This window comes from Haematobia irritans, chromosome 3, assembly GCF_050003625.1.
Source record: "Haematobia irritans isolate KBUSLIRL chromosome 3, ASM5000362v1, whole genome shotgun sequence".
NCBI classification, from domain to species: domain Eukaryota; kingdom Metazoa; phylum Arthropoda; class Insecta; order Diptera; family Muscidae; genus Haematobia; species Haematobia irritans.
In genome coordinates, this window is record NC_134399.1 from 64,901,704 (window position 1) to 64,973,792 (window position 72,089).

General features: G+C 35.0%; 1 protein-coding gene, 1 long non-coding RNA gene and 6 other non-coding genes across 9 annotated transcripts; 2 read left to right on the forward strand and 6 right to left on the reverse strand.

Annotated features, from left to right (window-relative positions):
- Nucleotides 1-2,858: 2,858 nt before the first annotated feature.
- On the reverse strand, nt 2,859-2,940 carry TRNAS-UGA (transfer RNA serine (anticodon UGA)). Its single transcript has one exon. It is a non-coding gene; the product is annotated as a tRNA-Ser (tRNA).
- Nucleotides 2,941-3,094: 154 nt separating this feature from the next.
- TRNAG-UCC (transfer RNA glycine (anticodon UCC)) lies at nt 3,095-3,166 on the reverse strand. The gene has a single exon. It is a non-coding gene; the product is annotated as a tRNA-Gly (tRNA).
- Nucleotides 3,167-9,395: 6,229 nt separating this feature from the next.
- On the reverse strand, nt 9,396-9,467 carry TRNAG-UCC (transfer RNA glycine (anticodon UCC)). The gene has a single exon. It is a non-coding gene; the product is annotated as a tRNA-Gly (tRNA).
- A 637-nt stretch (nt 9,468-10,104) lies between these two features.
- On the reverse strand, nt 10,105-10,176 carry TRNAG-UCC (transfer RNA glycine (anticodon UCC)). The gene has a single exon. It is a non-coding gene; the product is annotated as a tRNA-Gly (tRNA).
- A 232-nt stretch (nt 10,177-10,408) lies between these two features.
- On the reverse strand, nt 10,409-10,480 carry TRNAG-UCC (transfer RNA glycine (anticodon UCC)). Its single transcript has one exon. It is a non-coding gene; the product is annotated as a tRNA-Gly (tRNA).
- Nucleotides 10,481-18,646: 8,166 nt separating this feature from the next.
- On the forward strand, nt 18,647-18,728 carry TRNAS-UGA (transfer RNA serine (anticodon UGA)). Its single transcript has one exon. It is a non-coding gene; the product is annotated as a tRNA-Ser (tRNA).
- A 17,602-nt stretch (nt 18,729-36,330) lies between these two features.
- On the reverse strand, nt 36,331-58,371 carry LOC142230212 (uncharacterized). Of its 2 annotated transcripts, XR_012720604.1 has the most exons (3): nt 57,805-58,371; nt 45,157-45,306; nt 44,897-45,068 (listed from the first exon to the last, which is right to left on the reverse strand). XR_012720604.1 is itself a non-coding variant. In XM_075300855.1 (2 exons), exons 1-2 carry the CDS (start codon nt 58,260-58,262, stop codon nt 36,622-36,624), a joined length of 540 nt encoding a protein of 179 aa, XP_075156970.1. In that variant the 5' UTR covers nt 58,263-58,371; the 3' UTR covers nt 36,331-36,621. The 2 variants fall into 2 exon arrangements, 1 of the variants encoding a protein (XP_075156970.1); XM_075300855.1 differs by lacking the exons at nt 44,897-45,068; nt 45,157-45,306 and adding an exon at nt 36,331-36,703.
- Nucleotides 58,372-67,793: 9,422 nt separating this feature from the next.
- Nucleotides 67,794-68,580, forward strand: LOC142232114 (uncharacterized). The gene is made up of 3 exons (XR_012721032.1): nt 67,794-67,926; nt 68,001-68,167; nt 68,264-68,580. It is a non-coding gene; the product is annotated as an uncharacterized LOC142232114 (long non-coding RNA).
- The last annotated feature ends 3,509 nt before the right edge of the window (nt 68,581-72,089 follow it).

The window sequence follows — 72,089 nt, forward strand, 5'->3', positions numbered from 1 at the left end:
TTTGGAAAAAATTTTCTACAGAAATAAAATTTTGACAAAATTTTCTATAGAAATAAAAATTTGACAGAATTTTCTACAGAAATAAAATTTTTACAAAATTTTCTATAGAAAAAAAATTTATACAAAATTTTCTATAGAAATAACAATGGCAATGTTTTCCATAAAAATAAAATTTTGGTAGATTATTTTTGGCTCGAGTGGCAACCATGATTAGAACCGATATGGACCAATTTTTGTGTGTCAAATCTGGGGATCGGTTTATATGGGGGCTATATATAATTATAGACCGATTTCGACCAATTTTTGCATGGGTGTTTGAGGCCATATACTAACACAACGTATTAAATTTCAACTGAATCAGATTAATTTTGGTCTTCCAAGAGGCTCCGGAGGTCAAATCTGGGGATCGGTTTATATGGGGGCTATATATATTTATGGACCGATTTTGACCAATATTTGCATGGGTGTTTGACGCCATATACTAACACCACGTATCAAATTTCAACTGAATCAGATTAATTTTGGTCTTCCAAGAGGCTCCGCAGGTCAAATCTGGAGAATCGGTTCATATGGAGGCTATATATAATTATGGGCCGATATGGACCAATTCTAGCATGGTTTTTAGAGACCATATACTAACACCACGTACCAAATTTCAACCGGATCTGATAAATTTTGCTCCTGCAAGAGGCGCCGGAGGTCAAATCTGGGGATCGGTTTATATAGGGGCTATATATAATTATGGACCGATGTGGACCATTTTTTGCATGGTCATTAGAGACCATATACTAACACCACGTACCAAATTTCAACCGGATCGGATGAAATTTGCTTCTCTTAGAGGCTCCTCAAGCCAAATCGGGGGATCGTTTTATATGGGGGCTATATATAATTATGGACCGATGTGAACCAATTTTTGCATAGTTGTTAGAGGCCATATACTTACTCCATGTACCACATTTCAGCCGGATCGGATGAAATTTGCTTCTCTTAGAGCAATCCCAACCCAAATTTGGGGGTCCGTTTATATGGGGGCTATACGTAAAAGTGGACCGATATGGACCAATTTGTGCATGGTTGTTAGAGACCATATACTTACACCATGTACCAAATTTCAGCCGGATCGAATGAAATTTGCTTCTCTTAGAGCAATCGCAAACCAAATTTTGAGGTCCGTTTATATGGGGGCTATACGTAAAAGTGGACCGATATGGAACATTTTCAATACCATCCGACCTACATCAATAACAACTACTTGTGCCAGCGTGATTTCAACAGACGGACGGACGGACGGACATGCTCAGATCGACTCAGAATTTCACCACGACCCAGAATATATATACTTTATGGGGGTCTTAGAGCAATATTTCGATGTGTTAGAAACGGAATGACAAAGTTAATATACCCCCATCCTATGGTGGAGGATATAATAAAATTGAAATTTTCACTTGATTTATAAAGTTTTGCAAAAATACCGTTACTTATTCCAAATTAGCAAAATTTTATTTTTTGAATGGAAAACTAACAACAATTATAACAAAAATCGTTGTTATAAGTTTTTACCAAAAGTAAAAATATTTTATTCAGTAATATACCCTAAAAAATTGTGTGAGAACGAATAAAAAATTTGAGAAATATATAAGTTTTTTGTCGTCCTTTGTAAAATATCCATTTTGAGTAGAAAAATCCCAAATATTAAAAAAATTTCAATATTTTAATTTGCTTAAATTTATTATTTTTATTTTAGTTTAAAAGCCACCACCAATATTTACGCAAAATATTTAAATTGGCTAAAATCGGACCATTCGTTCTTTTACACCATACACGTAATTTTACCCCATTTTCGACCAACAAAAGTTTAAAATTCAAGCTCAATGCCATGGACTACTAAAAACAGAAGTTAGAATAAAAATCGGAGCACATTTTTTGGCCGGTTTCAGTGCACTGTGGAGAGGTCCCATTACCGACCAAACACTAAAAAATCAGGTACCTCATATTAACTGTATAACCTCCGCTCACATCCACTGTGAATTTCAAGTAAATCAGAGAAGCTTGGTTTTTTCACTTTACGAAAATTGGAGCAAAGGTGATCAACTCCCCGATCAAATATCGAAAAATAAAAAAAGCGGAACTTTGTCTAGGCGCCACCCCCAACATTCCGTGAAAATGTCAATCAAACCCGAGAATTTTGCTCCGATTTACAAAAAGTCGGACAAGAGGTTCTCGCGGTCTAAATTTGCTGCAGAATCTCCCCATATGTCCTCCAAAATTTTCAAGTAAATCGGAGAAGTTTAGTTTTTTCACTGTAGGCCAAAGAGAGGACCAAATATCGTAAAATTAAAAGTTGTAGCTTTGTCTAGATGCCATCCTCAACCTTCCGTGAAAATTGAAAGCAAATCGGAGAACTTTGATCTAATTTACAAAACGTCGGGTAAGTGGATCTCCCCTACCAGATATATGAAAAATAGTTACACTATTTTCACCACATAATAACCCCTCTATGTTTCTCAGAAAATTTCAATTAAATCGGCTCAGCCGTTTCCGAGCTTACCCAGAACATATGCCATCTCTAAATATATTTTCCAAAAGTCCATCGAACTTTAAGGTGAGTACTATGTTCGTATTTTTCACCAAAACACAAAATTAAAAGTACAAAAATCTGTATGAAGACGATTATATTTTTGTAAAGTCTTGTGAAATAATGAGGGGAAAACATCTAAGGAATTGATTGTGAACCATTTTGTATTTATAATTTAATTAATTTAAAAAAGTAAACGTGAAAACAAGCTGTTTTTCAGCTTGAAAACTGAACATAGTACTCAGCTTTAAGCTGTGAAATATTCAGTTCAAAAAATTCTCGCTGCGGACAGGATTCGAACCTGTGCGGGTAGAACCCAATGGATTTCAAGTCCATCTCCTTAACCACTCGGACACCGCAGCTGTTGATTAATGGGTGACAAAAATCAAACAAAAATATATATGTATAAAACTATAATCTAAAATTTAAAACAATAATAAAAATCTATAGCATATAGCAGTAAACATTAATCGTTTATGTTACTTATTTAAAAAAAACCAAGTCTTCAAAAAAGTGTGCGTCGGCCGGGAATCGAACCCGGATCAACTGCTTGGAAGGCAACTATGCTGACCATTACACCACCGACGCCTCTGGCACTCACTCGTTTCATTCGTTGTGATTTCTACATCGTTAATTAGACTTAGACAAGAAAATAAAAAAGTATCAATCTATATATATAAAATTCAAATTATGTTTGTTTATTTGTTTGTTTGTTTGTTTGTTTATTTGTATGTTCCGGGTTGGCGCGAAAACGGCTGAACCGATTTACTTGAAACTTTCAGAGATCGTGGGGGGCACTCATGTGCTGAAAATAGGGTACCTCATTTTTTGACATATGGTCGCGGAGAGGAACCTCCCCTTTGTCCGACTTTTTGAAAATTAAACCAAACTTGACCGATTTGCACGAAGTTTTCAGGGATGGTAGGGGGTGATCCCTAGACAAAGATTCGCAATTTTTTTTTTCGAAATTTGATCGGGAGGGGGTACCTCCCCTTAAGCGACTTTTTGTTTGTTTGTATGGTCCGAGTTGGCTACGAAACGGCTGAACCGATTTACTTGAAACTTTCAGAGATCGTAGGGGGCGTTCATGTGGTGAAAATAAGGTACCTCATTTTTTGACACCTGGTCGCGGAGGGGGACCTCCCCTTTGTCGGACTTTTTGAAATTTGGACCAAAGTTGACCGATTTGCTTGAAATTTTCATTGAATGTTGGGGTTGGCAGCTAGACAAAGATCCGCTACTTTATATTTCGATATTTGGTGGCGGAGGGGGACCTCCCCTTTGTTCGACATTTTTTAAAGTACAGTGGAAAAACTAAAATTCTCTAAATTATCTGAGATTTACAGAGAACATGCGGTGAGGTTATTTAATTAATATCGGATACCTGATGATTTCATATGTCGACGGGGAGAGGGACCTCCCCCTTGCCCTACTTTTTGAAACTTGGAACAAAATTATGCGATTTGCTTGAAATTTTCATTGAATGTTGGGGTTGGCATCTAGACAAAAATCCTCTACATTACTTTTCGATATTTGCTCGGAAGGGGGGGGGGGGGTGGGTCGGGTTCAACCCCTTTGCCCGACTTTTTTTTAAAGTACAGTGAAAACAAAACTAAATTCCCCGACTGAAATTTTACGGAAAAAATGGGCGAGGTTATGAAATTTATATCAGGTTTCTGATTTTTTAATAAAAACAAAGGGACATAGGGAGACATCGGCTTCTCTTAAGTACATACAGAGAAACAATTAAACTTTACCGAGTTACTTGAAATTTACAGAGGAGTGGGGAGAGGTTACGATATTAATAGTTGATACCTGACTTTGGGATATTTGGACGGAAGAGAGGCCGCCCCTTTAGGCTTATAATTCCGATATCAGGTCGGTGTGGAGTGAAGGTGGGGAGAGGGTTCCCTTTTGTCCGTTTTTTTTTTCTTAAATTGAAAGTAGAGGGTTGTCCATAAATGGGAACTCGGTACATAATTTTATGATTTTTGCACAGGCTTCTGCCAGACTTCTTTTTAGTAACGAACTTAAATTTACATGAAATTGGCAGCCAACATAGAGGGTTAATGTGGTAAACTTTTTTACTACTTTTGCTTTTTCCGATTTATTGGATGGGAAACAGTAATTCTTTGTATGTTATTATAATATAGTGCTTAATTTTGAGGAGAAGGATACCTTTCAAACAAACCACACTTAAAATTCTCAAGAAATATAGAAGATTGTCCAACTACTTGAATACAGAACATTATTTAAAAAATTTGGAGGAAAGGGTACACCCTCTCCCAGACATTTATTAAGACGAACCGTTTTACATATGAATATCCTCCGTATTTTCGAATTTGTTTTCAGCACGAAGGATATGGTTGACTAAGTTAACGCAAATTGTTCCTACAAATATGCTTCGGAATGCGCAGCGAAGCGGGCCGGGTTACGCTAGTCTTATATAGAATTTAATGATATATGAAGTATTTAAACAATTCTCATAATAGTGAATATTAAATATTATCGTCAAAAAACAAAACAAAGTTTAAGAGAATTTTGCAATCCTAATGAACTCAAGTTAGTTTTTTGTGGATTTCCTAAAATTTAACGCTTGAAACCGTTCTCCTATTAAAAAAGGTTGGCAATGACATCCAGTAAATCTGAAAATGTTCCCACTGTCGTCGATGGGAATCGAACTCTCAACTTTATGTTTCATAGTTCGCCCGCACACACCCTGCTCTATCGATCCAAACATTTTTGAAACGTAAATATTCAACAAATATGGATCCCCATGAAATTTTGAAAATAATTTTTAGGCTAACCCCCTGTTCCAATTCGCAAAACGAAAAGTTTTAAATTGTCAATAACTTTTGAACCATTCCAAGTTTTGTTCCAATTAAATTTCTTATCCATGTTTAAAAATTTCATATTAGTATATATAATTTTGGTTCAGAAAATATAGGTTGTGGTTCATTTTGCGTTTTGCAAATTCGTAAACGAGAACAAGGGGGATAATTTGTGAATAATTTAAAGAGAATCTATCCAAAAATTGTACTTAGATGAGCAAAGGCAAGATCGTTTTTGGAGAAAGCAGAATATTATTATAGATTTTGGTACATTTTATTATGACTTGACAAAATTACTATTTTCTCTACACTGAAAAAAAAAATATTGTCGTGAGGTCAAAGATTTCATGTCTTTAAAATACGAAAGCTAATTTTGCTTAGCATTCAAGACGCATTTCTCTAATATAAAGTTTTTTTCCTTGTCCAAAAGTCGATAAACTTTTGAATGAAGTCGTATTGTCCTTATAATTAGGTGCTTTAACTTAAAAATGGGTATCATAACATGAAAGACAAAATTTTTGAGCTAAGGTCAACTTGACTTTAATAATTAAGAAAAATTCTTTAAATTTAATGAAATTGTCTTTAAATTTGTTGTCTTTTTGCATCTTGACTACAAAGCAAAAAATCGTTCAAATACAGGACATGTTTTTCAATACTTTATTTAAAAGACGTTTTTTACTTGAAACATAGCATAATTTATACTGGAAGTCGAGTCTAAATTTGGAAAATAAAGTTGTCGTTAACTCGGGTTTAAAGGACTTTGATAGCATATGAAGAAAAACAGCTGAAAAAACGAAAAATTAAAATGTGCTTCCTAGAAGCAAGTACACAAAAATCAAATTTAAAAGCGAATTGTGTCTTAAAAGTATCCTTACTTGTATTCTCCGCTTCTTTGGCTCGGAATCAATACAAAAATTTTTAAAGTAAAGACAAAATCTTTGGAACCGGACATGCTTTTTTTTCAGTGTAGATACTGAAAACATGTACACATTTAAAATCCGCCGTTTTTTGTATGGTTCTAATGAAGACATCCTACCAATTTTATTTTTTTTTTACCATCTTGATTTTCCTGGAATTCGCATGATGTCCTTTAGCAACATAAATAGAAACACGGTTCTCATCAGATATCTGGATCATATTTCTACTCACTACCAATCGTATCATCGATTCATAACCTTTTCGAATTCAGAGATATGTCGACTAAAAATTGAAACCGATAAATATTCTGGGTTGCCACAGTTGGTAGAATTCTACCAAAAATGATAGATATTTCACTGTTTGGTAGAATTCTTGCAGTTTTGGCAGATTTTCCAAAATATTCATCTCCAACTAAAAGGTATTTCAATTTTCTATAGAAATAAAATTTACCAAAAAATATTCTATAGAACTAAAATTTGATGAAATTTTCTGTAGAAGTAAAAATTTTAACAAAATTTTCTATAAATTCAATATTATTAAAAAATTTTAATTTAGATGTTAGATCATACTATCATAAGCCATTGTGAGTAAGATCTACTTTTATCCTTATAACATTTAAAATTGCTTCATTAATCCTTATAACATTTAAAATTCGACGCATTTACAATTCAAGGGATTTTAATACATACAAAAAATTGTCACTAGTAGGAGAGATCAAAATATAAATAAATAAAATAAAAAAACATTTCTTTTGAAGAAAAACTTCAAAATAAGATACGAATATTAAAATCAAAACAAAAAAACAAGTATATACGGCCGTAAGTTCGGCCAGGCCGAAGCTTATGTACCCTCCACCATGGATTGCGTAGAAACTTCTACTGTAGACTGTCACAATCGTATTACTTGGGTTGCGGTAAAACTTGCCGATGGCAAGGTATCTTAAAACTTCCTAACACCGTAATATATACCACATAATCCATACGTGGTATATATTAAACTAAAAAAGGCCGATTAAATACGTATATAATTAAGTTTAAAGTTTCTATAGAAATAAAATTTTGACAAAATAAAGTTTTGATAACATTTTTTATAGAAGTAAAATTTGGAAAAAATTTTCTATAGAAATAAAATTTGGAAAAAATTTTCTATAGAAATAAAATTTGGAAAAAATTTTCTATAGAAATAAAATTTGGAAAAAAATTTCTATAGAAATAAAATTTTGACAAAATTTTTTATAGAAATAAAATTTTGACAAAATTTTCTATAAAAATAAAATTTTGACAAATTTTCCTATAGAAATAACGTTTTGACAATGTTTTCTATAAAAATAAAATTTTGGTAGATTATTTTTGGCTGGAGTGGCAACCATGATTATTAACCGATATGGACCAATTTTTGTGTGATTGGGGATCGGCTATATATAACTATAGACCGATATGGACCAATTATGACATGGTTATAAGCGGCCTTATACTAACACCACGTTGCAAATTTCAACCGGATCGGATGAATTTTGCTCCTCCAAGAGGCTCCGGAGATCAACTCTGGGGAACAGTTTATATGGGGGCTATATATAATTATGGACCGATATGGACCAATTCTTGCGTGTTTATTAGAGACCACATTCTAACACCATGTTCCAAATTTCAACCGGATCGGATGAATTTAGTTCCTCCAAGAGGCTCCGGAGGCCAAATCTTATTTCGAAATAATTTCGATGTGTTACAAACGGAATGACAAAGTTAATATACCCCCCATCCTATGGTGGAGGGTATAAAAAATAATAATAATTAATATATACTAAATTGTTGACAGAAAATCCTTACTAAATACACTCTTCTTATGAAGCTGAAACCCACACCAGCGAAACGTCGAGAAAAAATAAAATGAAAACAGATTTACCAAAAATTAAAAATAACTGACAAAAAAGTCTATTAAGAAACGTTAAAATTTAAACAAAAAAAAAATGGTCATAGAAAAATTCCAACACTAAAAACGTGCCAACACTAAAGATTTTTTTAATTTGGTAGATTCTTGGTAAAATGTTCCTAAAATTTTGGTCTTAAGAATGTTACCTTGACTTTAATAAGTTTTCCACAAAACAGTTTAGAGTTTCTCAAAATTTTTAAATTTTACCACAAATGCGCCTATAATGAACTTCGTATGACTCTAAAGACATTTTTGTAAAATTGAACTCCAATTGTTTAATTTATTCGCATAGTTTCATTTATTAATCTAAGTTAATTTATAAATATCAATCGATAAGTTCAAAGAACTTGACTTTATCGTATAATGTAGTCGTTTAATTTCATTCCATCTCATATAATAATTTTATTTTTAATTAATTTATGTGATTTCTACATACACTGAAAAAACAGTGAACCCACCAGGAAGAAATGTTTCGGTTAATTTTAGAAAACTTTGAATATTTGTAGAAAATTTTAACTAAACAGTATTACAAACGTTGGCATCACGCCGATTTCATCAAAATAAGTAAATATTTTTCGACAAATTCAAGAAAATTTATTAGACATAACTAAGTTTTTTCACTTGTTAAAGAAAATTTTGTAGTTTGAAGGAAAAACTTGGAGTTCAAAATTGCAAGAATGTCTTTAGTGATATACGAAGTTCATGATGGACGCATTTTTGGTAAAATTTACAAATTTAAAGAAATTCTGAACTATTTTGTAGAAGGTACGAATTTAGTTAATCATTATGCTTCATTTGAGTTTAGTTTTTTCCTCGGTTTTAGTTAATTTAACTAACGTAAACAAAAAATTATTAGAGTAAAGGAAACTTTCTCCAAACATAATAATTCCATGAACTAAAATAAAGTTAAATTGGCTTTAGTGAAATAGAGAGTTCACTTTTTTTTGAGTGTAGTTTAACTTGTTTTAATCATATTTGATTGTTTTTGTTTTTAATCATTTTGTTATAGATCAATAATTGTTATTCTATTATACAATTTATTTATTTAATTTATACAATTTATTTATTTAATTTAATTGTTTATTAACTAATTTTTAATTTAATTAAAAACACAGCAATATTTTGTTTCATAAAAAGTGTGCGTCGGCCGGGAATCGAACCCGGATCAACTGCTTGGAAGGCAACTATGCTGACCATTACACCACCGACGCCCCTTGTTTAGTCTTGGTTCTCAAGTCTCCTTCATCTAGAATGCTCAGGTTTTAGAGTAGTTAAGCTTAAAGATCGGAAACCGATTAGTTTATAGCAAGTATGGTTATTGCAAAATTTATTGTCGTAGACCAAAATCGTAATTTAAGTTATGTAGCATTTTCTAAAATTATTTTGTTTTTATCAACGAAACTTCATTTGTTATTAAATTTGGAACAGAATCTGCAAGTTCAAATACAGGCTAGATCCGACATGATAAAAACGACTAAATATCAGCTAATTTTTTTAAATAAAATTCATACAAAATTCCATTTGCGTTATAATTTCTTAGTCACAACAAAATATGTAGGCCTAGTTAAGTACTTATCCGACCAACTATATATGTTTTATGGTATTTCTCGTTAGCTTGTTATAATCAAAATTAGTTGAAAATCGGATTTTTATTACTCTAAAGTAATGGTGGTAAATGAATAGGGTGGTTTATTTCTCAACTATTATTGCCGCAGCTTTTTCTGGGATAATAATGTTCCAAGAAGACAGGGATAGTGAATAAAGTTCGAACACCACATCCTCCCTCCGAAATATCATCTCTGGATTAATTTGAATATTATTTTTAAAATTTTCCTTATTAAAAACATGTGCGTCGGCCGGGAATCGAACCCGGATCAACTGCTTGGAAGGCAACTATGCTGACCATTACACCACCGACGCCTCTGTTTAAGCATTTGATTAATTTCCTTCAAATACTAATATCGAAGTCATACATTTTAAATGCGCAAAAAAAGAAAATAATTTTCATACTCAATTCATGTAGCACATACACCTACTAAGCCCAATCCTTAACTAAAGTGAGAGCAAAATTCATTTGAAACGATGTCAATCAGTATTTATTCTTAAAACAATTAATGTAAAAGATCTAAACATTCCATCGCATAAAAAAGTGTGCGTCGGCCGGGAATCGAACCCGGATCAACTGCTTGGAAGGCAACTATGCTGACCATTACACCACCGACGCCTCTGCTTCAGCTATATAAAAACTTCAATACAAACACAAAGCAATACGAAAGCTAAAAATAAAACCCACTTTTTTCAAGTTAACAACAAAAACTGTACATTCATATATGCTAAATATAACACTCGAAACAAAAAAACAACAAATATAATAATAAGTATACTACCCTAGTTTTAGAGTTTGGCCTAGTTCTCATTCTTCCCATTTATGGGCTTCGTTTGCTGATAAACCACATAATCTGAGACGACAATCACTTAGCAACACAATGAGATCTTTAGACGCAATTCTTAAAATAGCTGTGATGTGCTTAAAGGGGGAATGCTTCCGCACACAAGATATTTATATACACTCAAAGAAAATGCCTGCACTATATATATTATTGTTTCTTTATGTTGTATCTATATTAGAGCCAAAGACAATAGAAAAGGAAGATGTGAAATGGCCTTGTTGTTATCAAAGACAATAAACTTGAGGAAGATAGGAAATTGGCTTGCGTCATACCAAATGTTGCATTTACCATGTTAGTTACATACATGTTTGTAATTTTTTATTTGTTTTTCGTTTTTATTTTTTAAATGAAAAACGTAATTTTCTTAATGAAACAATGTTACATTTTAGGCAACAACAAAAAATTACATTTTCCCCTTTATGGAAATTTATTTCGTGCTCTTAATTTATTATACCCTCCACCATAGGATGGGGCTATATTAACTTTGTCATTCCGTTTGTAACACATCGAAATATTGCTCTAAGACCCCATAAAGTATATATATTCTGGGTGGTGGTGAAATTCTGAGTCGATCTGAGCATGTCCGTCCGTCTGTTGAAATCACGCTAACTTCCGAACGCAACAAGCTATCGACTTGAAACTTGGCACAAGTAGTTGTTATTGATGTAGGTCGGACGGTATTGCAAATACGATTGCGATATGGCCCGGTCCACTTTTACGTATAGCCCCCATATAAACGGACCCCCAAATTTGGCTTGCGATTGCTCTAAGAGAAGCAAATTTCATCCGATCTGGTTGAAATTTGGTACATGGTGTTACTATATGGGCTCTAACAACCATGCAAAAATTGGTCCATATCGGTCCACTTTTACGTATAGCCCCCATATAAACGCACCCCCAAATTTGGCTTGCGATTGCTCTAAAAGAAGCAAATTTTATCCGATCAGGCTGAAATTTGGTACATGGTGTTGGTATATGATCTCTAACAACCATGCAAAAATTGGTTCACATCGGTCCATAATTATATATAGCCCCCATATAAACCGATCCCCCGATTTGGCTTGCGGAGCCACTAAGAGAAGCAAATTTCATCCGTTCCGGCTGAAATTTGGTACATGGTGTTGGTATATGTTCTCTAACGACCATGCAAAAATTGGTCCATATCGGTCCACTTTTACGTATAGCCCCCATATAAACGGACCCCCAAATTTGGCTTGCGATTGCTCTAAGAGAAGCAAATTTCATACGATCCGGCTGAAATTTGGTACATAGTGTAAGTATATGGTCTCTAACAACCATGCAAAAATTGTTCCACATCGGTTCATAATTATATATAGCCCCCATATAAACCGATCCCCCGATTTGGCTTGCGGAGCCTCTAAGAGAAGCAAATTCCATACGTTCTGGCTGAAATTTGGTACATGGTGTTGGTATATGTTCTCTAATGACCATGCAAAAATTGGTCCACATCGATCCATAATTATATATAGCCCCCATATAAGCCGATCCCCAGATTTGACCTCCGTAGCATAGTAGAGGAGCAAAATTCATCCGATCCGGTTGACATTTGGTACGTGGTGTTAGTATATGGTATATAACAACCATGCAAGAATTGGTCCATATCGGTCCATAATTATATAGAGCCCCCATATAAACCGTTCCCCAGATTTGATCTCCGGAGCCTCTTGGAGGAGCAAAATTCATCCGATCCGGTTGAAATTTTCAACGTGTTAGTATAAAGCCGCTAATAATCATGCCAAAATTGGTCCATATCGGTCTATAGTTATATATAGCCGATCCCCAATCACACAAAAATTGGTCCATATCGGTTCATAATCATGGTTGCCACTCGAGCCAAAAATAATCTACCAAAATTTTTATAGAAAACATTGTCAAAATGTTATTTCTATAGAAAATTTTGTCCAAATTTTTGTTCTATAGACAATTTTTTCCAAATTTTATTTCTATAGAAAATTTTGTCAAAATTTTATATCTATAGAAAATGTTGTCAAAATTTAATTTTGTCAAAATTTTATTTCTAAAGAAACTTTAAACTTAATTATATACGTATTTAATCGGCCTTTTTTAGTTTAATATATACCACGTATGGACTATGTGGTATATATTACGGTGTTAGGAAGTTTTAAGATACCTTGCCATCGGCTTCAGTATAAGTTTCTACGCAATCCATGGTGGAGGGTACATAAGCTTCGGCCTGGCCGAACTTACGGCCTTATATACTTGTTTAGTTTAATATATACCACGTATGGACTATGTGGTATATATTACGGTGTTAGGAAGTTTTAAGATACCTTGCCATCGGCTTCAGTAGAAGTTTCTACGCAATCCATGGTGGAGGGTACTTAAGCTGCGGCCTGGCCGAACTTACGGCCGTATATACTTGTTTTTATTTGCATTTTAATGCTATGTCAATACTTGTCGTATACGCGTTTGGTTCGAGTATTAAACTAATGTGGTAAATGGTTTGATGTGCTCAGTAGCCAATCTCCCATCTTCCTCTTCTATAATCTTTGAACATACCCTCCATAGGGGTATACTAACTGTGTTATTCCGTTTGTAACACATTGAAATATTGGACTCAGGACCAATAAGTTGAAACTCTGAGTCGATCTAGCGATGTCTGTCCATCCACCTGCGGAAATCGCGAACGAAACAAGCTATCCACTCAACATCAAAATATGCTCCTATCGTTCTTGTTACTAGGGCTGAATCCCGAAAAATTCGGGCCCAATTTGGCTTATTGTATTGTCGTAATAGATTGAAATTGGTGTATTCATTCAATATAAACAACCCTTACGGTATGGTCACACTGGGCAAATAGTTGACAGAAATCAAAATAGAATTCGTCGCTACATCCAAACCACCAAACATTTTTAGCTCATATTGGATAATTAACATCATGGTAGAATTATTTTCCAAAACCGATATCCAGATAATTTGATAATGGTTCTGGAAAAATGTTTGACACTCATTTTGGTCAAATGTTTGCCTAGTGTGACCATAGCCTTAGACCAATGTCGACTGTGAGATATGTTTTTCATCTGCAATAAGATAAAATCACGTATTTCAGATGAAACTTTGGATGCCATGATATTTTTAAGTTGTTACTTTAAACGACGAAGTATAAAAATAAATCCTTAAAATCGTTTGTTGAGTACGAAAGCAATATAAAATAGCTTTTAATTTATTTTTGTGTTCATATTTTTTTTGTTAAGTAGCAATTTTAAATTGCTTTTTAATTTACACTTTTGATCTTTCGATACTTTTTTTGAAAGTTTTTTGTTACTGTTTTGAATTGAAAACCAAATTTTATTAATGCTCTACAATTTTTAATTGTTATTACTCAAAATATTAAAAGAATTCCGAAAATTTCGGCACCCAAAAAAAAAAAACCCGCGATCGCGGAATCTAATATTTTTAAATCGCGAATCCCGGCATTTATACAAACCGATCCCGAATGACAGCTCTAGTTGTTACATTCACATTTTAATGAATTTTTCGAACTTAAACACAAATAAATTGGGAACTAATTTTTTAACCAAAAATTTATCGTGGCTTTCCCTTCAAAAATCCATACAATTATGACTAAATTCGAGGCTACTGTGCAGTCCATTCATTCATCTATTGCTATTGATTGAGTAATGTATGATCTATCGCAGAATTGGATTAGTTTCAAATTATTGTGCACTGAAAAATTGTTTTTACACTAATGATGTTGGTATAATGATGTTCTAACGATTCTCGAAGAAAACAATCGAAAACGATATCGAGAATGGTACGAAAAAAAATCGAAAAACGTTCATATGTCGTGCTCTTGCTGCCAGCAAACTCTTCGTTTTCGAAGGCTTGCTAGTGATTCGTTAAAGAGGGTTTCGCTATATCTATAATTGATCGTTAACGAATCTATTTCGGATTCGTTTTCGAGTTCGATAGCATTTCGATTTCGAAGGTTTTCTGTACTGTTGTATTCCCATTATAAGTTGTGTAATAAAAGAAAAATTTCAAGTTTGTTTTTATTTTATAACAACACAATAATACAAAATAATATAGATATTAGTCTTGCGAACAAAATAATTAAAATATTAACATTTAGGAATATACATTTAAAATTATTTAAGGCACTGCATTGACTTCTTTGCGCGGAATTTCTTATTAAGCCGGTCGTGGCTATGTCATTGAAAAGGACTACGAGTATAAAGGGTGATACGGTCAAAATTTGGTCAATATAAACTTGACGTATTTCTTTCAATTTTGCATTTAAAAAACCTGAACACCCCTCATTTTGAAGGTGTGTGTGTAGAATGTTGCTCCTATTTTGATTTTGGAATTCACTCTTCAGTTGTCAAAATGCCGTCCAAGCAAGAAGAGCAGCGTATCAAAATTTTGCTCGCGCATCGCGAAAATCCGAGCTACTCGCTCGCAAAGCTGGCAAAATCGCTAAAAGTTGCCAAATCAACCGTTACAAATGTAATTAAAGTGTTTGGGGAACGTTTGTCGACAGCCAGCAAGTCTTGATCGGGGGGAAATCAAAACCCGGAAGCCGCTGAGACGACAAAGAGAGTTGCCGGTAGTTACAAGCGAAACCCTAAACTCTCTCTCCGAGATGCCGCAAATAAGCTGGGTGTCTACAACCGTGCATTGAGCCAAAAAACGAGCCGGACTATCGACTTAAAAGAAGGTAGTGACTCCAAATCGCGATGATAAACAAAATACGACGGCCAAAGCGCGATCCCGGAGGCTGTACACAACGATGCTGACGAAGTTTGACTGCGTGGTAATGGACGACGAAACCTACGTCAAAGCCGACTACAAGCAGCTTCCGGGACAGGAGTTTTATACGGCAAAAGGAAGGGGAAAGGTAGCAGATATTTTCAAGCACATGAAACTGTCACAGTTCGCAAAGAAATATCTGGTTTGGCAAGCCATCTGTACCTGTGGCTTGAAAAGCATCGTTTAAATTTACGTAAAAGAGTGTTTGAATAAACGTCTGCTGCCTTTCCTGAAGAAACACGGTTGTTCCGTACTGTTTTGGCCGGATTTGGCATCTTGCCATTACGGTAAAAAGGCCATGCAGTGGTACGCCGCCAACAACGTGCAGGTGGTTCCCAAGGACAAGAACCCTCCCAACACGCCAGAGCTCCGCCCAATTGAGAAATACTGGGCTATTGTCAAGCGGAACCTAAAGAAGACCAAAAAACTGCTTAGGACAAGCAGCAGTTCAAGGCAAACTGGCTTTCTGCGGCGAAGAAGGTGGACAAGGTGGCTGTACAAAATCTGATGGCAGGTGTCAAGCGTGAGGCCCGGCAATTCGGATTTGGAAAAGCGAAAGCCTAACTGAATATGTTTCCTGAATTTTATACTAATTGAACTTGAAAAAGAAATTTAATTTGATTTTTTAAATAAACGATTTCACCGATTTACACACGTTTTCCCTTGACCAAATTTTGACCGTATCACCTTTAGTTCCAACCATCATGAAATTTGATATTGATATGTTAAGGTTTTGATAGAATTAAAATGGTTGGTAGAAGCATCAAACAATAACTCATTCCAGTTTTAGGTCGTTTTCACACGTTATATCGGGAGCATAGTGTCTGATTTGAACATTTTTGAATTACAGCATTATTTCAAGAAGTACCACAATAAAATCATAATAATCTGTATGGCAAGCAGGCATGTTAACCATTTAAGCCTGGCGGATATCTGTCATAAGCAAACTGAAAAATTTACCTTTTGGCTTAAAAAGTACTTTTTTGACGCTGATTCAGTACAATTTCAATAATGCTATTTATCATCCCTGAATATGAACACGATGTCATGTTTTTATTTTGTCTCTCACGCTCACTTAAACTATTTAGTGCATTGTGATACCACATTAACTAAAAGTGCCTATTACATATGTGCACTTCTAGTTTTAACCGCTGAATCTACTAAATTATTTTCCTTTGGTGAACCAACCAGATTGTTCCAAAAACATTAGCATCTGACGTCTTGAAAACACTAACACATCTAGTGTACGGTTTAAGTTCAGATGGGACCATATTTCCTTAGTGTTATTGCAGCCCATAAATCCTCCCATCGGATATTCGCCATCATAACAACCTTCTCACGCAGTATGAGCTTGCATGTAGCCAGAGGCATACCAACAGATTCTAGTTATCTTGGTTATCTAGAACATTTTAACAAGGGCCTATTTCGATTTACGTAATGAAAATCTGTTTATTTTCGCGGTTGAAAAGCACACATTTCGACCAAGTCTTTCAGATGTTGTTAACAGCTAGCTATGATCCATCGTATACAGCAAAGGCCAGGAACAGTTCCAAGTCAATTAACAGTGCAGTTAATAGTGTGGTCACCATAGATGGCGCTCTTTGTTTCTGTAAAATTGTAATTTTTCATTTGTCTTTAATTTTCTTTCTTTTCTTATTATTTCCATTTCAATAAAGAAATATAGAAATTTCTAATAGAATACACAAATAATTCTGCACACCCAGCTCTATAAAGGGTGATTTGTTAAGAGCTTGATAACTTTTTTTAAAAAAAAAACGCATAAAATTTGCAAAATCTCATCGGTTCTTTATTTGAAACGTTAGATTGGTCCATGACATTTACTTTTTGAAGATAATTTCATTTAAATGTTGACCGCGGCTGCGTCTTAGGTGGTCCATTCGGAAAGTCCAATTTTGGGCAACTTTTTCGAGCATTTCGGCCGGAATAGCCCGAATTTCTTCGGAAATGTTGTCTTCCAAAGCTGGAATAGTTGCTGGCTTATTTCTGTAGACTTTAGACTTGACGTATCCCCACAAAAAATAGTCTAAAGGCGTCAAATCGCATGATCTTGGTGGCCAACTTACCGGTCCATTTCTTGAGATGAATTGTTCTCCGAAGTTTTCCCTCAAAATGGCCATAGAATCGCGAGCTGTGTGGCATGTAGCGCCATCTTGTTGAAACCACATGTCAACCAAGTTCAGTTCTTCCATTTTTGGCAACAAAAAGTTTGTTAGCATCGAACGATAGCGATCGCCATTCACCGTAACGTTGCGTCCAACAGCATCTTTGAAAAAATACGGTCCAATGATTCCACCAGCGTACAAACCACACCAAACAGTGCATTTTTCGGGATGCATGGGCAGTTCTTGAACGGCTTCTGGTTGCTCTTCACTCCAAATGCGGCAATTTTGCTTATTTACGTAGCCATTCAACCAGAAATGAGCCTCATCGCTGAACAAAATTTGTCGATAAAAAAGCGGATTTTCTGCCAACTTTTCTAGGGCCCATTCACTGAAAATTCGACGTTGTGGCAGATCGTAAGTCTATTCATGATGAAATGTCAAAGCATACTGAGCATCTTTCTCTTTGACACCATGTCTGAAATCCCACGTGATCTGTCAAATACTAATGCATGAAAATCCTAACCTCAAAAGAATCACCCTTTATAAATGCAAATGCACTGATTTGAACGACAATTCTCGTTCTTCAAAGAGAAATTGAATGAATCGTAATCTCAGTTGGGATTATGTGTGTGTGCGCGCTGTAGGCAAACAACCGTATACTGTTAATTTTACATTAGGCGTCTATATCTTTTTGGCCTACGGTATATAGTCATATGCTGAGGTACATTTTTAAAATCTGTGTTAATTAACATTTCTTTATAAATAACATAAATACAAAAAAAAAAATAAATAAAAGCAAGCAATATGCCCCTCCAATACAATAAAGCTTCCTTCAAAAGTGCGTAGTAGAATACTTGAGAATAATCGAAAAAAGCTTTTATTAATTCAATAACTCAGCAGCGCATTTGTCGTCGGTTTGCTTGCGCGCAGCAAGCAATCGTATATCGATGATGTACATACATCACCAAACACACACGCACGCAGCCAATGAGGCAAAACAGTAATTTAGACAACGGAGACACAACAGCTGCGGTGTCCGAGTGGTTAAGGAGATGGACTTGAAATCCATTGGGTTCTACCCGCACAGGTTCGAATCCTGTCCGCAGCGAGTAATTTTTTTAATTTACAATTCTTTAAATTTCATATATGTTTAACTATTTAAGATATTCGGAACCTAATTTGTCATCCGATCTTCTTGAATCTCGATTTGTGAATGGGCAGCACCAGGCAAAAATTGTTCGAACAGAGGGCATGTTCCGTCCATGCTAAGATTTAGTCCGCTTATAAATCTACCTCAAAAATTTGACTGTGGGACTGAATTTTTATGTGATGCGATTGGAAAGCCAACAAGAATCTACACAAGTGCCGTTAACTGATACTTACATAAGGAGAAGTATTGTGATGCTGGAAGACGTTTCCATAATAATAGTTAATAATGAATTAAATTTTTAGTTGCAGTAGTGCATTTTCAATATTATATAATAAGACAATAACCTAGCGTAATTGAAGTAAACAAGTTGCCGTTATAAATCAATGATTTCTCGGTCAGTCGGTCTGCAGCAGTCATGAAGATTACGCTAACGAGGTAAGTGAGCACCATAGTAAATATATTTTGAAATTGTAGAATATTGGAAAGGGAAATGAAAGGTAATGTAAATATTTAAGCTATGGGTGTGCGACCAATCTAGTCACGTGTTCCTCGTTTTTCCTCATCCTCACAACTACAGGTGTGCGATCATTCTAACCACGTGTACTTCCTTTCCTCATCCACAGCTAAAGGTGTGCGATCAATCTAGCCACGTGTTCTTTCTTTCCTCATCCACAGCTAACGGTGTACGATCTCCCCAGTCTCGCGTTCCTACTTTTCCTCCCGTTCTTTCCTATTCAACCGCTAGAGGAGTGCGATCACTCTAGCTGCATGCTCCCTTTTCCTCATCCTCTTCTAGCTATTCCTCAGCTAGAGGTGTGCGATCACTCTAGTCACATGATCCTTCATCTCCTCCTATTTGTATTTTTATACCCTCCACCATAGGATGGAGGGTATATTAACTTTGTCATTCAGTTTGTAACACGTCGAAATATTGCTTTAAGACCCCATAAAGTATATATATTCTGGGTCGTGGTGAAATTCTGAGTCGATCTAAGCATGTCCGTTCGTCCGTCTGTTGAAATCACGCTAACTTCCGAACAAAACAAGCTATCGACTTGAAACTTGGCACAAGTGGTTGTTATTGATGTAGGTCGGATTGTATTGCAAATGGGCCATATCGGAGCCCCCATATAAACCGACGCTCAGATTTGGCTTGCAGAGCCTCTTGGAGGAGCAAAATTCATCCGATCCGATTGAAATTTGGTACATGGTGTTAGTATATGGTCTCTAACAACCGTGCAAAAATTGGTCCACATCGGTCCATAATTATATATAGCCCCCATATAAACCGATCCCCTGAATGGGCTTGCGGAACCTCTAAGAGAAGCAAATTTCATCCGATCCGGCTGAAATTTGGTGCATGGTGTTAGTATATGATCTCTAATAACCATGCAAAAATTGGTCCACATCGGTCTATAATTATTTAGAGCCCCCATATCAACCAATCCCCAGATTTGGCTTGCGGAGCCTCTAAGAGAACCAAATTTCTTCCGATCCGGTTGAAATTTGGTACGTGGTGTTAGTATATGGACTCCAACAAACATGCCAGAATTGGTCGATATCGATTCATAATTATATATAACCCCCATATAAACAGATCCCCAGATTTGACCTCCGGCGCCTCTTGAAGGAGCAAAATTCATCCGATCCGGGTGAAAATTGGTACATTTCGCTAGTATATAGCCGATAACAACCATGCCAAAATTAGCCCGTATCGATCTATATTATATATAGCCTCCACATAAACCGATCCCCAATCACAGAAAAATCACGATTGCCACTCGAGCCAAAAATAATGTACCAACATTTTATTGCCATAGAAAATTTTGTCAAAATTTTATATTACTATAGAAATTTTTTCAAAATTTTATTTCTATAGAAAATTTTGCCAACATTTTATTTGTTTAGGAAATTTTGTCAAAGTATAATTTCTATACAAAATGTTGTCAAAAATTTATTTCTATAGAAAATTTTGTAAAAATGTTATTTCTATAGAAAATTTATGAAGCATGTCATAGTTGGAGAGGAATATTCTGCAAAATCTTCCAAAACATCAAGAATTCTACTAATCTTCTAAACAGTAAAAAAATCTGCCATTTTTGGTCGACTCGTGTTCATAACTGTATAAAGTCCCCATCAAAAGCCCCCCTATTTCAATTCTGGCTCTATAATTACTGCATAAAATTTCATATCGGTTCGTAGTTATTTCTTCCCTATATATACCGGTCAAGAATTGAATATATACGTATTTAATCGACATTTCCTTTGTCTACTATATATCCCGAATGGACTAACTTACAATTTAGAAGATGATAAGAAGTTTAAGATGGCTTGCCATCGGCCGCAACCCAAGTAATTTAATTGTGGATGACCATTTTTAGTATAAGTTTCTACGCAATCCATGGTGGAGCGTACATAAGATTCGGCCTGGCCGAATTTATACTTGTGCCGTATATATTTGTTTATTATTATTATTATTAAGTTAAAGGTGTGCGACCACTCTGGCCGCGTATTTCCCCACTTCCCCGTTGTTGTCCCATTCCTCAGCTAACCACGTCCAAAGATCTACACGTTGACCAAAACCCCACTTTCCCACACCATCGCGTCATCCCGCCTCATACCACCGAATATCCCCAGAGTAGGTTAGGTTAGGTGGCAGCCCGATGTATCAGGCTCACATTGGTGAACTTCTCGCTTATCACTGAGTGCTGCCCGATTCCATGTTGAGCTCAATGACAAGGAACCTCCTTTTTATAGCCGATTCCGAACGGCGTTCCACATTGCAGTGAAACCACTTAGAGAAGCTTTGTAACCCACAAAAATGTCACCAGCATTACTGAGGTAGGATATCCCCAGAGTAGACCGTCTTCATCTATTAAAGCTTACCATTGTAACATAAAACTTCTAACGACAATAAAAACCTGTTATCTTAAAACTGTAATAACCTTATCTCAGTCTCTGGAATATACTTCTGTGACGTACCCGAGAGTATTACCCCAGCCAAAGTCGGGAAAACCTGTCGTTACAGTATTTATCAGTTAATCTTGTTTCGTTTTCAATCAATGAGACTCTCAAGCTTAATGTTACATACAGAGACTTTCAGCCCTCAAGTTTTCGATATGAACCAGTTAACTAACACTTACATTGGACTTACTACAAATCGAACATAGAATAACTAGACTATTTGTTCCGAAATTTTAACCTAAAGTTAACTAGAAGAAGGTCCCTTATCAGTGACATAAAGGACTTGCTTATTCTGGGCAGTGTGTCCAACTACACTTAAAAAAGATATCACCTAATATTAATGTCTTTGCACCCAAATTTTAGGGCGCTCAAAAGGACAAATTATAATTAAAAATTATAAAATAACTAAAATGAAATATAATCTTCGCTGTTGTTTCAGTTTTCATTCAATTTTGAAGATGATATAATAAAGAGTCGACGTGTGTTTGAACTAAGGGACAGTTTTCCTAAAGTTAAGATTTTTTGGATTTAAAGAATTTATCTTTACATTAAATGAGCTTTTGAATCTCTGGATTAAAGAAGAAAGAAAAAAGGTTTCAAAAATGTGCATCTGTTTTGTGAAATTAAAATAAAAATAAAAACAACAAAACCAATTTTATTTTGAAGTATCTGATATATTTTAGATTTGTTTTTATTTTTGGCTCCAAGTAAAGTTTTTTGATTGAATTTGTACAACCACATAAACGAATTTGCCTATATGAAATTTTACCACTGCCTTCAACACCTTATTCTGCATTCTTTATAGAGTCTTTAACTCTGCACTTTTCTTCTACAGCCAAATATTTACAATGGCTTTGAACTAGAGCTGGATAATTTTTTTTAGTCCTTTGATCCTTTTAGCGCCTTGGAAGCATCAATTTTTATTTGATTTTCATGAAATTGAAAATTTACAGCTATTTTAGGCCCATGAAGGACTGGGCTAAATTTTGTTTTGATATAGCCCCCATATAGACCGATCTCCCGATATGACTTCTTGGCGTCATGGAAGCCGCAAGTTTCAAATATTCAAGTTTTTTAAACCTATTTTTATACCCTTCACCAATTAGCATTGTAACTATACGTCCCAAATTTGGTTGAAATCGGTTCAGATTTGGATATATCTCCCATATATAGCTTTCGCCCGATTTACACTCATATGACCACAGAGGTCAATTTTTAACTCCGATTTAGTTGAAATTTTGCACAGGGAGTAGAATTAGCATCGTAGCTATGCGTGCCAAATTTGGTTGAAATCGGTTCAGATTTAGATATAGCTCCCATATATAGCTTTCGCCCGATTTACACTCATTTACCCACAGAGACCAATATTTTGCTCCGATTTAGTTGAAATTTTGCACAGGGAGTTGAATTAGCATTGTAGCTATGCGTGCCAAATTTGGTTGAAATCGGTTCAGATTTAGATATAGCTCCCATATATAGCTTTCGCCCGATTTACACTCATATGACCACAGAGGCCAATTTTTAACTCCAATTTAGTTGAAATTTTGCACATGGAGTAGAATTTGCATTGTAGCTATGCGTGCCAAATTTGGTTGACATCGGTTCAGATTTAGATATATCTCCCATATATAGCTTTCGCCCGATTTACACTCATATGACCACAGAGGCCAATTTTTAACTCCAATTTAGTTGAAATTTTGCACATGGAGTAGAATTTGCATTGTAGCTATGCGTGCCAAATTTGGTTGACATCGGTTCAGATTTAGATATAGCTCCCATATATATGTTTTTCTGATTTCGAAAAAAATGGTCAAAATACCAACATTTTCCTTGTTAAATCGCCACTGCTTAGTCGAAAAGTTGTAAAAATGTCTCTAATTTTCCTAAACTTCTAATACATATATATCGATCGATTAATCATAAATAAGCTTTTGCGAAGTTTCCGTAAAATTGCTTCAGATTTAAATATTTTCGATATTTATACCCTTCACCACTACTGTGGTACAGGGTATAATAAGTTTGTGCATTTGTATGTAATGCCAAGAAGGGAAATTCTGAGACCCATCGTTTAGTATACCGATCGTCTTAGAATTAAATTCTGAGGCGATTCAGCGATGTCCGTCTGTCTGTCCGTCCGTCTGTCTGTCTGTCTGTTCATGTATTTTTGTGCGCAAAGTACAGGTCGCAGTTAAAGTCCGATCGTCCTCAAATTTGGCACAGGGTTGTTTTGGGGAACAAGGACGGTCGCTATTGATTTTGGAAAAAATCGGTTCAGATTTAGATATAGCTGTCATATATATTTATCCCCGATTTGGTTATAATTGGCGTGTTTATCAAGCGATGTTCTTCAAGTTCCGTACATCCCAATATTTTATGAGTTTCGAAAAACTTGCAAAATATTATCCAAATCGGTTCAGATTTAGATATAGCTCCCATATATATCTTTCCACCGATTTAGACTCATATGGCAACAGAGGCCAAAGTTTACTACCGATTTTCGTGAAATTTTGCACAGAGAAAAGGGTTGGTATTCTTCCAATGCTTGGTAAATTTGATTGAAATCGGTTCATATTTAGATATAGCTCCCAAATATATCTTTCGTCCGATTTCCACTTATATGACCTCAAAAGCCAGAGTTTTGTCCTGACTTGCTTCAAATTTTGCACGAGAGGTACGTTTAACGGTGTCATTATGTGTGCCAAATTTGGTTAAAATCGGTTCAGATTTAGATATAGCTCCCATATATATCTTTCGTCCGATTTGGACTTATATGGCCTCAAAAGCCAGAGTTTTGCCCTGAATTACTTCAAATTTTGCACAAGGAGTACGTTTAGTAGTATCGGTAAATGTGTCATATTTGGTTGAAATCGGTTCAGATTTAGATATAGCTCCCATATATATCTTTCGTCCGATTTGGACTTATATGGCCTCAAAAGCCAGAGTTTTGCCCTGAGTTGCTTCACATTTGTCACAAGGAGTACGTTTAATAGTATCGGTAAGAGTGCCAAATTTGGTTGAAATCGGTTCAGATTTAGATATAACTCTCATACAAAGCTTTCGACCGATTTACACTCATATGATCACGGAGGCTATAGTTATACCCCATTTATGTGAAATTTTGCAGAGATTGCAGAATTATTATTCTAACTATGCATGTCAAATTTAGTCAAAATCGGTTCAGATTATATATAGCTCCTATATATACGTACACCAGAGTTGGGGAAATATGGTAGACTGTTTCATATTTTAGACCCATTTTCAATGAGATTTTCCTCCAATCGACTGGATAGTTTCCACAGAGAATATATTTAATATGATATTTAAGTGTGTCAAGTTTGATCTAATTTGGTTCAGATTTAGATAAAGCCTCCATATATTCGTTTTTTCCGGTTTATACAAATATGGCCAAAATTCCCACACTTGACACAAAATTCTGTGACGATTTCCCCATATCTTAGTCATATCCTAAACACTGTAATGCCAGAATTTCCACAGAACGGTTGAGTTTTAAATAAGGCTTCAAGTCGCCCGAATTGACCAAATAATATCACAACCAACACTTGGGCATATATCTTGGCGGGATCTAACCAATATCCTTGTAAAATCGCCACTGCTAAGTAGCAAAAATTTTAAATCTTACTAAAATTGCACTATATCTCGAATACATATGTATCACCTGATAAATCATAAATGCTCTTTTGTGTTATTGCATTAAACATGCACATTTTTGTAATCAAAGTCTAGGTCGCAGTTTTAGTCCAATCGACTTAAAATTTGGCACAAGTATGTGTTTTGGCTCAGAATAGATCCCTATTGATTTTGGAAGAAATCGGTTGAGATTTAGATATAGCTCCCATATATATATTTCGCCCAATATGGACTTATATGGCCCCAGAAGCCAGAGTTTTACCCTAATTTGCTTAAAATTTTGCACAAGAAGAACAATTAGTACTATAGTCAAGTGTGGCAAATTTTACTGAAATCGGTTCAGATTTAGATATAGCTCCCATATTTGCTTGAAATTTTGTATTAGCATAACACTTAGTCGTATAGTCAAGTGTGCAAAATTTGATTGAAATCGGTTCAGATTTATATATAGCTCCCATACATAGCTTTCGCCCGATTTACACTCATATGACCACAGAGGCCAATTTTTTGCTCCGATTTAGTTGAAATTTTGCACATGGAGTAGAATTAGCATTGTAGCTATGCCTGCCAAATTTGGTTGAAATCGGTTAAGATTTAGATATAGCTCCCATATATATGTTTTCTGATTTCGACAAAAATGGTCACAATACCAACATTTTCCTTGTAAAATCGCCACTGTTTAGTCGAAAAGTTGTAAAACTGACTCTAATTTTCCTAAACTTGTAATACATATATATCGAGCGATAAATCATAAATAAACTTTTTGCGAAGTTTCCTTAATATTGCTTCAGATTTAAATGTTTCCCATATTTATACCCTGCTCCACACTGTGGAACAGGGTATTATAAGTTAGTGCATATGTTTGCAACACCCAGAAGGAGACGAGATAGACACATGGTGTCTTTGGCAAAAATGCTCAGGGTGGGTTCCTGAGTCGATATAGCCATGTCCGTCTGTCCGTCTGTCCGTGAACACATTTTTGTAATCAAAGTCTAGGTCGCAGTTTTAGTCCAATCGACTTCAAATTTGGCACAAGTATGTGTTTTGGCTCAGAATAGATCCCTATTGATTTTGAAAGAAATCGGTTCAGATTTAGATATAGCTCCCATATATATTTTTCGCCCGATATGGACTAATACGGTCCCAGAAGCCAGAGTTTTACCCCAATTTGGTTGAAATTTTGCACAGGGAGTAAAATTTGCATTGTAGCTATGCGTGCCAAATTTGGTTGAAATCGGTTCAGATTTAGATATAGCTCCCATATATAGCTTTCGCCCGATTTACACTCATATGACCACAGAGGCCAATTTTTAACTCCGATTTAGTTGAAATTTTGCACAGGGAGTAGAATTAGCATTGTTACTATGCGTGCCAAATTTGGTTGAAATCGGTTCAGATTTAGATATAGCTCCAATATATAGCTTTCGGCCGATTTACACTCATATGTCCACAGAGGCCAATTTTTTGCTCCGATTTAGTTGAAATTTTGCACAGGGAGTAGAATTAGCATTGTAGCTATGCGTGCCAAATTTGGTTGAAATCGGTTCAGATTTAGATATATCTCCCATATATAGCTTTCGTCCGATTTACACTCATATGACCACAGAGGCCAATTTTTAACTCCGATTTAGTTGAAATTTTGCACAGGGAGTAGAATTAGCATTGTTGCTATGCGTGCCAAATTTGGTTGAAATCGGTTCAGATTTAGATATAGCTCCCATTTATATGTTTTTCTGATTTCGACAAAAATGGTCAAAATACCAACATTTTCCTTGTAAAATCGCCACTGCTTAGTCGAAAAATTTTAAAAATGACTCTAATTTTCCTAAAATTCTAATACACGTATATCGAGCGATAAATCATAAATAAACTTTTGCGAAGTTTCCTTAAAATTGCTTCAGATTTAAATGTTTCCCATATTTTTTTTTACTAACATTGTGTTCCACCATAGTGCATTAGCCGATTTAAAATTTGAGTCTATAGATATAGTGATATTTAAATGTATGTATTTGGGACAAACCTTTATATATAGCACCCAACAAATTTGACGGATGTGATATGGTATCGAAAATTTAGATGATATGGTATTAGAAAATTAAAGTGGTGCAGGGTATAATATAGTCGGCCCCGCCCGACTTTAGACTTTCCTTACTTGTGTTTTACTAAAATTGTGTTCCACTCTAGTGCATTAGCCAACTTAAATTTTGAGTCTATAGATTTTGTAAAAGTCTATGAAATTCTGTCCAAATCAAGTGATATTTAAATGTATGTATTTGGGACAAACCTTTATATAGCACCCAACACATTTGACGGATGTGATATGGTATCGAAAATTTAGATCTACAAAGTGGTGCAGGGTATAATATAGTCGGTCCCGCCCGACTTTAGACTTTCCTTACTTGTTTTTTATTAACATTGTGTTTTATCCCAAGGCGTTAGCCGATTTAAATTTTAATTCTAGAGTTTTTGTAAAAGTACAAAAAATTGTCTCCATTAAAACTATTTGTATCTGGAAATGCAAACCTGTATATAGCTCCGAGCAAATTTGAAGTAGTTGAGATGGTAACACAAATGTTGTCTTTATAGTGGTGAAGGCTATAATATAGTCGGCTCCGTCCGACTTTAGACTTTACTACTTGTTTTTTCACTAAAATTGTGTTCCACCCTAGTGCATTATCCAACTTAACTTTTGAGTCTATAGATTTTGTAGAAGTCTATCAAATTCTGTCCAAATCGAGTGATATTTAAATGTATGTATTTGGGACAAACCTTTATATATAGCCCACAACACATTTGACGGATGTGGTATGGTATCGAAAATTTAGATCTACAAAGTGGTGCAGGGTATAATATAGTCGGCCCCGCCCGACTTTAGACTTTCCTTACTTGTTTGTTTATAGTTAGGATAACTTTTCCATAGACAAACCAAATGGTTTAAATCTTTTTTCATGAAGATTAACTTCTGCCCTGCCACCGTCCTTATTGACTTCTCTTCCCTTGTCTAATTTCATTTTAAGGCTTTTAAAATTTTTGTAGTTACCAATATCCTTTTTGTTGGCTTTCATTATTGCCAATATGGAAATCTCCGTTTTTTTTTTGTGTGGGGCCAGCCAACCATCCATTAGCCATGGGGGTCATAGGATGAAAAAGGACTTTTATTTAAAACAAAATAACGCAATCAGTATTTCATTTGTATTGGCAAATGCTAATGACATTTGGAATCCCTTTTTTTGGTACTTCAAATCATTGAACTGGCATTAAGTTTTCATCAATTCTACTCACTCGAAATTTTACTATGTAGCCGAACAAAAAAATCAAAACCAAATGAAAAACTCTAAATAAAGCAACAACAAAAACAAAATGTATTCTTGATATGCCAGGGGATGGGAAAAGAGGTGAGCATCAGTGATAGGACTATCTGCAATCGAACTCCTTCTTCCATCCAACTGGACACGCAATTCCAGTCAACATTCAACGATAGACAACACAGCCTCCTGAAATAATACAAAAACAAAAAATCATCTGCCAACCCACCTGCCTGCCGTCCCCCTGCCTTTCAAGCATGTAAAGATTTTGGTTTTTTATTAATTAACACATACACCCACTACATCCAGATTGGAATACATGGATGTTGACTAACCAACCGACCAAAGATTCGATCGTGTTTCATACATAGGACCACCAAATGAATGCAAACATCAGATGTGCCCCTTGACTACTCCACTCTCCAAATGGTCAAGTATTACTATCTCTTTCGCCGAGTAATGCTGGATGGAGGAAAAAACCCAGGACTATAGTCCTTGTTTTTATGTAGTTTTAGGATTTTTTTTTCTATTCCCGTGTTTGTTTTGCTTTTTTTGCTCGTCCGCATTTCTGTCGAATTCGTTTTGAACTTTGCTGCCTTCGATGGCAAGGATGTGCGGATGTGCTCTTCATGTATGCATGTGATGATGTATACCCCGAACATATGCCAGCCTTCATGGTTTGAGGGGCTAGCTGGTATGCTAGGCGACTAGTTTGAGTGGCTAGGACGCATTGGAGTTCGAGTATATTCAGAGATTTGGTCAGTTTTTCATTTACAGAAAAATTGTGGGTAAGGATATATGTATGCATATGTGTACGCGTGTGTGTGTGAAGAGAGAAAGGTGGGTAGTATGTGTATTTGTGCATTGAATATGTAAACAGGCCTATGGCAAGGATTCTGAACTTCCTGTATACGTCCATCTCTTTCTGTTTGCCAATATGAATGCATATTGGTCAGTTTTTGATGAGTTTACCTTTAGTTCAGGCATAGTTACTGCCATTTCGATTGTTCATGTAGGTGCTGCTTGACCATTCACCAAGGGAGGCAGACTGCCATACAGCCATACAGGCAGGCAGACAGGCAGTTTTTAATGCTGCCTCTGCTGTTTCACCATTCCAGAATTTCCATATTCCGAAACAAAGGAGCAAAAATATTTTGCAATCAACAAAAGTTTGTAGTGCGCATCGCGTTTTGCATATACGACTAGGTTCGATCTATCCTCTCCTCCTACTCCTCCCCGACTTACCACAATGTCCTTGGCATGAGTTTTATTCAGCAGCCTCTTTGTTTTCAGGGACCATGATTGGCTTTTGCGTATGGTTGAGAATCATAAGGAAGATATTGATTATATATCGTCCTTTTTCCTATTTTAGTTTTTTTTTTGTGCTTGAAAAAAAAAAAATATTGAAGTGAACACAACAAAAGTTCGAATACTAAATATTTCATTTGTTGTTGTGGTTGTTCAGTTTTTATGGATTCCTTCTAAATGAAGCAATGATGCTATAGCATCCGAGTTTTTTGGGAAATTATTCGTATGGACTTCAATTGTTCAGGTGTGTCAGATACACACTCTCCGCAGATTTGTAAGGTTGAGTCATCATTGATAGGCATCTATGCTCCCCCAGACATTCACAAGAAATAGTTTAAAGAACTTCTTCAAAATTTAATTAAAATTTCGTTGCTAAATACTTCAATCATATTTTTAATTAAAAACTAGCAAAAAAAATGGAAGTTATTCATAAGTCTTGGCATTTAATGTATATACCAAAATGATATTTTACAGATGGACATAATTTTCACTCACAAAAATTTGTTTTGAAGTGATATATACAAATACGCCATTTTATGCTGTTTTACAAAAAAACAAAATAAATTTTCTAAATAATATAAATAAATAATATAATAGGAATTTCCAAATAAAAAAAACAATTAAGTAAAGTCTAAAGTCGGGCGGAGCCGACTATATTATACCCTTCACCGCTATAAAGACAACATTTGTGTTACCATCTCAACTACTTCAAATTTGCTCGGAGCTATATAAAGGTTTGCATTTCCAGATACAAATAGTTCTAATGGAGACAATTTTTTGTACTTTTACAAAAACTCTAGAATTAAAATTTAAATCGGCTAACGCCTTGGGATAAAACACAATGTTAATAAAAAACAAGTAAGGAAAGTCTAAAGTCGGGCGGGGCCGACTATATTATACCCTGCACCACTTTGTAGATCCAAATTTTCGATACCATATCACATCCGTCAAATGTGTTGGGGGCTATATATTAAGGTTTGTCCCAAATACATACATTTACGTATCACTCGATCTGGACAGAATTTGATAGACTTCTACAAAATCTACAGACTCAAAATTTAAGTCGGCTAATGTACTAGGGTGGAACACAATGTTAGTAAAAAAAATATGGGAAACATTTAAAACTGAAGCAATTTTAAGGAAACTTCGCAAAAGTTTAGTTATGATTTATCGCTCGATATATATGTATTAGAAGTTTAGGAAAATTAGAGTCATTTTTACAACTTTTCGACTAAACAGTGGCGATTTTACAAGGAAAATGTTGGTATTTTGACCATTTTTGTCGAAATCCGAAAAACATATATATGGGAGCTATATCTAAATCTGAACCGATTTCAACCAAATTTGGCACGAATAGCTACAATGCTAATTCTACTCTCTGTGCAAAATTTTAACTAAATCGGAGCAAAAAATTGGCCTCTGTGGTCATATGAGTGTAAATCGGGCGAAAGCTATATATGGGAGCTATATCTAAATCTGAACCGATTTCAACCAAATTTGGCACGCATAGCTACAATGCTAATTCTACTCCCAGTGCAAAATTTCAACATAATTGGGGTAAAACTCTGGCTTCTGGGACCGTATTAGTGCATATCGGGCGAAAGATATATACGGGAACTATATCTAAATCTGAACCGATTTCAATGAAATTTGTCACACTTGACTATAGTACTAATTGTTCTTCTTGTGCAAAATTTTAAGCCACTTAGGGTAAAACTCTGGCTTCTGGGGCCATATAAGTCCATATCGGGCGAAATATATATATATGGGAGCTATATCTAAATCTGAACCGATTTCTTCCAAAATCAATAGGGATCTATTCTGAGCCAAAACACATACTTGTGCCAAATTTGAAGGCGATTGAACTAAAACTGCGTCCTAGACTTTGATTACAAAATGTGTTCACGGACAGACGGACAGACGGACATGGCTATATCGACTCAGGAGCCCACCCTGACCATTTTTGCCAAAGACACCATGTGTCTATCTCGTCTCCTTCTGGGTGTTGCAAACATATGCACTAACTTATAATACCCTGTTCCACAGTGTGGAGCAGGGTATAAATATGGGAAATATGAAGTGAGAGAAATTTTAATGCAATTGCACAAAAGAGCATTTATGATTTATCAGGTGATACATATGTATTCGAGATATAGGGCAATTTTAGTAAGATTTAAAATTTTTGCTACTTAGCAGTGGCGATTTTACAAGGATATTGGTTAGATCCCGCCAAGATATATGCCCAAGTGTGGGTTGTGATATTATTTGGTCAATTCGGGCGACTTGAAGCCTTATTTAAAACTCAACCGTTCTGTGGAAATTCTGGCATTACAGTGTTTAGGATATGACTAAGATATGGGGAAATCATCACAGAATTTTGTGTCAAGTGTGGGAATTTTGGCCATATTTGTATAAACCGGAAAAAACGAATATATGGAGGCTTTATCTAAATCTGAACCAAATTAGATCAAACTTGACACACTTAAATATCATATTAAATATATTCTCTGTGGAAACTATCCAATCGATTGGAGGAAAATCTCATTGAAAATGGGTCTAAAATATGAAACGGTCTACCATATTTCCTCAACTCTGGTGTACGTATATATAGGAGCTATATATAATCTGAACCGATTTTGACTAAATTTGACATGCATAGTTAGAATAATAATTCTGCAACCTCTGCAAAATTTCACGTAACTGGAGTATAACTATAGCCTCCGTGATCATATGAGTGTAAGTCGGGCGAAAGATATATAGGGGAGCTATATCTAATCTGAACCGATTTCAACCAAATTTGGCACACTTACCGATACTATTAAACGTACTCCATGTGACAAATGTGAAGCAATTCAGGGCAAAACTCTGGCTTTTGAGGCCATATAAGTCCAAATCGGACGAAAGATATATATGGGAGCTATATCTAAATCTGAACCGATTTCAACCAAATATGACACATTTACCGATACTACTAAACGTGCTCCTTGTGAAAATTTGAAGTAATTCAGGGCAAAACTCTGGCTTTTGAGGCCATATAAGTCCAAATCGGACGAAAGATATATATGGGAGCTATATCTAAATCTGAACCGATTTCAACCAAATGTGACACATTTACCGATACTACTAAACGTACTCCTTGTGCAAAATTTGAAGTAATTCAGGGCAAAACTCTGGCTTTTGAGGCCATATAAGTCCAAATCGGACGAAAGATATATATGGGAGCTATATCTAAATCTGAACCGATTTTAACCAAATTTGGCACACATAATGACACCGTTAAACGTACCTCTCGTGCAAAATTTGAAGCAAGTCAGGACAAAACTCTGGCTTTTGAGGTCATATAAGTGCAAATCGGACGAAAGATATATTTGGGAGCTATATCTAAATATGAACCGATTTCAATCAAATTTACCAAGCATTGGAAGAATACCAACTCTATTCTCTGTGCAAAATTTCACGAAAATCGGTAGTAAACTTTGGCCTCTGTTGCCATATGAGTCTAAATCGGTCGAAAGATATATATGGGAGCTATATCTAAATCTGAACCGATTTGGATAATATTTTGCAAGTTTTTCGAGACTCATAAAATATTGGGATGTACGGAATTTGAAGAACATCGGTTGATAAACACGCCAATTATAACCAAATCGGGGATAAATATATATGACAGCTATATCTAAATCTGAACCGATTTTTTCCAAAATCAATAGCGACCGTCTTTGTTCCCCAAACCGACCCTGTGCCAAATGTGAGGACGATCGGACTTAAACTGCGACCTGTACTTTGCGCACAAAAATACATGAACAGACAGACAGACAGACGGACGGACAGACAGACAGACGGACATCGCTAAATCGACTCAGAATTTAATTCTAAGACGATCGGTATACTAAACGATGGGTCTCAGAATTTCCCTTCTTGGCGTTACATACAAATGCACAAACTTATTATACCCTGTACCACAGTAGTGGTGAAGGGTATAAAAATATGTTAAAAACTCTCATGCTTGAGATCAGGTAAAATACGAGTACAGAAGTTATACAAGTCAAACACATCCACATGGACCTTACCACCCCTCGAAAGGTTAATTAAATAAGTCATTGTGTTTTGGGGGGTAAAATAAGTTTAGCACTACGTTTGCAAGACATCGACAAATCGATTTCCGACTATATAAAGTGTATAAATTCATGATAAGGGTAAAATTCTAAGACTACATAATGATGCCCGTCTGTCTGTCTATTAACTGAAAAAAAAAAATTGTCGTAAGGTCAAAGATTTCATGTCTTTATAATACGAATCCAAATTTTGCTTAGCATAGAAGACGCATTTCTCTAATCTAAAGTTTTTTTCCTTGTCCAAAAGTCGATAAACTTTTCAATGCAGTCGTATTGTCCTTATAATTAAGTGATTTCACTTAAACATGGATATCATAACATGAAAGAAAAAATGTTTGGGCTAAGGTCAACTTGACTTTAATAATTCAGAAAAATTCTTTAAAATGAATGAAATTGTCTTTAAATTTGTTGATTTTTTGCATCTTGAATACAAAGAAAAAAATTTTTCAAATATAGGACATGCTTTTCAACACTTTATTTTAAAGACGTTTTTTACTTGAAACATAGCCTAATTTCTACTCGAAGTCGAGTTTTAATTTGGAAAATATAATTAACTCGTTTTTATATGACTTTGATATCGTATCACGAAAAAAATCTGAAAAAATGAAAAGTTAAAATTTGCTTCCTAGAAGCAAGTACACAAAATTTTAATTTAAAAGAGAATTGTGTCATAAAAGTATCCTTATTTGTATTCTCCGCTTCTTTAGCTCGGAATCAATACCAAAATTTGTAAAGTGGACAAAATCTTTGGAACCGGAAATGCTTTTCTTCAGTGTTGTAATTTTAAAATTTCTTCATAAAAAGTATGGAACATTTTCATTGAAATTCCGAAAAAGTTTCATTGAAGTTCTGACATAAAATTGTGCCTTTGAGTGTATATCTTTTTTAAATTTTTCAATGCATGTCTAATTTGGGTGATAGGATGTTAAGAATAACAAGTATATACGGCCGGAAGTTCGACCAGGCCGAAACTTATGTACCCTCCACCATGGATTGCGTAGAAACTTCTACTAAAGACTGTCATCCACAATAGAATTACTTGGGTTGCTGTAACACTTGCCGATGGCAAGGTATCTTAAAATTCCTAACACCGTCTTCTAAATTGTAAGTTAGTCCATAGGTGGTATATATTGAACTAACAAAAATGACCGATTAAATACGTATATAACTCAGTTTGACAAAATTTTCTATAGAATTAAAATTTTGACAAAATTTTCTAGAGAAATAAAATTTTGAAAAAATTTTCTATAGAATTAAAATTTTGACAAAATTTTCTTTAGAAATAAAATTTTGACAAAATTTTCTATACCAATAAAATTTTGACAAAATTTTCTACAGAAATAAAATTTTGACAAAATTTTTTATAGAAATTAAATGTTGACAAAATTTTCGATAGAAATAAAACCTTGACAAAATTTTGTATAGTAATAAAATTTTGACAAAATTTTCTATAGAAATAAAATTTTGGTAGACTTTTTTTTGGTGATCGGCTATATATAACTATAGACCGATATGAACTAAGTTTGGTATGGTTGTTAGCGGCCATATACAATGTACCAAATTTCTCATGGTTGTTAGAGACCATATACTAACACCATGTACCAAAATTCGGCTGGATGAGATGAAATTTTCTTCTCTTAGAGGCTCCGCAAGCTAAATCTGGGGATCGGTTTATATGGGGGCTATATATAATTATGAACCGATGTGGACCAATTTTTGCATGGTTATTAGAGACCATATACTAACACCATGTACCAAATTTCAGCCGGATGGGATGAAATTTTCTTCTCTTAGAGGCTCCGCAAGCTAAATCTGGCAATCGGTTTAAATGGGGGCTATATATAATTATGGACCGATGTGGACCAATTTTTGCATGGTTGTTAGAGACCATATACTAACACCATGTACCAAATTTCCGCCGGATGGGATGAAATGTTCTTCTCTTATATGGGGGCTATACGTAAAAGTGGACCGATATGGCCCATTTGCAATACCATCCGACCTACAACAATAACAACTACTTGTGCCAAGTTTCAAGTCGATAGCTTGTTTCGTTCGGAAGATTCGTGATTTCAACAGACGGACGGACGTACGGGCATGCTTAGATCGACTCAGAATTTCACCACGACCCAGAATATATACTTTATGGGGTCTTAGAGCAATATTTTGATGTGTTACAAAAATGCACAATATTCCATTAGTTCCCACAATTGAACAAAATTTAAACATTTTTGTTTTTTATTTAGAAAAATATATCGACCTTAGGGTATTTTAGTTTTTAGTTTTGTTGTGATTTCTAGAGTTTCTAGTCAGGCTTTCAAGGTCATAAGTTTATGTAAATAAAATATAATTTATTTCATATTTGTATCCTACGTTTCGAGGGGGATTTATTTGGTCCATTTGGAAGAAAGAGGCAATGCTGAAGTTGTGCCATTTTCTTCTCTATCACCATAATGCCTTAGTTAGGTTGATTGACGCAAGCCCCATCGGCAGCAAGCCTTTTGAGTCACGTTATTCGACTCTCCAATTTAGTGTGTGTGTGTGTGTGAGTAACACTCCCGCTTTCAAAGTATAAACAAGTTTTAAGCATCCACTGAAAATGTCATATTAAGATTAGAAAAATGCTTTAGCTCATTATATATGGGATATAATTTATAAATGGACTACCCTGATTACTATGATATCTGCCCGAATCAGAGAAATTTGCTAAATTGAAGTGCAACACACTTTGTCCTTTACGCAAAAACAAAACAAAAATACATATATCCTTTCAAATACTCATAAAACGAAACACAACAATCGTTAAACTCTCTTACACACACACACACACATACAAATGTACAAAAGAAAATCGACGCAAACACACGCACATTGCCGGAACATGACAAGGCACATAAAATGAAAACGTATTCTTGAGTCCCATTGCAACAAAAAGAAAACCTATCGTAAACGAATAGCATGCACCAAAAAAACAGAAAACCAACTCTCCACATCCCCCCTTTGTTAGGAGACCAAGCAAAAGTCTTGGTGAAAAATAGGAAAACATATCAAAAGAATAATTGCCTTCTACTTGTTTCTTCAGCATGACGACGAAGATGATGATGAGGACGATTATTTTGCTTCTTCTTCTTCTTGCTAGTTTTTTCTATTGTTGTTGTTGCGTGTGCCTCGTTTAAGCATACGCACACATACACATAAAAACCCATAGTGCATTACCAAAATCCTTATAAAATAACAAGAAAATTTTTCTAGGTTGTATAGAGGGCATTGCAGTAACTGTACTCCTCTATATTAAGTCCGTGAGGTAGCGTTAGAAGTTTCGTTTTGAAGACATTCGATATACAGTAGATAACGAATATCAGAAACCCATCAAAAAACAAGTATATAAGATTCGGCCAGGCCGAATCTTATGTACCCTCCACCATGGATTGCGTAGAAACTTCTACTGAAGATTATCATCCACAATCGAATTACTTGTGTTGCGGTAACACTTGCCGATGGCAAGGTATCTTAAAATTTCCTAACACCGTAATATATACCACATAGTCCATACGTGGTATATATTTAACTAAAAAGGCCGATTAAATGCGTATATAATTAAGTTTAAAGTTTCTACAGAAATAAAATTTTGACAAAATAAAATTTTGACAACATTTTCTATAGAAGTAAAATTTGGAAAAAATTTTTCTATAGAAATACAATTTGGATAAAATTTTCTATAGAAATAAAATTTGGAAAAAAAATTCTATAGAAATAAAATTTGGAAAAAAAAATCTATAGAAATAAAGTGTTGACAAAATTTTCTATAGAAATAAAATTTTGACAAAATTTTCTATAGAAATAACATTTTGACAATGTTTTCTATAAAAATAAAATTTTGGTAGATTATTTTTGGCTCGAGTGGCAACCATGATTATGAACCGATATGGACCAATTTTAGCATGGTTATTAGCGGCCATATATTAACACCACGTTGCAAATTTCAACCGGATCGGATGAATTTTGCTCGTCCAAGTGGCTCCGGAGTTCAAATCTGGGGATCGGTTTATATAGGGGCTATATATAATTACGGACTGATATGGACCAATTTTTGAATGGTTCTTAGAGACTATATACTACTACCATGTACAAAATTTCAGCCGGATCGGATGAAATGTGCTTCTCTTAGAGGATCCGCAAACCAAATCTGGGAATCGGTTTATATGGGGGCTATATATAATTATGGACCGATGTGGACCAATGTTTGCATGGTTGTTAGAGACCATATACTAACATCATGTTCCAAATTTCAGCCAGATCGGATGAAATATGCTTCTCTTAGAGGCTCCGCAAGGCAAATCTGGGGGTCCGTTTATATGGTGGCTATACGTAAAAGTGATCCGATATGGACCAATTTTTGCATGGTTGTTAGAGACCATATACTATCAACATGTACCGAATTTCAGCCCGATCGGATGAAATTTGCAATTTGCAATACCATCCGATCCATTTGCAATACCAATAACAACTACTTGTGCCAAGTTTCAAGTCGATAGCTTGTTTCGTTCAGAAGTTAGCGTGATTTCAACAGACGGACGGATGGACGGACATGCTCAGATCGACTCAGAATTTCACCACGACCCAGAATATACATACATTATGGGGTCTTAGATCAATATTTCGATGTGTTACAAACGGAATGACAAACTTAATATACCCCCATCCTATGGTGGAGGGTATAAAAATTTTGAAGTTCTTCTACACTGAAAAAAAGCATTCTCGGTTCCAAACATTTTGTCTTTACTTTAAAAAATTTGGTATTGATTCCGAGCCAAAGAAGCGGAGAATACAAGTAAGGATACTTTTAAGACACAATTCTCTTAAATTAAGTTTTGTGTACTTGCTTCTAGGAAGCAAATTTTAATTTTTCGCTTTCTCAGCTTTTTTTCTTCATATGCTATCAAAGTCCTTTAAAAACGAGTTAACGGCAACTTTATTTTCCAAATTAGGACTCGACTTCCAGTAGAAATTATGCTATGTTTGAAGTAAAAAACTTCTTTAAAATAAAGTTTTGAAAAACATGTCGTATATTTGAACGATTTTTTGCATTGTAGTCAAGATGCAAAAAGACAACAAATTTAAAGACAATTTCATTAAATTTAATGAATTTTTCTGAATTATTAAAGTCAAGTTGACCTTAGCCTATAAATTGTTTCTTTCATGGTAAGATACCCATTTTTAAGTCAAATCACTTAATTATAAGGACAATACGACTTCATTGAAAAGTTTATCGACTTTTGGACAAGGAAAATAACTTTATTTTAGAGAAATGCGTCTTCTATGCTAAGCAAAATTTGTATTCGTATTTTAAAGACATGAAATCTTTGACCTCACGACAATATTTTTTTTCAGTGTAGAGGTACAACTTTAAAAGCCTCAATTGCCAACGTTTCGAACAAGCATACATTAAAAATCATAAAAAATTATAAAATTGATTTATTTAGCAACATATCACAAATTTTTTTTAATATACATCCAAACACTGTACACCTTACACTGAAAAAAATGTTGTCGTGAGGTTAAAGATTTCATGTTTTTAAAATAGGAATGCAAATTTTGCTTAGCATAGAAGACGCATTTTTCTAATATTAAGTTTTTTTCCTTGTCCAAAAGTCGATTAACTTTTCAATTAAGTCTTATAATTAAGCGATTTCACTTAAAAATGGGTATCATAACATGAAATAAAAAATTTTTGGGCTAAGGTCAACTTGACTTTAATAATTCAGAAAAATTCTTTACAATTAATGAAATTGTCTTTAAATTTGTTGTCTTTTTGCATCTTGACTACCAAACAAAAAATCGTTCAAATATAGGACATGTTTTTCAACGCTTTATTTTAAAAGCGTTTGTACTTGAAACATAGCATAATTGGAAAGTAAAGTTGTCGTTAACTTGTGTTTAAATGACTTTGATAGCATATGAAGAAAAAAAGCTGAAAAAATCGAAAAAATAAAACCCATATTTGAAAGAGAATTGCGTCTTAAAAGTATACTTACTTGCGCTGCTTCTTTGGCTCGGAATCTATACCAAAATTTTTAAAGTAAAGACAAAATCTTTGGAACCGGGCATGCTTTTTTTTTGAGTGTATAAAGTGATGCAAATTCAGTGCAACGGCTGTTGAAATGGTGGGCATCCGCCCTACACTGGAAAAAAACGTGCCCCGTTCCAGAGATTTTGTCTTTACACTAATGATTTGGGTATTGATCCGAGCCAAAGAAGCGGAGAACTGGAGTAAGGACAAATCTAAGACACAATTCTCTTTTAAATTTAAGTTTTGCGTACTAGATTCTAAGGAACAAAGTTTAACTTATTCGTTTTTCAGCTTTTTGCTTAATGTGCTATAAATCATGTTAACGACAACTTAAATTTACAAATTCCGACACGACTGCAACATCATTTTCATCTAAACTCCAGCTATACCTTACAGAATTATTTATAAAGGCTCATGCCACTACTACCACAATTGCACTAGTGCATCATCTACGTATACAGACTTTAGCTATGGCTATGAGTACACTTCAACTTAGCAATCCTCCTAAATATCCTTCATCAATATACTTCTCATTTGCTCTGTGTTCTACGGCTCGGTTTTTTGTATAAGTGCGGTTGAACACCAGGATGAGTGTGTGTGTGTGTGTGGGTATTCTCATTCATGTCCATCCTCACGCAATACCAGACCATCACATGCGAAATGCTCTTCATCTGCCAGAATACGAAAACGCCTCACAAAAGGACTCCTCCTGGCCTATGTTTAACGAAACACAAGCTCTCCCTATACCATTAGGTATTCCCCCTCTTCCCCTCAGAAAATTTGTGCAACCTTATGTTGCCACGAAATGTTGTCCCTCCACATCACAGCCTCTATATGGAGTATGAAGCCTGTTTTAGGTCCAAAGGGGCCCATAACGAGTCTATAGCATGACTTTGTGTGTGTGTGTGTGTGAGAGTTTTTATGGCATAGTCCTTTCACATCCTTAGTTCTTTGCGTTCAAAAGACGGATATAAATGTATTTGTGCTGCCATCAATAATCCCGAAATATTTTTTGAGCGAAAAAAACACAGCAAAGTTTACAAAGGTCGACTGCATTTTTTGTAGACTGCTGTGTGCTAGTGTGTCTGTGGGTGTGCGGCATTCAAAGCCTGAAAAACTATACCGAAATATAAAAACGTACATTTCGAAGGATGCGTTGTTGCAGTCCAGTAAGGATATTTGCCCAGCCAACCTTTCTTATCGTGTGTACAATATTCTCCCCTCTCCTCCGGCCCACGTCTCTCGTGTAGTTGTACTATTTTGACAACCCACACCAGAATTTTGTGTTCAAAAAAAAATTTTTTTTTGGATGTGACACCAACGCAATTGAGGAAAAACGTCCATTTCAACCTGCAACGTAGTCCCCCCACATCTAGGTCCTTCTTGCTTTTGTAGGCTATCGTATTGTGTCACCCCTGCTCGCTGCACTCCGCCATACTCAAAATAGCCAATCGCATGTGATGGCTGCAACGCAGCGTGGGTGGTCTGCACAGATATTTGAAGGCGTGGCCTAAATGCCAAAATCGTAAATGCGTGTGTTTACTTTATCAACACATTAAATCCTCAACAAACAACCGAAAAATGCTCAACCATGCCAACATATGATAACCCCAAACAGCCCTTCCCCTCTAAAACAAAGGACGGTGAAAGCTTCACTAGTATAGATTCTCCCACCCATGATAAAATTCTGCATCGAAGTGGATATGAGGAACCATAACGGTAAACTTAAGATTACAGTGGACATATGCAGTCGCATGCAACAGTAAGAGTAAATATGGTGGGAAATTCTTCAGTCTCAATCTGTAATCTACATTTCACTGTTGAGGTTATGTAAAATAGTTACTTGTAGGAGAACACTGTCTAATGCTTGAGTCTGTTGTGATTAGGTTTCTGTAGTTTCATTTTACACTGCAACCTCATTGCATATGAGGTAACTTTATTCTCTTTATATGCAATGTGTTATAAGAGAACTCTCCAATAACATTGAAGAGTTAACGGTATCTGCTCTTAGTACTATCATTCATTGTGGGTGGTTTGATTGTGCACCTGCATAATTTATCTGACCTACCGTTATGTTTTAACTGCTAGCTGTAGTTCTCTTAGTAAATACCTACAGATTTTTTTGTGTGTTTGCTGAGAGCAATGCAGAGAAATGTTGTGCGAATGTGCTAGTGTGATTGTGGGTGTATATAGGGGATAATGTTAGTTGCATGTAACACTAGCCGGCTTTTTGGTTTGAATTGTTATCGCAAAACTATTTCCACTTTCTTTTCTTATTCTTCTTCTTCTTCCATCTTTTGTCAATATTCCGACGGCGTTTTAAAATATGACAAAGTATACGAAATACCGACGGCTTTTCTAATAGTGGTTTATAAAATAAATACACAAAATATTTTTATTTATGGCAAAAATTTCAAATTAATTACAAATTAATTTAAAATAGTTTTTATTTTCAATATATGGCAGTGAATAATTAAGCTCGAGGCCTGACCTCGAATATTTATTGATTTACGGAACACGAAAATAAGTTTATTTTCAACTCGAAAACCAAACATAGTATTCACCATACACTAAATTATTTAGGTGGCCATACACTAAATTATTTAGTCGTCAGCCAATACTAAATAAAGAAACATATACTGAGGGGAATCACAGAATTTGTTTTCAACTATCCCAAACAGAGGTGCAAATGACGAAGAAGAAATATTCAAACCAGTTTGGGATGAGTTCGAGTTCAAACCAGGACTGGGATGAGTTCGTAAATGTCGATGAAAACGTCGTGACATCAGAAGAGCCTTCATTGAGAGAAATAGTGGAGAACACAAAAGAAAATGATGAAACTCACAGCGATAATGAACCAGATGACGAAGATGAGCCAATCCAAAATTCCAACTAGGACAGAAACCTTGAGTGCGTTGCACACATTTAAATAGTATTTACGATTTGGGGGTTCTGATATATCAGAGAGTTTATATAGTTTCCTTGAAATTATTTAAAGTATATTATTAAAAGAAAGTGTTGTAAATAGAAAACAAACCACAATTCGAAACTATTTCCAATCTCAATAAATAAATCTCATGATAAAAAAAACTTAAAAATATTGTGTGCAATTATTTGGATACAACGACGCTCGGTTATAACGACGTATAATTTCGGTCCCTTGGCGGTCGCTATAAAAACCACACTAGGCAAATATTTGACCAAATTGAGTGTCAAACATTTTTCCAGGTATAAATTTTTTCAAAATTTTCTCTACGAATTAAAATTTGACCAAATTTTCTCTATGAATTAAATTTTGACAAAATTTTTTCTAGGAACAATATGTTTACAAAATTTTCTATAGAAATAAAATTGTGACAAAGTTTTCTCTAGGTATAAAATTTTTACAAAATTTTCTCTATGAATTAAATTTTGACAAAAATTTCTGTAGAAATAAAATTTTTACAAAATTTTCTCTATGAATTAAATGTTGACAAAAATTTCTCTAGGAGTTAATTTTTGACAAAATTTTCTATTGGAATAAAATTTTGACAAAATTTTCTCTAGGAATAAAATTTTGACAAAATTTTCTCTAGGTATAAAGTTTTTACAAAATTTTCTCTATGTATTGAGTTTTGACAAAATTTTCTGTAGAAATAAATTTGTTACAAAATTTTCTCTATGAATTAAATTTTAAAAAAATTTCTCTAGGAGTTCATTTTTGACAACATTTTCTCTAGGAATAAAATTTTGACAAAATTTACTAAGAAATTAAATTTTGACAAAATTTTCTATATGAATAAAATTTTGACATTTTCTATAGGAATAAAATTTTGACAAAACTTTATGAATTAAATTTATACAAAATTTTCTATAGAAATCAAATTTTGACAATTTTTTTGTTGGAATTAAATGTTGACAACATTTTCTCTAGGAATTAAATTTTGACAAAATTTACTATAGAATTAAATTAAAAAAAAATCCTATAGAAATAAAATCTTGACAAAATTTTCTATACAATTTTGACAAAATTTTCTATAGGTATAAAATTTTTACAAAATTATCGCTATGAATTAAATTTTGACAAAATTTTCAGCAGAAATAAAATTTTTACAAAATATTCTCTATGAATTAAATTTTGACAAAATTTTCTCTAGGAATTAAATTTTGACAAAATTTTCTATAGGAATAAAATTTTGACAATACTTTATGAATTAAATTTTGACAAAATTTTCTCTAGAATAAAATTTTTCAAAATTTTCTCGATGAATTAAATTTTGACAAATTTTTCTCTAGGAATAAAATTTTTACAAAATTTTCTATAGAAATAAAATTTTGACCAAATTTTCTCTAGGTATAACATTTTTACAAAATTTTCTCTATGAATTAAATTTTGACAAAATTTTCTGTAGAAATAAAATTTTTACATAATTTTCTCTATTTATTAAATTTTGACAAAAATTTCTCTATGAATTAAATTTTGACAAAATTTTCTATTGGAATAAAATTTTGACAAAACTTTATGATTAAATTTTGACAAAATTTTCTATAGAAATAAAATTTTGAAAATTTTTGTTTTTTTTTTTTGGAATTAAATGTCCGGTTTTTGGAAAATAATTTTACAACGATGTTAGATATCCAATATGAGCTAAAAATGTCTGTTGGTTTGGCTGTGGCGACGGATTCTTTTTCGATTTTTGTCAAATATTTGCCCATTGTGACCATAGCATAAGGAAATTGGTTTTTGTTAGTTGTGTGTTTTGTTTTAACATAATTTAGACATACAATTGTGATCAATAAAGGGTTAAAAAAAAAACTATATAAATCATTATCTTCCTTATCATATTAACGATGTCAGCATGTTCCTTCCAATATGTAGATTCGCCTAGATTTCCAATAAATCAGCAGTCTGTAAGATAAATTAGTTTTTCAGAAAGTAAACAGAATAATTCTAATTTAATTTTGTTCAATTAAAAGTTAATTTTGTTAAACATTACCTGCATAGAATATCAAGTTCTTTTCTTAGTTCCAGATTTATAATCTTCTTTTGCAGTTGTAGTCTTTTAGTATAAAAAGGTGTATTAAGGAGCCCGGTAATTTAATTTTAGCAACAATTCCTTTCCAAAATTTCCACACATTGAAATTGTCTATTAAAATTTGAACCAATCAAAGAAAAAACAAGTATATACGGCCGTAAGTGCGTCCAGGCCGAAGCTTATGTACCCGCCACCATGGATTGCGTAGAAACTTCTACTGAAGACTGTCATCCACAATCGAATTACTTGGGTTGCGGTAACACTTGCCGATGGCAAGGTATCGTAAAACTTTTTAACACCGTCTTCTAAATTACAAGGTAGTCCATACGTAGTATATATTAAACTAAAAAAGGCCGATTAAATAAGTATATAATTAAGTTTAAAGTTTCTTTAGAAACAAAATTTTGACAAAATAAAATTTTCACAAAATAAAATTTTGACAAAATAAAATTTTTACAACATTTTGTATAGAAGTAAAATTTGGAAAAGTTTTCTATAAAAATAAAATTTGGAAAAATTTTCTATAGAAATAAAATTTTGACAAAATTTTCAACAAAAAAAATTATTGACAAAATTTTCTATAGAAATAAAATTTTTACAAAATTTTCTATAGAAATAAAATGTTGAAAATTTTTTTTATAGAAATAATATTTTGACAAAATTTTCTATGGAAATAACATTTTGACAATGTTTTCCATAAAAATAAAATTTTGGTAAATTATTTTTGGCTCGAGTGGCAACTGAATATGAACCGATATGGACCAATTTTTGTGTGATTGGGGATATATATAACTATAGACCGATATATATATATATATATATATATATATATATATATATATATATATATATATATATATATATATATATATATATATATATATATATATATATATATATATATATATATATATATATATATATATATATATATATATATATATATATATATATATATATATATATATATATATATATATATATATATATATATATATATATATGGCTATATATAACTATAGACCGATATGGACCAATTTTGGCATGGATATTAGAGGCTTATAAAAACACCACGTTGCACATTTCAACCGGATCGGATGAATTTTGCTCCTCCAAGAGGCTCCGGAGGGCAAATCTGGGAATCGATTTATATGGGGCTATATATAATTATGGACCGATATGGACCAATTTTTGCATGGTCATTAGAGAACATATACCAACACCATGTACCAAATTTAAGCCGGATCGGATGAAATTTTCGTTTCTTAGAGGCTCCGCAAGCCAAAACGGGGGATCGGTTTATATGGGGGCTATATATATTTATGGACCGATGTGGACCAATTTTCGCATGGTCATTAGAGAAAATATACCAATACCATGTACCAAATTTCAGCCGGATCGGATGAGATTTGCTTCCCTTAGAGGCTCCGCAATCCAAATCGGGGGATCGGTTTATATGGGGGCTATATATAATTATGGACCGATGTGGACCAATTTTTGCATGGTTTTTAGAGACGATATACTTACTCCATGTTCCAAATTTCAGCCGGATCGGACGAAATGTGGTTCTCTTAGAGGCTCCGCAAGCCAAATCGGGGGATCGGTTTATATGGGGGCTATATATAATTATGGACCGATATGGGCCAATTTTTGCATGGTTGTTAGAGACCATATACTAACACCATGTACTAAATTTCAGCCGGATCGGATAAAAGTTGCTTCCTTAGAGCGATCTCAAGCCAAATTTGGGGGTCCGTTTATATGGGAGCTATACGTAAAAGTGGGCCGATAAGGACCAATTTTTGCATGGTTATTTGAGACCATATACTAACACCATGTACCAAATTTCAGCCGGATCGGATAAAATTTTCTTCTCTTAGAGCAATCGCAAGCCAAATTTGGCGGCCCGTTTATATGGGGGCTATACGTAAAAGTGGACCGATATGGCCTATTTGCAATACCATCCGACCTACATTAATAACAACTACTTGTGCCAAGTTTCAAGTCGATAGCTTGTTTCGTTCGGAAGTTAGCGTGATTTCAACAGACGGACGGTCGGACGGACATGCTCAGATCGACTCAGAATTTCACCACGACCCAGAATATATATACTTTATGGGGGTCTTAGAGCAATATTTCGATGTGTTACAAACGGAATGACAAAGTTAATATACCCCCATCCTATGGTGGAGGGTATAATAATGGCAAAGAAATGTAATATGTAGTATTATATTAATGATACTGTGCAAATTTAGAAAAAAAATATAAATCGAAATTACATATTTTCATTATTTTTCATATTTTTAAATCCAAAAGAAATTACTTTTTTACCATTACATAATTCAGCTCATTAGTTTATGAATCAGATATACTGCTCTCTACTTGGGTTCAAACTGAAAAAGGCAGGTAAAACAAAAATGCAATTTAATGCCAACGCTACTTCGCAACTTCAAGAATCTTCCAACAAACCCATACCGCTCTTGTCCAGCAAAAAAAGCGTCGCCAAAAAAGTAGTGAAAATGTTCTTTTTGGATCCAGAAGTGGTGCAAAAGTGGCGCAGAAGCGATGAATTTAACATGGGCTTGTCATAGGACGGATGTCCACCATTTTAACAGCCGTTGCACTGGATTTGCATCACTTCTTAAGGTGTGATGCGAATTCAGTGTTTTGAATATGAATTAAGAAATTTGGTGATATTTTGACAAATAAATAACTTTTTAAATTTTTTATGAGTTTTAATGCATTCTTATGCTTGTGTTTTTGGCATCAAATATTTTCAAAAATTCCCAATATTTCTAGAATGGATTTGGCATTTTTTTTCAGAAAAAATTAAATAATTTTTACCATTTTATAAATTCTTAATCTATTTTTAACTATTTGAAACCAAAAATTTTAAATTTTCCATTAAAAATATGAAAAAAGCTAGTTATAAAAAATTTAATTACATGAACTTCCTGTGCAGCTAAAATAAAGAACGTCTTTGGGAGGAAATTTTTGGAAGTGCTTTTAAAGTTGTGCCTTTAGAAGAACTTCTAAAATTTTTTGCTGGGTGGTTTTAAGAAAACTAGGGGTGAAAAATGTTTACAATTTTAAAAGATCAATACGGTACCCACCTTTTTATTGCAAACATACTCTTATATTCCTATATATTTGATAAAATAATTGAGTTGATGGGATTGAATGGTCAATTTCATGAAATAAAATTGCTCACTAAAAGAAATGAATAAAAAATATATTATTTTAGTTTGTTTAATGTAAACACGCTTCAATGGAAAACGGTATTCACATTTCATAATTGCTTACCTTCAATAAACGTAGATTGTAGAGGTGTGCACGTGACACGAAATTGTCGTGACTCACGAAAATTTTCGCGATTCGTGCGTGAGTCACGCTCATGACAACAGCGTGAGTGTGCGTGAGCGTGATTAACAAACCAAACTGTCGTGCGTGAGCATGAGTCACGAAAATAATATCTTCGTGAGTGTGCGTGAGTAACGAATTACACTCACGAAAATAATCCTGCCCACCAACATAAAACGCTTAAGAGTTAAATTCAATTACAATTCTAGTGACACCTGGGATGTTAAGAGTTTAATAACACTCTCGATTTTAATAATGCTCATGTTTTCAGACACTTCGGTAAGTTAAATTAATCATAAAATTATTCGTGAGTCACGGTATTTTTCGTGAGTCACGACGTTTTCGTACGTGAGTGTGCGTGAGTACAAATTTTCTTTTCGTGAGTGTGCGTGAGCGTGAGTCCTACCAAAAAATATCGTGCGTGAGTATGATTTTTTAGTCGTGAGTGTGCGTGAGCGTGAGTAAACTATTACTCACGTGCACACCTCTAATAGATTGTTTTCCATTTTTACAATACCATAAACAACAAGTAAGTAAAGTAGAAAGTCGGGCGGGCCGACTATATCATACCCTAAACCACCATTACAGAATTAGTAATCATAAGCATTTATGGGGTAACATATAGGTCTGGGAGATAAACCGCAGTTACATATTTAAGAAAATTAAGGGGTACATGTCTATGGGTGCTTTGTGTCAATCTGACTATAGCTCATAGTCAATGTTGCCAGGGAAAATGTTCGGCTTACCCTACAAGGACAAAAAAAGTTCCCTACTTTCCTATATATTCCCAAACAATTTTCCATACTATATTTTTCGTTAAATTTAAAAAAATTTACAATACAAAAATGGTTCTAAGTACTTTATTATCTTAAAACATGAATATGCAACGTATATAACTTAGAATATAAATTTGTATTACCACCACGGTTGCCACAGTTGGTAGAATTTTACCCAAATTAGTAATCTTTTTTGTTAAATCTCTATAAAAATAAAATTGTGGAAAAAGCTTTTATAAGCAAATTATTGTAATTAATTTTTCTATAGAAATAAAATTTTGACAATAAATTCTATAGAAATAAAATTTTGAGAAAAAAATTCCACAAAAATAAAATTTTGAGAAAATTTTTTAAGAAATAATATTTTGAAAAAAATTTCTATAGAAATACAATTTTGACAAAATGTTCTATAGAAATAAAATGTTGACAAAATTTTCTACAGGAATAAAGTTTACCACACATTGTTAAAGATCAAGCCTTGCCGGCTTCTAATTTCCTCCTCTAGAGTCACCAAAATGTACAAATTATTACAAATTGTGTTGAGTGAAAATGTCCTACATTGTGGTCCTAGGTCCCTACAAGACGCTAAATATTAGAAAACCCCTACATATAGGGAATTTCCCCTACTGGCTGTGTTGATATTGCGCCTACGGAGTTAGTAAGCCACTAATATTGAGCCCATTATTAAAAAAGAGAAAATCGTTAAATTAGGGTGGGTAATAAATACAAATTTGTAAAAATCGAGCAATATTCTTATGTAAGAGCTACAAGTACGTATAAGTACGATCGGTAGTACATCAAAATTTGAAATTTGAGTAACATTGGTTAATAAATAAGAGTACTATGGCCAAAATTGGGAAAATCCAGCGATGCATATATATGGAAGCTATACCTAAATCTCAACCCATTTGCATAATATTTTGCTGGTTTGATTAATACCACAAAAGGTTGCTTGTGCAAGATTTGAGTAAGTTACGAAATTAGGCCTGTATGGTCAAACATAAGGTTATAAGGGCGAATTTTTCAACATCGGGCGATACATATATGGGAGCTTTAACTACATGTGAACCGATTTCGATTAAATTTTGCACATATAGTTAGTACTATAGAGGACTGGATCTCGCCAACTTTTAGTAAGATCGGTTAATAAATAAGGGTTCTATGGCCAAAATTGGGAAAATCGGGCTATACATATATATGGAAGCTACAGCTAAATCTGAACCGATTTCGACGATTTTTTGCACATATAGTTAGTGCTATAGAAGATTATATTTAGCCAACTTTGAGTAAGATCGGTTGATAAATAAAGGTTTTGTGGCCAAATTTGGGAAAATCGGGCGATACATATATATGAGAGCTATATCTAAATCTGAACCGATTTGGATGAAATTTTGCAGGCTTGAAGGGCGATGGCAAATTTGGTGACGATCCGTTTGACAAAACGCGCAACGTGACCCCATTTGTCGAAATCGGGCGATACATATATATGGGAGCTATATCTAAATTTGATCGGAATTCTTCCAAATTCAATAGCGTTCGTCCTTGTGCCCAAAAGACTCCCTGTACCAAATTTCATCAAAATCGGTTAATAATTGCGACCGGAATCCTGTGAACAACAAATACATGGATATACGGACGGACACCAAGCGCTAGATCTACTCAGGAGGTGATTCTGAGTCGATCGGTATATATTTTATGGGGTCTAAAATCAATATATCTGGTAGGCACATTTTTTGGCCGATCAAACTTATTATACCCTGACCACTATGTGGTTTAGGGTATAAAAATGGAAAAAAAGGAATTTCGTGTTTTGATAACATACTGTTTTCTGAAGGGGAAAATACGGTGGAAGCAAAAACTTGGCTTGATAATGAGTTTCCGGACTCTGCCCCAGGGAAATCAACAATAATTGATTGGTATGCAAATTTCAGGCGTGGTGAAATGAGCACGGAGGACGGTGAACGCAGTGTACGCCCGAAAGAGGTGGTTGCCGACGAAAACATAAAAAAAAATCTACAAAATGATTTTGAATGACCGTAAAATGAAGTTTATCGAGAAAGCAGAGGCCTTAAAGATATCAAAGGAACGTGTTGGTCATATCATTTGGATATGCGGAAGCTCTGAGCAAAATGGGTGCCGCGCGAGCTCACATTTGACCAAAAACAACAACGTGTTGATGATTCTGAGTGGTGCTTGCAGCTGTTAACTCGTAATACACCCGAGTTTTTCCGTCGATATGTGACAATGGATGAAACACTCCTGAGTCCAATCGACAGTCGGTTGAGTGGGCAGCCACCGGTGAACCGTCTCCGAAGCGTGGAAAGACTCAAAAGTCCGCTGGCAAAGTAATGGCCTCTGTTTTTTGGGATGCGCATGGAATAATTTGTATCGATTATCTTGAGAAGGGAAAAACCATCAATAGTGACTATTAAAGGGTGATACGGTCAAAATTTGGTCAAGGGGAAACGCGTGTAAATCGGTGAAATCGTTTATTTAAAAAATCAAATTAAATTTCTTTTTCAAGTTCAATTAGTATAAAATTCAGGAAAAATATTCAGTTAGGCTTTCGCTTTTCCGAATCCGAATTGCCGGGCCTCACGCTTGACACCTGCCATCAGATTTTGTACAGCCACCTTGTCCACCTTTTTCGCCGCAGAAAGCCAGTTTGCCTTGAACTGCTGCTCGTCCTTAGCAGTTTTTTTGGTCTTCTTTAGGTTCCGCTTGACAATAGCCCAGTATTTCTCAATTGGGCGGAGCTCTGGCGTGTTGGGAGGGTTCTTGTCCTTGGGAACCACCTGTACGTTGTTGGCGGCGTACCACTCCATGGCATTTTTACCGTAATGGCAAGATGCCAAATCCAGCCAAAACAGTACGGAACAACCGTGTTTCTTCAGGAAAGGCAGCAGACGTTTATTCAAACACTCTTTCACGTAAATTTCTTGATTGAAAGTCCCGGAAGCTATGAAAATGCTGCTTATCAAGACACAGGTACAGATGGCTTGCCAAACCAGATATTTCTTTGCGAACTTTGACAGTTTTATGTGCTTGAAAATATCTGCTACCTTTCCCCTTCCTTTTGCCGTATAAAACTCCTGTCCCAGAAGCTGCTTGTAGTCGGCTTTGACGTAGGTTTCTTCGTCCATTACCACGCAGTCAAACTTCGTCAGCATCGTCGTGTACAGCCTCCGGGATCGCGCTTTGGCCGTCGTATTTTGTTTATCATCGCGATTTGGAGTCACTACCTTCTTGTAAGTCGATAGTCTGGCTCGTTTTTTGGCTCGATGCACGGTTGTAGACGATACACCCAGCTTGTTTGCGGCATCTCGGAGAGAGAGGTTAGGGTTTCGCTTGAAACTACCGGCAACTCTCTTTGTCGTCTCAGCGGCTTCCGGTTTTCGATTTCCCCCCGATCCAGACTTCCTGGCTGTCGACAAACGTTCCCCAAACACTTTAATTACATTTGTAACGGTTGATTTGGCAAATTTTAGCGATTTTCCCAGCTTTGCGTGCGAGTAGCAGGGATTTTCGCGATGAGCGAGCAAAATTTTGATACGCTGCTCTTCTTGCTTGGACGGCATTTCGACAACTGAAGAGTGAATTCCAAAATCAAAATAGGAGCAACATTCTACACACACACACCTTCAAAATGAGGGGTGTTCAGGTTTTTTAAATGCAAAATTGAAAGAAATACGTCAAGTTTATATTGACCTAATTTTGACCGTATCACCCTTTATATGGCGTTATTGGAGCGTTCGAAATCGCGGCAAAACGGCACCATATGAAGAAGAAAAAAGTGTTGTTCCACCAAGACAACGCACCGTGCCACAAGTCATTGAGAACGATGGCAAAAATTCATGAATTGGACTTCAAATTGCTTCCCCACCCACCGTATTCACCAGATCTGGCCCCAGCTACTTTTTCTTGTTCTCAGACCTCAAAAGGATGCTCGCAGCGAAAAAATTTGGCTGCAATGAAGAGGTGATCGCCGAAACTGAGGCCTATTTTGAGGCAAAACCGAAGGAGTACTACCAAACTGGTATCAAAAAATTGGAAGGTCGTTATAATCGTTGTATCGCTCTTGAAGTCAACTATGTTGAATAATAAAAACGAATTTTAACAAAAAAATGTGTTTTTCTTTGTTAGACCGGGGACTTATCAGCCAACCTGTTATGTGGTCTCTAACAACTACGCAAAAAATTATCTATATCGGTTCATAATTATCCATATCGGTCTATAATTATATATAGCAGAACATGGATATTCCAATCCAATGGCCACCGGATCTCAATCCGTTGGACTTGTGCTTCTGGGTCATTTTACAGAGTAAAATGATTTAAATGGAAATTATTGTATGCATTCATTAATGGTGTCGAACTTTAGAAGGGACGGGCGCATTTGTAGTGTATGATATATCGGATATAAGTAATTCAGCTTCTTTAAAATCATTATATTTCTCATACAAGATACACTTATATCCGTCGTGTTCACTTTATTCGAGTTCTAAGATTGGGGGAAAAATTGCATTTTGCCATAGACGAGTTTATAAACTCCCTATGAACCATATGGGGGCGTTTATTGGCACGAAAATAAATTACATGGCCAATCACGCCATTGCACAAATTAATCTGCTGATAATAATAACACGGTAATTTCATTTTACACAATGATTTTTTTATAGAAAATTGATTTCATTTTGTTCGACAAAGGATGACTTTTTGCCATGCATAATTCATTTGGGCCCGTTTCCATTTCAGCCATTCGAAATGAATATTCAATCAATGGCACAGAAGCAAAAAACCAACTAAAAGGAAAAAAACGACAGCGACTTATAAAGTAAGATACGAGAACAATATGGGCAAGGATAACACATTTGGAAGTAATCCTGCAGTCAACCTGGGCCCACGGCTAAGAAGGCCAGGGGACGGAGGCAATACCATAATAACACAACCGCCAATCAAGTGGCAATTTCAATTGTTTCGATAAATTTAAATGCATAATAATGGCAATGGTAACAACTAAAAATGGCGTCGTTCTACTCTACGACCATCAAAAAGGACAAGAAGCAGGGGAAACAGTAGAAGAAGAAGAAGTCAAAGGACGAAGAAGAAAATGACTACCAACCAAGGCACAAATCTACAATTATGCAATTACATTCCACTTGACAAGAAGACAGAAGGCATGTTGTCGGTTCTATGTAAACACGTCTATCTTATGCCGTGTCCCAAGCTCGGTGTGTGTTCGGCTGTCTTCCCGGATGTTCATTTTGATGAAAACATGCCAATTTTATTAAATAAATAATTCAAACGAAATTGTAAATGATACACGTTTTGCGGAGTCAAGTGGAACGAGTGAAATGCCATTATGGTAAAGTGCCAGAAATGCTGCATTGCACAATGCATTTGGAAAGGCATCGGTGCAACGATAACACTCTGGAGACTCGTTTTCGATTTCGTGCAAACTGAGGTGTGAGCTACAGTAATATATAAAACGAGTTCAATGGTCTATCTATCTTGTCCCCTATGCGAACCCTGGGGATGACTCTGGTAGAAAATTGATAAGCTAACCCACCCTAAGATGAGAGAAAGAGCTAAGCCTCTCTCTAGTTCTAAAGATTTCAGGAGGCTGTTAATCTCCTACCTTTCATTTTTTGAGATTGGTACTCTCTTAAGAGGCTTCTTACAGCTGAATGCAGACCTAAAATTAAACTTCGAAAAACCAAATGAGGGGAAATGGCCCATTGCTGAGGGCCTGTAATCGATCCAAGAATCACGAGGACTGATCGCAAATTCAGCGGTCAATGGATCATCCATCTATTACCTTGTTCTGGAGAAGGAGGATTCACACCCGGTATAAGGACTTCTTGATGTGTTTCTCTCGGTTCAGATTTAGATATAGCTGTCATATATAAATTTATCCCCGATCTGGTTATAATTGGCGTGTTTATCAACCGATGTTCTTCAAATTCCGTACATCCGAATATTTTATGAGTCTCGAAAAACTTGCAAAATATTATCGAAATCAGTTCAGATTTAGATATAGCTCCCATATATATCTTTCTCCGATTTAGACTCATATGGCAACAGAGGCCAAAGTTTACTACCGATTTTCGTGAAATTTTGCACAGAGAGTAGAGTTAGCATTCTTCCAATGCTTGGTAAATTTGATTGAAATCGGTTCATATTTAGATATAGCTCCCATATATATCTTTCGTCCGATTTGCACTTATATGACCTCAAAAGTCAGAGTTTTGCCCTGACTTGCTTCAAATTGTACACGAGAGGTAGGTTTAACGGTGTCGTTATGTGTGCCAAATTTGCTTAAAATCGGTTCAGATTTAGATATAGCTACCATATATATCTTTCGTCCTATTTGGACTTATATGGCCTCAAAAGCCAGAGTTTTGCCCTGACTTGCTTCAAATTTTGCAAAAGGAGTACGTTTAATAGTATCGGTAAGTGTGCCAAATTTACACTCATATGGCCACGGGGGCCAAAGTTATACACCCATTTACGTGAAATTTTGCAGAGATTGCAGAATTATTATTCTAACTATGCATGTCAAATGTAGTCAAAACCGGTTCAGATTATATATAGCTCCCATATATACGTACACCAGAGTTGGGGAAATATGGTAGATTTTTTCATATTTTAGACACGTTTTCAATGGGATTTTCCTCCAATTGACTGGATAGTTTCCACAGAGAATATATTTAATATGATATTTAAGTGTGTCAAGTTTGATCTAATTTGGTTCAGATTTAGATAAAGCCTCCATATATTCGTTTTTACGGTTTATACAAATATGGCCAAAATTCCCACACTTGACACAAAATTCTGTGATGATATCCCCATATCTTAGTCATATCCTATACACTGTAATGCCAGAATTTCCACAGAACGGTTGAATTTTAAATAAGGCTCCAAGTCGCCCGACTTGACCAAATAATATATCACAACCCACACTTGACCACATATCTTGGCGAGATCTAACCAATATCCTTGTAAAATCGCCACTGATGAGTTGCAAAAATTGTAAATATTACTAAAATTGTCCTATATCTCGAATCGCCTGATAAATCATAAAAGCTCTTTTGCACAATTGCATTAAAATTTCTCTCGCTTCATATGTCCCATATTTTTTACTAACATGGTGTTTCATCCCAAGGCGTTATCCGATTTAAATTTTAATTCTAGAGATTTTGTAGAAATACAAAAAATTGTCTCCATTAAAAGTATTTGTATCTGGAAACGCAAACCTTTATACAGCTCCACGCAAATTTGAAGTAGTTGCGGTAACACAAATGTTTGTGTACATAGTGTTGGAGGGTATAATATAGTCGGCCCACCCGACTTTAGACTTTCCTTACTTGTTTAATTTACATCCAAAACATTGAATTCGGATCACACCTAAAGAAGTGATGCAAATTCAGTGCAACGGCTGTTGAAATGGAGGACTTCCGTCCTATGACAAGCCCATGTTAAATTCATCGCTTCTGCGTCAATTTTGCACCACTTCCGGATCCAAAAAGAACATTTTCATTACTTTTTTGGCGACGCTTTTTTTGCTGGGAAGTTGATCAACTCTCGGACAAAGAAAAAGACTTTATGTTAGAGAAATTCGTCATCTATTCTAAGCATATTTAAGGATGCGAAATTATTGGGCCTCACAACCATATTTTTTTCAGTGTATGTTCCCGCACCTCTAATTTAATTTAATCCCATGGTGGAGCAGCATAAAAAAACATTTATATTACAAAATCTCACATCACATTTCATTTATTAGAGTTAATTTTATATATTGAAAACGTAGATTTCAGATTCTACATAAATGATCCGTCCATGTCAAATAATGTTTGGCAGGTTTCAAAAACTATTATAAGAGCACATTTATATTCTCTTTGGTTTTCCAAATTTTGCAATATTATCCACATTTTGAAAATACATAGTATTTATGTTGCACCAGACGATTTATAAATAAATTAAAAACTGAAAAATTCATCAATTTGCATTAAAAATTACATTCAAAAACTAGGAAAATACGAATTTTCATATTAAGGAGATTTACACTTTACGATGAACTCATAAAGAAATATTCGAAGATTAATGTTTGGAACTGGTTCATTGCGAAAAAAAACAACCAAAAAGATATTAATTGGAAAATTAATCATTGGAACTGACTACACATTTTTATGTGAAAGAAACGGATTATCTATGTATAATCTAATATCTACGATTGAACAGACTTTTTTATTTCGAGTATACAAACAAAAACTTAATCACATTTGAGAGTACAAAAATTTACTCAAGAGCTAACACATCACATATCAAAAAGCTCTTTGAAAATATCAAAACATACCATACCTACGACTACACATAAACATACATACAAACAATATTAAAATAAAACTAATAAAACCATATATTAATATACACGTTTCACTCAAATCGAATACCGGCTTAATTTTTTTTCTTACTTAGTTATTGCCTTCCTAAGATCATGTTGAAATATTTTATACTCTTTAGTGAGAACTATGTCATTTCTCAGAGTTGTTTGTATAGTGCGGATGGCGTCTCTCAGTTGTTGATCTTTCACATGGGCGTCAATGTCGGATGTTATGATGTTTTCCAGAGTATCTTCTAATGGTCGTGGAAGTCCATCAAAATCATATAAATCATCCACGGTAAGGTGATTTCCCAAATCCGATGTCTTCAACAACTCGTCAAATTGATCATGCAACTTAATATATTGATCTGTTTTTGAGTCACTGTGGTATTCCGCAATAAAAAATTTTAGGAATTGTAATGATTGTGAATCTTTAAAAATATTTCTCCCGCTAAGTTCGTAAATATGTTTCAGCTCATCTTTAGTCTTGGCCGGACAGTTTTGGAACACTTCAATTAATTGTGGAATAGAACACCGTTTTCTATTCATTTTGTTTTGTTTGTTTTTGTTTACACAGCCACAAGCTATCAGTTTGAGGTCTGTGAACGTATACACGTTTTATTCAATGAGCGTATAAATAGCAACTGTTAGAAACTGACAAAATATTCGGAAAACTTTTGTTTACGATGACTCATTCATGAAAGGTGGAATTGAGAGACAGAAAGTAAATAAATGAGTGGGAATTAAATAGAGAATGATCGATTGGGGCTACCCAATTCATTGTTTGGCATTTTTTGAGTATTTGTTGTATTTGGTAGCATGTGTTAGGGTTGCCAATCATTGATTGAATTTCATGAACAATTTTAATATGAACAAGTATATACGGTCGTAAGTTCGGCCAGGCCGAATCTTATGTACCCTCCACCATGGATTGCGTAGAAACTTCTACGAAAGACTGTCATCCACAATCGAATTAATTGGGTTGTGGTATCTTAAAACTTCTTAACATCGTTTTCTAAATTGTGAGTTAGTACATACGTGGTATATATTAGACAAAAAAGGTATGTAGAGGTAAGTCTACAAATAATTACGAATCGACATGGACTTTTGCACGGTACGTAGAGAGCCAGAATTGAAATATGGAGGTCGCTTATATGTGGGCTATATATAATTATGATCTTGATATGGACCAATTTTTGTGTGATTGTGGATCTATTTATCTGAGGGCTATATATAACTATAGACCGATATGGACCTAGTTAGGCATGGTTGTTATATACTAGCACAATGTACCAAATTTCAACTGACTCGAATGAAATTTGCTCCTCCAAGTGGCTCCAAAACCAAATCTCGGGATCGGTTTATATGGGGCTATATATGATTATGGACTGATAAGGACCAATTCCTGCATGGTTGTTAAATATCATATACCAACATCACGTACCAAATTTCAACCGAATCGGATGAATTTTGTTCTTCCAAGGGGCTCCGGAGGTCAAATCTGGGGATCGGTTTATATGGGGTGCAATACACAATTATGGACCGATTTCGACCAATTTTTACATGGGTGTTTGAGGCCATATATTAACACCACGTACCAAATTTCAACCGAATCGGTTGAATTTTGCTCTTCCACGAGGCTCCGGAGGTCAAATCTGGTGATCGGTTTATATGGGGGCTGTATATAATTATGGACCGATTTGGACCAATTTTTGCATGGTTGTTAGAGATCGTATGCTGACACCATGTACCAAATTTCAGCCGGATCGGATGAAATTTGCTTCTCTTAGAGGCTCGGCAAGCCAAATCGGGGGATCGGTTTATATGGGGGCTATATATAATTATGGACCGATGTGGACCAATTTTTGAATGGTTGTTGGAGATCATATGTTGACACTATGTACCAAATTTCAGCCGGATCGGATGAAATTCGCTTCTCTTAGAGGCTCCGCAAGCCAAATCTGGGGATCGGTTTATATGGGGGCTATATATAACTATGAACCGATGTAGACCAATTTTTGTATGGTTGTTAGTGTTCACATACCAACACCATGTACCAAATTTCAGCCGGATCGGATGAAATGTGCTTCTCTTAGAGGCTCGGCAAGCCAAATCTAGGGATCGGTTTATATGGGGGCTATATATAATTAAAGACTGATGTGGACCAATTTTTGCATGGTTGTTGGAGACCATATACTAACACCATGTACCAAATTTCAGCCGGATCGGATGAAATTTGCTTCTCTTAGAGAATCGGCAAGCCAAAGTCGATAGCTTGTTTCGTTTGGAAGTTAGCGTGATTTCAACAGACGCACGGACGGACGGACATGCTCAGATCGACTCAGAATTTCACCACGACCCAGAATATATATACTTTATGGGGTCTTAGAGCGATATTTCGATGTGTTACAAACGGAATGACAAAGTTAATATACCCCATCCTATGGTGGAGGGTATAAAAAGGGCTAATCAGAATGGGGAAAATTCGACAGATACTTAGTTTTTGAAAACCAGAAACAAATATAAGTAATTGTATAATTATACCCTTCACCACTACTGTGGTACAGGGTATATTGAGTTTGTGCATTTGTATGTAACCCCGAGAAGGAGTAGTCATAGACCCATCGTTTAGTATACCGATCGGCTTAGAATTAAATTCTGAGTCGATTTAGCGATGTCCGTCTGTCTGTCTGTTGATGTATTTTTGTGTGCAAAGTCCAGCTAGCAGTTTAAGTCCGATCGTCCTCAAATTTGGCATTGGGTCCTTTTTCGGCTCAAAGACGATCCCTATTGATTTTGGTTCAGATTTAGATATCGATAGATATAGATAGCTGTCATATATATTTGTAACCGATCTGGCCATACATGACGTATTTATCAACCGATCTTCTTCCAATTTAGTATAATCGAATATTTTGTAAATCTCGTAAATTTTGCAAAATGTCAGTCAAATCGGTTCAGATTCAGATATAGCTCTCATATACAGCTTTCGACCGATTTATACTCCCATAGCCTCAGAGGCCAATATTTTGTTCGGATTGAGGTGAAATTTTGCACAGGGAGTAGAATTAACATTATAAATATGCGTACCGAATTTGATTGAAATCGTTCGGATTTAGATATAGCTCCCATATATAGCTTTCGCCCGATTTACACTCCTATGGCCCCAGAGGCCAAAGGTTTACTTCGAGTTACTTGAAATTTTGCACAGGGAGTAGAATTAACATTATAAATATGCACACCGAATTTGGTTGAAATCGGTTCAGATTTAGATATAGCTCCCATATATAGCTTTCGCCCGATTTACACTCCTATGGCCCCAGAGGCCAAAGGTTTACTTCGAGTTACGTACATTTTTGCACAAGGAGTAGAACTACCATTATAAATATGCGTACCGAATTTGGTTGAAATCAGTTCAGATTTAGATATAGCTCCCATATATATCTGTCGCCCGATTTACAGATATGACCACCGTAGATCAAAAATTTCCTCCGTTTTACTTAAAATTGTGCACAGGAAATGGAAATAACATTTTTACTATGCATGCCAAATTTAGTTGAAATTGGTTCAGATATAGATATAGCTGCCATATATATCTTTCGTGCGATACGAACTTATATGGCCCCAGAGGTCAAAATTTCACGCCGATTTACTTAAAGTTTTGCGCAGAGAGTAGGACTAACATTCTTGCTACACATGCCAAATTTGGTTAAAATCGGTTCAGATTTAGATATAACTCCCATATATATCTTTCGCCCGATTTAGATTCATATGACCACGGAGGCCAAAGTTTCATTTCGAAAATTTTGAAGTTTTGCACTGAGAGTTCAATTAAAATTTTAGCAATGACTGCCAAATTTTATCAAAGTCGCCTCAGAATTAGACAAAGCCCCCATATATATCCCAGCAAAAAAAGCGTCTCCACAAAAGTAATGAAAATGTTCTTTTTGGATCCGAAAGTGGTGCAAAATTGATGCAGAAGCGATGAATTTAACATGGGCTGGTCATAGGACGGAAGTCCTCCATTTCAACAGCCGGTGCACTGAATTTGCATAACTTCTTTAGGTGTGATCCGAATTCAATGTTTTGGATGTAAATTTTTTCAGATTGGATTTAGCATTTTTTTCGACAAAATTTAAATAATTTGTACCATTTTATGAATTCTTATACTGTTTTAAACCAATTTGAAACAAAAAAGTTAAAATTACCCATTAAAAATATGAAAAAAGCATGTTACAAAAAATTGAATGAAAAGCACTTCCTGTGTAATTGAAATAAAGAAAATCATTGGGAGTACATCTTCTGGAAGTGCTTTTAATGAATTTCCAAATTTTTTTGCTGGGATGTTTTTCCGATTTAGCAAATATGGCCAAAATACCCACATGTTCCTTTGTAAAATCGTCACTGTTAAGTCGAAAACCAGCAAAAATGATTCAAATTTACCTATACTCTATTTAATATATATCGACCTATAAATCATAAATTCATATTTGCGAAATTTTATGCAATTTAAATATTTCCAATATTTTTTCACTAATACTGTGGTCCGTCGCGGTCATCAACCAATTTCAATTTCGAGTCTAGGCATTTTGTGAAAGTTTAAACAAGTTTGTCCAAATCGGTTTATATTTAAATATTTGTATATGGAAATATAAACCTTTATATAGTTCCTAAAATAAATTGAAGGTGTTAAGATGGTATCAAAAATATTGATAGTGGTCAAGGGTATAATATAGTCGGCCCCGCACGACTTTTTTCTTTCCTTACTTGTATTCTATTAAGTTAGAATTAGAGTGTTAGGTTAGGTTAGGTTATGGGCAGCCCGATATTTCAGGCTCACTTAGACTATTCAGTCCATTGTGATACCACAGTGGTGAACTTATCTCTTATCACTGAGTGCTGCCCGATTCTATGTTAAGCTCAATGACACGTAGAGTATTATTCTCAGACCTTTTCCATTCCCGCGAACGCTGGTATTTTTCAAAGCTACCAGGATCCCTCTTAAAAAAGTTTCCCTGGATATGGTATCACTTTTAGACATTGGAAAAATTGAATATAGTCGAAGAAGTATGCGCTAGGTGGCAACCTAAACATGTACTTTATTTGAAATTTTGAAAGTCACACCAAGAGAGTCAATACCCAGCAAAAAATGAAGCACTATTTCAGCAGGATTGTAAGGGAGAGTACCAACTACTTACAAAACAACCGTATCAGCGCTGATTTTTGTGAGTGATGTCCCGATTTAGAGAAGCTTCTACATAGCGCTGCTCATTTTAATAGAAATATTGCTCTGAAGTGATATATAATCTTGAGTATAGCATTATTGGCGTGAAAGAAAACAACATTACCTTTCATGCATCTATACTGCATGAATTTGTTGCAATAACGTAAACGAATGATAATAAACTAGTTTGATTACTCGTTTACGATATTGCCACCGATTCATGCAGTGTGGATGCACTGCCTACTTTAGGTTAGGATAGGTTAGGTTAGGTGACAGCCCGATGTATCAGGCTCACTTAGACTATTCAGTCCATTGTGATACCACATTGGTGAACTGCACTGCCTAATTTAGTATATACCAAAAAGCGTAACTAAACTCTTACTGCTGATGTATTTTTTGCTGGGTAAATTCTCCAAATCGAAATATATTGTAATAAAAGAAAATTTTACAATGGTTAGTCCAGTCTATTTCCTCTACCGAAATACTTGGTAGAAGATATATTACGTCGAAAGATATCACTGTTTCATTGTTCTCAACCTTAGTGTTAACACGGTTGCCACTCGTACCAAACATAATCTACAAAAATTTGAAGAAAATTTTACCAAACATCTACCAAATTTAAGAATCCTATTTTGGTTAGTATAAAAAAAGTTTTATTGCTATAGAAAATTTTGTTAAAATTTTATTTCTCTAGAAATTTTGTGTTTTGTAAAATTTTATTTCTTTAGAAAATGTTGTCAAAATTTTATTTCTATAGAAAGTTTTGTCAAAATTTTATTTCTATAGGAAATATTGTCAAAATTTTATTTCGTATTTGTTGTTGATATTGTTGACCTTTTTATTTTAATTTTTATAATTTTTTTATCTCATAATCTCGGCTATAGGTCTATAAATTAAACTTGAAATTTTTGGTTTCTTGTTTTTTTTCGATATTTCGGTTGACTTCGTGGGAACCGCTTTCAAGGATTTTCTCCGCTGTCTGTTTCTACTACTGAACATTTCTATAGCAAATTTTTTCAAAATTTTATTTCTATAGAAAATTTTGTCAAAATTTTTCTTTTCTATGCAAAAATTAAATACTTCTTAAAAATATCAAGAATTCTACCAATCTACCAAATAGTAAAAAATTTAATATTTTTGTTAGATTTCTAAAGGGTGGTTAAATTTTCACGGCCCGATGTTGATTTTGAATAAAACACAAACTATTTAGGAAATTATTGTAATATTATTTTATTATGATATATTGGTATTACTCAATTATGTATGGAACAAAATATCGGCCAAATGGGCGCCGCGACCTCGGTGGCACACCTTCATCCGATGGTCGAAATTTTCGATGACGCTGAGGCATAATGGAGGTTCTATGCCGTTAATGTGCCAAATTATCTCATCCTTTAGCTCTTGAATTGTTGCTGGCTTATCTTCTTTCAAATAACCCACATGATCGTGGCGGCCAATTGACATCGCCATTACGTGAGATAACACGGTCATTGAATTTGTTGCGCAAAAGAGCCATTGTTTCGTTAGCTGTGTGGCAAGTGGCACCGTCCTGCTGAGACCTCATATCGTCCACATCCATATCTTCCAATTCGGGCCATAAAAAGTTCGTTATCATCTCACGATGGTTAGGTTAGGTGGCAGCCCGATGTATCAGGCTCACTTAGACTATTCAGTCCATTGTGATACCACAGTGGTGAACTTCTCTCTTATCACTGAGTGCTGCCCGATTCCATGTTAAGCTCAATGACAAGGGACCTCCTTTTTATAGCCGAGTCCAAACGGCGTTTCACATTGCAGTGAAACCACTTAGAGAAGCTTTGAAACCCTCAGAAATATCACCAGCATTACTGAGGTGGGATAATCCACCGCTGGAAAACTTTTTGGTGTTCGGTCGAAGCAGGAATCGAACCCACGACCTAGGCGGGCATGCTAACCATTGCACCACGATAGCGAACACCATTCACAGTAACTGCCTGACCGGCCTCATTTTGGAAAAAATACGACCCGATGATGCCGCCAGCCCATAAACCGCACCAAACAGTCACTCTTTGTGGGTGCATTGATTTTTCGACAATCACTCTCGGATTCTCATTCGCCCAAATGCGGCAATTCTGTTTATTGACGAATCCACTGAGGTGAAAATGTGCCTCATCACTGAAGATGATTTTCTTCGAAAATTGATCATCCACAGTTGCCATTTCTTGGAACCATTTGACACGTTGTTGGATTGTGTATTTCTCCATGGTTCAAATTGAGTAAGTCTGAAATAGAGAAATATCAAATAAAATTCGGAAAAAAAACTTGGCGTTTATGTGTGGTTCACATTCGACATCGGCAAACTGTGGCAACCGTGATGCTAAGTGCGATGGTGCTGAATCCTGTTGGAATCTATTGGGCTTGCAACTGAAATATTTGCCTGCCCATAGTTTCAATACTGTCTTTAAGACATTTTCTCGCCAAACATTTTATATTAATTTATAAACATTATATGCTTGCACCAAAAATTATGTGTAAAAAATTGCGTCCGAAAGAGAAATGTTTACACATTTTTCCCCGTGTATACGCCAATCGATATATCTCCCATATGGATGCTACATTTTAGTATCTTAGTGTTAATTGTTGGTTCCATGATCAACATTCCAAAGGGTTAGGGGCCATCAGTAACACAACTCTTCCAGAAATTGAAATCTCAAACAAAATGTGCAGTAATTGTCCTTCAGGACAAACGTTATCCATGCATTCATATCAAATAGTGTTCAAATTTAAAAGACAAGTCACATACAAAAGTACTAAGACGAGTTCAATTAACATTTGTCATTGTCCTGTGTGTGTGTGTTTTTTTTTGTTTTTTTTGTTGGACACTTGTCAGTCATTTTGGAACAAGAGAGGCCTGCGGCTATACTGTCTTATCAACTCGGTGCAATTGTTGAATAAAAGAAATTAAGAAATAATGTCCATTCATTTTTTGTTATGCTGAAATGGCAACATTTTATTGCTCCAATGGAACAACACGGCCAAAATAGCCTTATCCCAGAAGATGAAGTCAAGAGTGGAGTGACATGTTTTAATAGGTGAATATGGAGCATAAGAAAGGAACCATGGGACTAAAAGAGTATCAAACGAAAACAAAACTATTTTTTCGCCCAGATTGGCCCGATACGCCTCATAGATATCTTCCATTTTTATGTTGGAGGAAGTATATCCTTGGGTTCGTTATCGTCTGCTGATTTTCCCAACTAGAACAGAGGTCTGGTACAGGATTGTGTCCAGTCTGGTTACCCATCAATCGGCTAAACCGGAGGCAGGCATTGTATGAATCCAGTATCGCGGTCATCGGCTACATGGCAGGTTGCACTGCCAACGCATGAACCAACGGGTCGCCTGCACAAATATATTCGCCGAACCAAGATGTCACTACACAAATTGCTATACCAATCCGGGAAGATGGATGGGTAAATTATTTTATTCCACTAAATTGGGATTCATGAGGATATCCATGCGATATTTAGGATCTCCTTGGAGTTTTTAGTTTCTGGAAGAAACAATTCTGTTACCCTTTCTCTACTTTCAAAAATGTATCACGTTCAGCAACAACGCCCTATTTTTACCGCTTTCTTTCATTTCGGACATTTTGTTTTTATGTTCATCTTCTCTCTTGGCTTTTTTGGCAAAGACAAAAAAAGGAAACTTATTTTATTGTTAAAAATGCCCACGAGTATTGTAACGTGCCAAAGTGCAATTGTGTGTTAGCTTCATTGGAGGAGTTTACCCTTTGCCATCCGTTGTGCATCGGACTCATAGATTTTTATTATTTTCAACTAAAAGACGGAAACTAATAAAAATAAATGAAACTTGCTTTAATCCTGCCCAATAGGCCATGGGAGGCATTCATATCAAAAGTCATCAGATGTAACAAGTACATATGGCCGAATGTTTGGCCTGGCCGAATCTTCCAAACACCACCCTTGGTTTCCGTAGAAAGTTCTACTAAAGGCTGGCAGCCACAATCGAATTATTTGGATTGAGGTAACAGTTGGTGATCGGTAGGTATTTAAATTTTTTAACATTGAATTTTAAAGTGTACGTTAGTCCATAAGAGTCTATATTAGTTAAAAACAAGTATATACGGCCGTAAGTTCGGCCAGGCCGAATCTTATATACCTTCCAACATGGATTTCGTAGAATGTTCTACTACACACAAAAAATTATCACCAAAATTTTTTCAATTAAACACTTAATTGAATTTGGAAACGGATTCAATTAATATGTTAATTGATTCAATTAATTATTTAATCAAATCCGAATAAAAACCAATTAAAAAAATGATTGATATTTGTTACGTTTCCAATTAAAATATTAATTGAGTCAATCAATTTGTTAATCAATTCGGAAATAATTTTCAATTACAAACGTGATTGAAATATTTTCCGTTTCCAATTACACATGTGATTGATCCAATCACCTTTGTGATTGAAACTGAATAATTTTGAGCAATGGAAAGAGCGAAAAGAGAACAAGAGAATGGGTATTTATTCAACAATGTATGATGGAGAGATCAGTCTGTGGAAGTAACTCGTAACGAACGGTTGGTTTTTTGTTTTTCGCGTAAATTGAAAAACATGATTGGCGACATTCTGTCTGCTGCATTCAATATGTGTGCATAAATATTTTGAACGCAACAACAAATCATAGCAAAGGGTTGAAATAAATAAAGTGTGCAACAACAAATGGCCACGTGGTAAAGGTTTGAAAAAATATATGAGAGAACGCATTTGAAATTACCTGTGTTTTGTGGTATTGTAAAAATGGAAAACAATCTACGTTTGTTGAAGGTAAGAAATTATGAAATGTGAATACCGTTTTCCATTGAAGCCTGCTTACATTAAACGGACTAAAATAATATATTTTTTATTCATTTCTTTTAGTAACCAATTTTATTTCGTGAAATTGACCAATCAATCCCATCAACTCCATCATTTTATCAAATATGTAAGAATATGTTTGCAACAAAAAAGTGGGTACCGTATTGATCTTTTAAAATTATAATTTTTTTTCACTCCTAGCTTTCTTAAAACCAAGAGCGGTATGGGTTTGTTGGAAGATTCACCTTGAAGTTGCGAAGTGGCGTTGGCATTAAATTGTATTTTTGTTTTACCTGCCTTTTTCAGTTTGAACCCAAGTAGAGAGCAGTATATCTGATATATAAACTAATGAGCTGAATTATGTAATGGTAAAAAAGTTCTTTCTTTTGGATTTAAAAATATGAAAAATATCCGAAAATAATAAAAATATGTATTTCCCATTTATATATTTTTTCTATTTTTAGAATTTGCAAAGTATCATCAATATAATACCAAATATTACATTGCTTTCCCATTATTTTTGTCTATGATTGGTTCAAATTTTAATAGACGATTTCAATGTGCGGAAATTTTGGAAAGGAATTGTTACTAAAATTAAATTACCGAGCTCCTTAATACTCCTTTTTATGCTAAAAGACTACAACTGCAAAGAAGATTATAAATCTGCAACCTGGAACTAAGAATTGAACTTGATATTCTATGCAGGTAATGTTTAACAAAATTAACTTTTAATTTAACAAAATTAAATTCGAATTATTCTGTTTACTTTCAGAAAAACTAATTTAGCTTACAGGCTGCTGATTTATTGAAAATCTAGGCGCATCTACATATTAGAAGGATCATGCTAACATGGTTATTATTATAAGGAAGATAATGATTTATATAATTTATGTAATTGTATTTGTAAGTTATGTTAGAACAAACCACAAATGACAAGAACCAAATTTATTTGTCTATTGCATAATTCAAAAAATAATAAAATATTAAATATGTTTTATAAGAAACACATATTTTCTTTTATTTCAAATAAAATTAAATACGATTTTGGGGTCGCATATATAAATTTTTTGATTGAAATTTATAGCCAATTTCAATTAATTATTTAATTGAATGAATCAAATAGTTGATTGTTTTTTGTCGCGAAATTAATTACAATTTTAATTGATTCAATTAAAACTGTGATTGAATTTTATGTTAAAAATCAATCACGTTTTTAATTGATTCAATCACACAATTAATTGATTCCGTGACAAAAGTCAATTAAATTTTTAATTCAAAATCGTGTTGGTTTTCAATCAAAATGGGTGATTGATACTATCATATTCGTGATTGAAGACATTTCAATTAAAAAAATGATTGAATCCGCGATTTTCGTGATTGAAATCAAAAAAAATTTTTTTGTGTGTAAATACTGGCATCCACAATCGAATTACTTGGGTTGTGGTAATACTAATCGATGGCAAGGTATATTAAAACTTTTTAACATCGTCTCCTAAATTGTAAGTTAGTCCATACTGGGTATATATTATACACAAAAGCCGATTAAAGAAAATCAAGAACTGAATTATATACGTAATGCAGTTCTTGATCGGTATATATAGGGGAGTCTACAAATAATTACGAATCGATATGAACTGTTGCGAGGTAATTAGAGAGCCAGAAGTGAAATATGGGGGGTCGATTTATATGTGGGCTATATAAAGAATTATGGACCTATATGGACCAATTTCAGCGTAAATGTTAGAGTCCTTATACTAACACTACGTTGCAAATTTCATCCGGATCGCATGAAATTTGTTCCTCCAAGAGGATCCACAAAAAAAATCTGGGGATCGGTTTATATGGGGGCTATGTATAATTATGGACCTATATGGCCCAATTTCAGCGTAAATGTTAGAGACCATATACTAACACCACGTATCAAATTTCAACCGGATCGGATGAAATTTGCTCTTCCAAGAGGATCCACAAGCAAAATCTGGGGTTCGGTTTATATGGGGGCTATCTATAATTATGGACCTATATGGATCAATTTCAGCGTAAATGTTAAATACCATATACTAATACCACGTAGCAAATTTTAACCGGATCGGTTAAAATTTCCTCCTCCAAGACGATCCACAAGCAAAATCTGGGGATCGGTTTATATGGGGGCTATCCGTAAAAGTGAACCGATATGACCCGTTTGCAATACCATTTGACCTACATCAATAACAACTACTTGTGCAAAGTTTCACGTCGATAGCATGTTTCATTCGGAAGTTAGCGTGGTTTCCACAGACGGGCGGACATCCCTGCACCCTCAAAAAATCGCTTCTGTAACATATACCCCAAATACATTTTGCTTCAAGCATATGTATTTTCAGGATTGGTCCAAATAAGATATTGTTTGTATTGCTCAAACATATTATGTTTCATCTTAGAGCATACACTGGTAGAAAAAATTTTAATGAAATTTTCTTTGATATATTTTTAAGGCCCCAATTGGTTTTATTTGCAGCATACTCTCTAGGTCTCTCTTTCTAAACACATATATGTTTATAGGTTATTTCTAAATTAATATATGTTTGCATCTAAGAATATTATATTCACAAACATTTTATGTCCCAAACATAATATGTTCTAACATATATATTTCAAACATATTATGGTAGTTTATGAACATTATATGCTTGCACTTAAAAATATTATGTTAAAAAATTTGAGTTCCAAATATATAATTTTTACACCCAAACATATGAAAAACAGTCTTTTTCGTCCGTGTAGATCGACTCAGAATTGCACCACGACCCAGAATATATGTACCTTATGGGGTCTTAGACCAATATTTCGATGTGTTAAAGGGTGATACGGTCAAAATTTGGTCAATATAAACTTGACGTATTTCTTTCAATTTTGCATTTAAAAAACCTGAACACCCCTCATTTTGAAGGTGTGTGTGTAGAATGTTGCTCCTATTTTGATTTTGGAATTCACTCTTCAGTTGTCAAAATGCGTCCAAGCAAGAAGAGCAGCGTATCAAAATTATGCTCGCGCATCGCGAAAATCCGAGCTACTCGCACGCAAAGCTGGCAAAATCGCTAAAAGTTGCCAAATCAACCGTTACAAATGTAATTTAAGTGTTTGGGGAACGTTTGTCGACAGCCAGGAAGTCTGGATCAGGGGAAATAAAGAGAGTTGCCGGTAGTTTCAAGCGAAACCCTAACCTCTCTCTCCGAGATGCCGCAAATAAACTGGGTGTATCGTCTACAACCGTGCATCGAGCCAAAAAACGAGCCGGACTATCGACTTACAAGAAGGTAGTGTCTCCAAATCGCGATGATAAACAAAATACGACGGCCAAAGCGCGATCCCGGAGGCTGTACACGACGATGCTGACGAAGTTTGACTGCGTGGTAATGGACGACGAAACCTACGTCAAAGCCGACTACAAACAGCTTCCGGGACAGGAGTTTTATACGGCAAAAAGAAGGGGAAAGGTAGCAGATATTTTCAAGCACATAAAACTGTCAAAGTTCGCAAAGAAATATCTGGTTTAGCAAGCCATCTGTACCTGTGGCTTGAAAAGCAGCATTTTCATAGCTTCCGGGACTGTCAACCAAGAAATTTACGTGAAAGAGTGTTTGAATAAACGTCTGCTGCCTTTCCTGAAGAAACACGGTTGTTCCGTACTGTTTTGGCCGGATTTGGCATCTTGCCATTACGGTAAAAAGGCCATGGAGTGGTACGCCGCCAACAACGTGCAGGTGGTTCCCAAGGACAAGAACCCTCCCAACACGCCAGACCCCCGCCCAATTGAGAAATACTGGGCTATTGTCAAGCGGAACCTAAAGAAAACCAAAAAACTGCTAAAGGCGAGCAGCAGTTCAAGGCAAACTGGCTTTCTGCGGCGAAGAAGGTGGACAAGGTGGCTGTACAAAATCTGATGGCAGGTGTCAAGCGTGAGGCCCGGCAATTCGGATTTGGAAAAGCGAAAGCCTAACTGAATATTTTTCCTGAATTTTGTACTAATTGAACTTGAAAAAGAAATTTAATTTGATTTTTTAAATAAACGATTTCACCGATTTACACGCGTTTTCCCTTGACCAAATTTTGACCGTATCACCCTTTACAAACGGAATGACAAAGTTAATATACCCCCATCCTATGGTGGAATATGCACCTATATAAATCAATTACTAACGCGGCTTGTAAAGAGAGGTCCAGGGACATATGGATGGATCTTCCGGAAATTTGTTCTCTGAGTGTAGATGCTCAATACCCCCAAATCGGGGCTTGATTTTTATAGGG

Coding starts and splice junctions, on each gene's coding strand:
- LOC142230212 (XM_075300855.1), bottom strand. CDS start 58,262: ATGAATAGAAAACGGTGTTCTATTCCACAATTAATTGAAGTGTTCCAA. Junction 36,704..57,804: donor CTTAGGAAGGCAATAACTAA/GTAAGAAAAAAA, acceptor TGACATTTTCAG/TGGATGCTTAAAACTTGTTT.